Source organism: Capsicum annuum, chromosome 5 (genome assembly GCF_002878395.1).
Source record: "Capsicum annuum cultivar UCD-10X-F1 chromosome 5, UCD10Xv1.1, whole genome shotgun sequence".
Classification (NCBI taxonomy): Eukaryota; Viridiplantae; Streptophyta; class Magnoliopsida; order Solanales; family Solanaceae; genus Capsicum; species Capsicum annuum.
In genome coordinates, this window is record NC_061115.1 from 204,521,314 (window position 1) to 204,593,402 (window position 72,089).

At 35.9% G+C, this 72,089-nt stretch overlaps 1 pseudogene; it reads left to right on the forward strand.

Annotated features, from left to right (window-relative positions):
• Positions 1–14,541: 14,541 nt before the first annotated feature.
• Positions 14,542–18,610, forward strand: LOC107872066 (annotated as a pseudogene).
• Positions 18,611–72,089: the final 53,479 nt, after the last annotated feature.

A 72,089-nucleotide genomic window follows, 5' to 3' on the forward strand; every position in this document is an offset into this window, starting at 1 on the left:
TACCATCAAAACTCAAAATTGTAAACCCATTCTCTAAGATAATACAACTAAAAGTTTTATTTTTCATAATTAACTTGAAAACTCTTTTTTTTTTTTAAAAAAAAATAACAAATATAGAATTCTTCTCGAACTTTGTTACCTACAAAGATAGAGAAAATGACTGATACAAGCAAGAATGAAGTAAAAAATAACACCTATATGGTCAGAAATGATAAGAAAATTGATCTGTTGTGAAGGGTTAAGCAACTTGTTGAGTAGTTATTATGTTGTTGAGAGAGAGAAAAGACCAAGAACTCGAGATTTAAAATGATGAAATATTTTTTCGTAAATGGATGATTTGTATGGGTTGATTTGTATTTTGAAAAAGAATGACAAGTTTTGAAAATTTTAATTTGGTCCGAATTGATCTTAATTATTTTTTAAAATTATAAAACATATGCATCATTTTTAACCCTCTCATCATGCAATTGCCAAAAGACTCAATTAAAGTTGTAGTTGACCCTATAAGAACTCACCCTTAGTCCTAGATTAATCAATTAAAGCATTAGTTGAACATATGAACTTAATTGAAATTGTATTAAAAAAATGTTCAATCTGTTGCAACAGATTATCCATCTGTTGTAAATTATCAAATAGGCGCTGCCATCTGTTGTAGTTGACCCTATGATCAATTAAGGTATTAGTTAAACATATTAGGTAATAAGAATTGCTTCACCTTATAGTGATCGATCGAAGACTCTGGCTGGGAGGAATGCAATACCATCACATCATGCATTAGCCAAAACACTCAATTGAAGTTGTAGTTAACCCTATGGGAACTCACCCCCAGTCCTAGATTAATCAATTAAGGTGTTAGTTGAACATATAAGGTAATAAGAATCGATTCAACTTAGAGTGATTGATCGACGACTCTGGTCGGGAGGAACGCAATACCGTCTCATCATGCAATTGTCAAAAGACTTAATTGAAGTTGTAGTTGATCCTATGAGAACCTACCCCTAGTCCTAGATTGATCAATTAAGCTATTAGTTGAATATATAAGGTAATAATAATTGATTCAGCTCGGAGTGATCAACCAACAACTCTGGTCGGGAGGAATGCAATATCGTCTCATCATGCGATTGACAAAAGACTTAATTGAAGTTGTCGTTGACCCTATGAGAACTCACCCCTAGTCCTAGATTAATTAATTAAGGATTAGTTGAACATATGAACTCAATTGAAGTTTCATAAGAAAATGTTCAACCTGTTGCAGTAGATGACCCATTTATTAGAATTAATCAAACAGATTAAGTAACCCGTTGCAATAGATTACCCATCTATTGAAATTAATCAAACAAATTAAGTCTGTTGCAGTAGATGACCCATTTATTAGAATTAATCAAACAGATTAAGTAACCCGTTGCCATAGATTACCCATCTATTGAAATTAATCAAACAGATTAAGTCATTTATTGCAACAGATTACCCATCTGTTTTAAATTATCAAATAGCCACTTCCATCTGTTGTAGTTGACCCTATGATCAATTAAGGTATTAGTTAAACATATTAGGTAATAAGAATTGATTCACCTCAGAGTAATTGATCGACGATTCTTGTTGAGAGGAACACAATACCATCTCCTCGTGAATTTGCCAAAAGACTCAATTAAAGTTGTAGTTGACCCTATGAGAACTCAACCCTAGTCCTAGATTAATCAATTAAGGTATTGGTTGAACATATAAGGTAATAAGAATCAATTCAGCTCAGAGTGATCGATCGACAACTCTGGTCGGGAGGAATGCAATACCGTCTTATCATACAATTGCCAAAAGACTCAATTAAAGTTGCATTTGGCCCTATGAGAACTCACCACTAGTCCTAGATTGATCAATTAAGGTATTAGTTGAACATATAAGGTAATAAGTGTCAATTCAGCTAGGAGTGATCGATGGACGACTCTAGTCAGGAGAAATACAATATCGTCTCATCATGTCATTACTAAAAAACTCAATTAAAGTTGTAATTGACCCTATGAGAACTCACACATATTCCTAAAGTAATCAATTAAGGCATTAGTCGAACATATGAACTTAATTAAAATTATATAAAAAAAAATGTTCAACCTGCTGCAACAGATAACTCATATATTGAAATCAACCAAACAGATTAAGTTATCTATTGCAACAGATTACCCATCTGTTGTAAATCATCTGTTGTGACAGATGACCGGGTTTTGGAAATTTTCAAAAGAAAATTATCATCTATTTCAAAGTATGACTTTGATGTTTTATGATCCTTTTTAAAGCAATTTAGGTATTTTCTGTCTGAGATAAAGAAGATAAAATACCAAGGCGGTAAAAAAATTACTTGGATAACTCAAAAGCTTCCTCAGTGAGTAGTCTTATTTGGTCTTTTCAATGTCACCGTCTTCTCGTGCCCCTCAAAAGTTCTTAGTGAATATTTAAAACCCATATCTACTCCCTCTATTTTAGTTTAGTTTCTAAATATATTTGTTTTAATTTAGTTGTCCCAATGATAAAATCAAGAGGATTTTAATATGTTCTTCCAATAATACCCTTAGCGTAATTAATAAGTCTAATTTGGTAAAATAGACCCCTAATAAATATTTTTCTTAATGGATATACCAAGTCTATAGGGGCTAACTCAACTAACATAAAACAAAGGGAGTAAATACTCTCTCCTTCATCCATAAACTCGAGATGAGAAACTCAACTCATCTCTCTCTCTCTCTTCTTTATTCTCAATTTTCTTTATTTTCTTTTTCCTCTCTCTTTCTCTCTTCTTTCAGATTTCAACCAATCAATATCTTTTCTCGATTGAACTAGATGTTTTGACCCCTTTGCTTTTTTGACATTACAGGTATGGTTCACTATTGCTCTTTCTTTCTCATCTTCTTCTTCGTATGTTATTTAAATTAGATATTTACATCTGTTGCTATTAATGATTTACCCATTACCAGTTTCCTATTTATTGAGAAAATTAAAGGAAAGGTGAATTTTAAGTCTTGAATGAATGAACTGTTGTTTTTATTACAATATGCGAAAAAAGTCATCTATTGTGAGAACTTAAAAAGTCTTATTGTTAGTATAGTTTTTTTAAGTCTTTTGTTTGTTAGTTTGGTGGTGCTGTTGTTAGGGGTGGTGGTGGTATTGGAACATGTGGTGTTCGAGTTGTTGATGGTGTTGGAGCATATGGTGCTATTTCTTTATTATTGATGTTGTTGGTGGTGGTGTTGCAACAATTTCCTCAACTATTGTAACCGATGAATCTACTGTTGGAGCAGACGGAACAAATGTTTGAAGAAATCAAACCAATAGCAAGGATGATTTGATTTATTGCAACAGATGACCCATATGTTGCAACATGTCTTCCATCTATTGCAATAGATGCCTCATCGGTTGAACAGATGGAGAATCTGTTGCATCAGATTAATAATCTGCTGATTCATTCAATTTTGTGTTAACCTTTTGTAATGTTCTTTTTGTTATTCTCTTGTTTGACATCAAATGTATTTCCCTTATTTGCAGATAAAAGGAAGTGAAATGGATCAACTTTTGCCCGACCAACATTAAAGGCTTGAGTAAAGATTGGTTCGAAAGAATAAGCTTCTCGTAGATGAAACCACTTCATATGTGGGAGGTATGTATTACTGATCAATCTATCCTAATAACACACATCCAGTATAATGATTTTGTGAATGTTAGTTCTTTACCTATTAGGCGTTAATCCTTCAAACAAGATATGGCATCTTACAGTTAAGATTGTTAGGTTCGAACTGGTAAGGTTGTGGGACCAAGTAGGTGGTGTCGATACCCTGTAATGGTTTAATAAAAATTTTGCTAATGTTTATGTGTCAAGTTTGGAGATGGGTTAAGGTTTTGATGGCAGTGTAAACATTTAAATAGAAATTGTACTGACTTTAAGGGTTCAATGTACTTTTAAAAGGCCTCCAAAGCCTCACGCTGGTGTAAACAAGAATGGAAATTAATATAGTTATTGCTTTGGTCCAAATTTATATGGATGGGTTGCTCAAGGAGACTATTATATAGCAGAAGGTTATTGTAAGAATACCTGTGTGAGAAGAAGGAGCTGGAGAAGACCATATATCAAATCAGACCTTATTAAATAAGAAACACAAGGTAGGAAAGGAAGTGTAGATAAACTGGCTGATGAAATTGATATGAAAAATGAAAAAATAGAATGAGTTGCGAATGTGAAAGTGTATCCCAAAAATAAAAATCCATCAGTCATTCTTGTAAAAGAAAAATGCTCAAGTTGACTGGAGTTGTTCACTTTGTTAGGGGGATGCAACTAGCTAACATGGCCTAAATGAAGACCCACAAAATGCAGGACCAAAACTCTAAGGAAGCAGCTTCGCATGCACGAAAAGTGGTAAGATTATAGGTCAGAGTTGAAACCTGAACCAACTACTCCTGAATTAAAAATAAGGGATCAAGCCAAGGTGGCAATTTGTAAAGTTAAACTTGCATCCCATGCCTCCTGTTTATGGATCTGGTCAGGTCAAAGGCAGTGGAAACAACAAAGCATGGGATTTCTGCCGAACTTCAAACCTTTTTGTTTCTACTGTCATTAACCTGGTCATAGCCACAAAATGAAGGCATGACATGCAAGTTAGACTTGAGAAATTGATGCCTTGGCTTTCCTTATTCTTACTTCTGGGGTTATTGGTTTAGGTTTCATTCTTTACTGAAAATCTTACCAATCTCCTGTGATCATGAAACTTCTTCCTTAGAGTTCTGGTCCTGCACTTTGTGAGTCTTCAATGAGGCCATGCTCACTAGTTGCAGTCTTTAGCAAAAAGACTAGCTCCATTCCTCTTAACCATTCTTTTTTTTGTTCAACGACTGACTAATTTTTATATTTGGATTCACTTCTACATTTGAAGCTTATTCATTTTTTTCATTTCTCATGTCAATTTCATTGACCATCTTTGCTAGAAGTTCCTTACTTGCTTCCCTATGTTTCTTCTTAAACAAGGTCTGAGATAATGTGGTCTTCTCTACCTCCCCCTTCCCGCACAGGTATTCTCCTAAGCACCTTCTATTGTATCATAGTCTCCTCGAGTAACAATTTATATAAATTTGGGCCAGGGGAATTTCAACTGGTTCCATCATTGTTTGCTGCAGTGCGAGGCTTTAGAGGCCTTTAAAGAAGTCCATTGCGCTATTAAAATCAGTCCAATCACTACTGGATATTTACACTGCCGCCAAAAACTTAAACCCTTCCCCAAACTTGACACAAAAATATAAGCATAAACAGTTATTAAATTATAACAAGGTATCGACACCACCATCTTGGAATCCTTTGGCCTTATTAGTTCACACCTATCAAATTAAACTACACAATGTAGGATCTTATATGAAGGATCAATGTCTAATCGATAAAAAACTGCATTCACAAAATCATTGTACTTTATGTGTGTCTGTCATGGTAACCTGATCAATAATACATAACTCCCGTACATGAAAGTGGATCCATTCATCTGCACACACCTTATTCTTCCTACCCCATCAATACATGTTAGACAGTGTTTATTCATTTGTACGTATGTGATGACTATTAAAAAAGAGGTGAAGAGTCATGTCTTTTTATCTAACACATTCAAAATAGCTGATGAATCAAATTCTCCATCTGTTGCAACTAGTGAATCATCTATTAGAAGAACTCAAAACATCTCATCCAACATACGGTCCATTTATCGCAACAAATAATATATATATTGCAACAGATGTTGCAACAGATGGTAAATCTATTGCAATAGACCATATATGTTTATTCATCTACACGTATATGATGACTATTAAAAAAGAGGTAAAGAGTCGTGAATTTTTATCTAACATATTCAAAATAGCTGATGAATTGAATTCTCCATCTGTTGTAACTGATGAATCATCTATTAGAAAAAATCAAAACATCTCCTCTAACAGATGGTCCATTTATCGCAAAAGATAATACATATGTTGCAACAGATATCTCATCTATTGCATATACAAACCATCTGTTGCAAAATATAGTAAATCTATTTTGACAAACCATCTGTTGCACATACAGACCATCTATTGCAACAGATGGTAAATCTATTGCGACAGATGGACGATCTGTTGCAATAGCTCAATAAAAATGGTTGTTATCAAGTCTCAAACTATTTTGAAAAGGTGAGATGTATTAATGTAAAACAAAAAGTTGTGACTTTTCACAGAAAATAAAATGCCACCAGTTTGAATGTAATTAATACAATGGAGCTGAATAGTCGTGCCTTTTTGCCTGACACATCGAGATTCAATCCTCTATAAATAGGTCCCTCCTTAGTCTTTATTCTACTCAGCTTTATTTATTTCTTGCATTTTTTTGGTGTGACATCTTCAACCACTTCCCTTCAAAGAATATATTCCTTTCTTATTGAGGTAAGTTTTTTTTTGATGTAAATCTACCAGTTTGTAGTATACGTTGTATTATATTTGGACTCTTTTCTTTATGTTTGTGAATTCATGCGTGTTCTAGATATGGCTATTCCTGTTTAGGACATTGCTATTTTGCATGACTGTAACGCCCTAAAATATGATCCCGAGACATCATACAGTGCTCAATGCTACGAGTAGCCTCAAGCTAACCCTTTGAGCCTTCTACTAAGTCTGAACCTTACTTCAAGATCATCTAATCAAGTAATAATACTATATTATACCAAAATTAAACTGAATAAACTTTAGATAATATCTGAACAACAAATACTAAAAGTCTGTAAATAAACTCATAGTCCAACAAGCCTCTACTACTAATAAAGAACTAGAGAGCCATTGGGACAGACCCCCAACTGACTCACACTAGACTAAAAATGATAACTCAAATACTATAAAAGATGAATATCTAAAGAAGTAGGCCCTCGAATCATGAGGACTCACCAACTGTGGGAGCGTAGATAAAGATGCTCGAACTACTCACATTGTTAATACTGAGCACCTGAACCTATATTATAAGACAATGTAGCACATACACATATATGTGGATCAGCACTTTGAGGATGTACTGAGTATAAAGGAGGTGTAATTCATAAGTAAACATCATCATAATTAGAAAGTAAATGCATGTGGATGTATATGATTCACATAAGCTTGATAATCCAAAATATCAAAATATAAAATCATGTATAACCAATCATACTTGTAAATTTAGTGAGTCATAACATTTAGTCTTATAAAAGCTTTTCTATCATTCTTTTCTTTTGAAACTTTGAAGCGTTTGGACTTAGAGACTTTGGGACTCAGGGACTTTAGGCTTGGGAGTTTCTTCTAATTGACATAAACCATGTGAGATGACATGGAGTCCAACGTCTTGCCCACGTTAGGGAGAGCTCTTCTACCCTTGGCATCAGAATAAAACCTTAACTTGAGTGATCACAATCTTAGTCATCCAAGTAGAAGTAGGAATAATCTTAGTCCTATGGTGGCACGTAGTTCTGGGGCATGAGACCTTGGAATCATACCCAACTCGGTGCTAAATACTAATCCCACACTTACACTTAGAACTTTTAGGAAATCCACCTTAAAATAGCATAAGAGTTTATAATTAAAACCGATTATGCTTCTCTTCTTTAAATCTCAAACTATGTGAAAAAAAATGTGCATTCCTTATCTTAGCTTAGGATCAAAAGATCAATCTTTGCTTTTGAAAGCACTCATCAAACTTGTCAATAAAACTTGAGATCATAATCTCCTTATAAATTCATCACTTGTACTTAGGACTCAAAATATACAACTTTAGTACATAAAAAATAATCATATTTAAACTTCTTGCTCAACAGTCATCTTATAAACTTTCAACAATCTCAATCATGATAGTGAAAAATAACTCATAATATGGATCTCATAATTTCAAATATGGATATATGTAAATCTTTTGCATTTAAATCTTTAAATAACATGATAATTTCATAAATAAAATAATAAGAATTGGGTAACAACCCTAACTTGCAAATCATGTAATCTTTAATAAAAATCAAGTTTTTGGGCACAAGGACGAAAGGATTGTCCTCGTTCAAACCTCACATACCTTAATTGATGATCTTTGATGAAAGATTTGAATCTTTGATTCCTATTGATGCTTTGGAGATGATTTCTTAGTGTTCTTGTATTGGGAAATCTCAATCTTGAGTTATCTTGGAGAGTTAATGGTGGAATCTTGGATTTCTCGGGGAGGAAGTTGATGAACAAGGGTTTTTTCTTTGAGAGGGAATGATGAATAATGTATAATGTGCTCTCAAATATGAGTGATATTGTGTTTTGGACGAATTTGGGGGTTGGGGTTTTACAAAAATACCCCCTTTAAGCTTTTAAACGAAACTGAAAAATGATCAAAATCTCAATTTTTGGCCTTGGTGCGATGCGCCACTATTGCGCCAAGCCACTGGAAAATGCCAACTGATAAAATGCATGGTGGCGCGATGCGGCGTTGCCACCTTGGATGGGACCTGGACACTTGGCGTGACACACCAATATTGCGATCCTTCACTGAAATTGGAAAATTAGGAATTTGGCTCTCTCCGCGATGCGCCAATATCGCAGAGGGACATTGAAAATTGAAAATTAGGAATTTACACTACTCCGAGATGCGCTAAGGGACCAAATGACGGTGTTTTGCGACTGGAACTTAAAATAGCCATAACTTCTTACCCGGTTATCGGATTTAGGCGAATCTTATATCATTGGAAAGCTTATTCAATTTCCTACGCAATGGAAAGTCTAAATCTAAATAATTCCATAAAAAAATAATATTCATCTTGGAAGCTATCCCTTAACATCCTAGGGATGGATTTTAGCTAGAAAAGGTACGAGGTATTACAACGACACAGTTCGGGAACTTCAGAGGCAGGTTAATGACCTGCAGAGGGAGTTGGTCACTGTAAGAGCAATGATTTTTAGAGAGATGCATAGGAGGATGAGGGCTTTACTGCTGTGAGTTGATTGGTCGGCTGTCATTAATGATGGTAATGATGATAATAATTAGAATATGTTTTTTTTCTTTTAGCGTATGTATTTTAATTTTTCTATATCGAATCTATATCTAATGTATTTTATTTTTTGTTTAATGAAAAATTTATTTTTAGTCGACTTTGGCTTTTTAATTCTTATTCAATTTTCATTCTGTCTATTTTTTCTAAACATACATGTTAACATGTCAACGATTGGAGGCAAGGAGCAATTTTAAATCCAGTAGCAATAGCAATTTTGGATTTTGAGTTCTTTCAACAGATGGACCATGTGTTGGAACAGATTGGTCATCGGTTGTGTTTCGTCAACATATTATCCATCTATTGTGATAAATTTGTCATCTGTTGGAGGAAAATATTCCAGTTTGATGGAACTGTGTTGTGTTTTTCCAACTATTTTCCATCCGTTTCCATAGATGGGTAATCTATAGAAAATAATTATGGTCTGTTATATTATTTAGTTCATGTTTTGCCTCTTTTTATTTTTGCACAAGTTAATAAAAAAGATATTTTATATATAATAAATGATAACATTACATTCACAATAATGATTTAAATATATAAAATTCCACAACAAACAACAACACAAGTTTTTACAATTACAACGATCATAGTGGATTACAATCCGGGAATGTAGTTCTTTTGTGGCCACACGCTTACATAAAATGATTCTCCAACTCGACGCCTCCTCTTATATGGTTTTCTTCCCATTTTGATAGTGCTTGGATCAATATATGGAGGAGGTATTAATCTCCCAAAAAGCTCTACAGGAACAACCCAAGATTCTTTGGGAGGCACCAGAGTAATATGCCCACTATATGCCATTTTATATTTTTCCATCGAATAATATTGAGAGGAGTGATCATAAATTTTAGGTCCATATGTTGGACTATATTGAGCTCGAAGAGCTACCATATTATGTGGACAGGGCATTTTATCCAAGTCAAAAACTCTGCACGTACAAGATCTTGTTTGAAGATCGACCGTGGCAACATTACCTTGACCGGTGATATTGAATTTGTAATATTCTATTTATGAGATAATAACCAATTCTCCAAACTGATGTTCGTTGATATATTTTTTTGATTTCTAGAACAAATGGGGTTCTTCTTGGGCACTCAAACTGCACACGCCTTTTCTTAAAAAATCGGCCATACTTCTTATTTATTATTTTAAACAGAGCCTTGATGGAAAATTCTCTTTCATCGCCAAATAATAAATTCACCAATTCAGTTATGTTCAATGTCATAATATTGTACCTATACAAAAGAATCATTTAGTACAACATCATACTAAACTTGTAACTTAAACAAGACATTAAATTCATAAGAATGTACCTATTTGCCGGATAGAATGCCTGGCTCTATCTCTCAAAACTGACACGTACGAGAAGTTCTGCTACCTTGGGATGCACATCCATTATTTGATTGAAATGTTCTAAAAACTCCTCTCTACTATATGTTTTAGTTACTCTATAAAAAAAGGGTCACATCCTTTTTATTGTGATAGTTGGTCTGAATGTTCTCTCCAAGATGCCTGATGCAACAACCAAAGTAAGCTGAAGTGAAGAAAATTAAACCCATCTTTGGAATACTTGGATGACTATCCAAAATAAAACACAACTCTTTGGTATCTTCGACACAGCTTCGTAGTTGTTCAAAACAAATCCAAAGAGGCATCACATTTCTCGTCCACTACACAAAAGTGATAGGATAGATATGATTCTCCACATCCTGCACCACCGCCGCTAGAAGAACTCCATTATACCTGCTCCTCAAAAAGGTACCGTCGACGGCTATGACTCTTATCAAATGTCAAAAACCTTGAATGCAAGCACCATAAGATACAAAAAGTACTTCAACCTTCCATTTTCATCAACATGAAATGCCGTCTTACTTTCAAGATTTATGGAATCAATCATGTAACGGTAGGCATGCAAGACTGCATACCCATGCTCGTATATCCCCCTAACCAAGTTCTTGGCAATTACTATGGCCATATATATTTTCCAATAACTGACCAGGACACCCAATTCCATAAGGAGTTAATTGGTCATAACCCTTGTAGAAGGGCCTTTGCCATCGGGGAAACAACTCTTGAAATATTCACCGAGGACTTTTGTCGTGGAATGAGGATTTTGGATCGAGATACGCTCGAACCACATGTGTGATGCTTTTTATGTTTATGAATGACAAATCTATCAAAACTTACGCACTTCACCGCTCTTAATCACCACTTGCAATTTGGATTGACACATTTGTAGCAAAAGACACTGCTCGAATTAATCACCTTCTTTATTTTGAAATCTTTTTTCAAGAAAGAAATAAACAAATTGGTAGATAGTTCATTCTTGTCCTTGAATGACATTCCATTCATAAAGCCGGTACCGTTGTCTTGAAGATTGCCAGACTGTGTCCATTGAGAAGAACGGTCCACCGTATTAGTCCTATCAACTGGCGTAGGTGTTTGATCTTCAGATGAAATATTCATGTCTAGATCATCCAACCTATCATCAAAGATGTTTTGTTGTTGTTGTTCTTCTACATTCTGGTTCTCATTGTAACTCGTCTTTTCAACCACGTACACCTTTAAGACCGGCCTGAATGAATCACTAAGATAAGTATGCAACTGAACCTGATCGGTTATCTTGAAAGGTAGTACCCTCTAATTTTCAAACAAGTTGTGCATGTAGCTAATGATGAGTTCTTTTGGTTGATAATTTAGTCCACAAAGCTGATGATTAAGTTCACAAAATCATCATACAAAATATCACTTTGGACTATCATAGCTATCATCTCTAGCATTTCGCCCTTCTTCCAACGCCATACATTTTAATTGCTCTTCTTGATCCATTGACCATGACAATCCACCCCTATTGTTATTGATACCTTCATTAGTGGTACCTAAATAAAGTCATTTGTTAAAAAAAGTTAATAGTGATTTCATAGTGTCGTAAATGAATCCCAACAGATGTGTAATCAGTTACAACAGGTAAGTGATTAGTCGCAATAGATTACTTACCTATTGGGATTCATGTTACGCTCCTGAAGTTGATTTTAATGGATGAGTCATCTATTATAACAGGTTAATCATATGTTGCAACATACTATATATTTGTTGCAACAGATGAAGCACCTGTTGGGATAGATGTTAAGGTACTGAGCCACCTTTAAAGATGATTCCAATAGATGAGTGACATGTTGCAACAGATAATTAACCTATTGTGATAGATGACTTACCTATTGCAACAAATGATGATCTGTTGGAATTGAGGTCAGGTTCTATCGCAATAGGTTACTAATATATTGCAACAGATATTTAATATCTGTTGGAATCGAGTTTAGGTTCTATTGCAACAGGTTAATAATATGTTGCAATAGATATTTACCCTGTTACAACAGACAACACGTCTATTGGAATTGAGTTTAGGTTCTATTTCAACAAGTTACTAATCTGTTGCAATAGATATTTATCATGTTGCACTAGATAACTAATCTGTTGTAATAGATGAGTCATATGTTGCAACAGATGACCCATCTGTTCGATTCATGTTACGGTATTATAGCATCATAAACATGAATCCAACATATGAGTCTTTCGTTGAAACAGATGATTGATCTGTTTAAACAGATAGCTCTTATGTTGCATTCATGTTTGTGTGTTATCTATTGTTGAAAAATCAACACAATAGCAGTTACCCAGATGACAAATTCAACTAAAAATCATAATTTGACTTACCAAAATCTCCAATGAAGTAATGCCAATATGGAAAGTGATGTACGAAACAAAATTTGACCTAAGAAATTAGTCAAATAGCAACAGTAGCGGTAGCAACAACAACAACAACAATGATCAACAAGAAAAAGATGAAGATGATAATAAAGTAGAAGATGATGATAATGAAGCAAAAGATGATGAATAAAGTAGCAACAACAATGAACAACAAAAATTGCTAAGAGAGAGAAAACAACTGAGAAGAGAGAGAAAGCCGTCTTTTTTTCCCTCTGTTTTTCATTATATTAGGTAAATATTTAGATCAAAGTGTAAATTTAAAAACTTCTGGGCTATTCTCAAACTTGCTCAACTTTCATAATTCATAGTAAAGTAATTGTCACCTGTACTCAATCATTCAGACTTGTGTCACCAATACCTCATTTTAAAACTCTTTTGTCACCTACTCAAAGTCCCCACTCACTCTGTCTTTCCTCACAAACTATTTTAAGCTCACTGTGATACCTCTCTCTTTTTCCTCTCTTTCTTTGGTGTGTTTTACAATTGGAAATAATGTGCCCTTTTATAGAAGAAGTGAATTTTCCTCCACATCTCACAAACTTTGGCTCCAAGAAAGTGAATTTTAGCCAATTGAAATTCTCACATGGATTTTTACCAACAATACTTTTTTTTTTGTAGTATTAGCAATAATTTATGGTTTCAAGATATTTATTTCGGCCTTAGACATCTTGATTTTTTCATCCAAGATATTTATTCAGCTTTGTTGGCCAACTCCATTAGCTCTACTTTCAACCTTCTGCTTCTCAGGCTGGGATGATTTCAACAGTCTGGTCTAGTGTGGAGAGTTCATCCTTCTTGAGGTTTCTTACTGTTTGAACCAAAATAAAATCGGTGCTTTCATGGATCAGCATGATCATTCTTCGCATTAGTAGCATACCTTTGACATCTAAAAACTTATATTTGATTTGGTAAAGGCATTTGCTACAGGTAGTCTATTGATAATGTAGCTGCAGTAGACACACATTCACTTTCACCCAAAAATTTCACCTAATTGAGTGGAAAATATCATCGATAGGATTAAGTAATTTAAAGAATGAAAAAACATGCTAAGTAGTTTAGTATAGCGGTTTCACAATAGTTTTCGCGTTTTTCCTTTTGTACATTCTACCCTCCTCAGACGTATCAGTGGGATAACATGGCTATGTTGTTATACTAACTGGGATGATTATTTGCTTTGTTTATCTTGCTACTCTTGTTATTCCCTTTATACATCTTGCCCTCCCCTGTTCCCCAGACCCCACCAAATGGGATTACACTGGCTATGTTGTACTGATTTGTATGTTTTTCGAGTAATCCTTGAGACAATATAATATTATTGATAAGACGTAAAATGGCAGTTATTAGGTGAACATCCAGAGTAAGAACATGTTTTAGAACATAGATAATATTTAGGGGGCTTTTGACCATGAAAACCTTTTACTTTTTTGCGGGTATGTACTTTAAGAAGTTCATGGTGGAAGTAAGTTTAATTATACAGCTAGGCACAACTCAGGGAGTGAAGTATTAACTGCTAAACATTACTGAATCAAAATACGGAGAGGTGTTACAATTAAGCAGCAACACTTAACAAAAGTTATTGTTTACAACTTTGGCTCATTTTGTTGATTGTCAATATGATCTTGTGATACTTAAAATCATGTCCTTGAACATGAAACCTTTTAAGTTACTAGGATGTGAAAGTTTTGTGCCTCTGCATCCTTAAAACCATGTTTTATTTGAAGGTTTTATAGGATGGTAAAAATATGGCACTGAAAATTTTGAAACACATTTGGTCTTTTATCAGGTACCATCTGATGTGCTTCGCGAGGACATTGTCGATTTTCCTGATTTCATAGAGAGGTTAAAGAATAAAGAAGATCAAACTGTTCTTGACACGGATCAAATTGAAAAGCTGACATTTTTGTCGGCATGTTTACAACTTTATCATTACATTTCGGATGATTCTAATGCCGAAATGTCTTGCATATCATATGAGGTTCATGATATGGTTCAATCACTTTTTCATCACTGTGGAGATGACATGCTGGTTAAATTAAAGGATCATATTGTTCCTCGCCTCTATGAAAATATCAACAGTTCTATCATCTCAGATCATCATTCTGAATCAAGTGCCACCCTAATTGAGGATCAGCTCGTTGAACTCTTGGATGCATTCATTATGAATCTCCATTATCTACCCAAGGTTCGTGCTGATTTGATTTTGCCATCAATTATTCAATATGAGCTTCTTCAGAATGTATTTGGGAATTTAAAAGATTTCCATGGGCTGAAAGTAAATGGTTACATTGAGCATAAGACAATTGAATACATCTTACCGCAGTTTCAACTTATGGCTGGGAGAGTAGGACACTTCTGGTTAGTCCTTTTGTCTTATCAACTTGATAATAAAGATGAAGAAGATGAAAATGAAGCCTCCTCTAAAATCAATTCCATTCTAGTAAACCTACTTTTGTATATAATTCCGGTTTCACTGGAGGTTATGCACATGAAGCTCCTAGAAGCCTCTCCAGACATTCTTGGAGAATATCTTATTCATCTACAACAGCACATGGTTAATTCTATTACTCCTAGCACCTCAGCTCGACATATTCATATCATGATAGAGTTCCTATTGATTATTCTTACGGATGTGCCCAAGGACTTTATTCATTATGAAAAATTATTTGTTCTATTGGCACGTGTTGGAGCACTTATCAGGGAGGTATCCGTTCTTGTTCGCAACTTGGAGGATAATACCAAGGAAATAAATGGTGCAAGTCTAAACTTGCTGGAAAATATTGAACTCCTGAGGCAAGATCTCAAGAATGTTTTCTTGAAAGCCGCTTCAAACTCATCTCAGCTCTGCTTCCCCATGAGTGATGGACCGCTATTCATGAATATTCTACTCAGAAACTTAAATGACTTTCTCAACTCCAATGCTTATTCAGTTGTTTTGATAAAAGAAAAATTGGTCGGGTGAAAGAACACCTTGAACACATAAGATCATTCTTCAGGAATGTGGAACAAGAATTGTAGAGAGATCTTTGGACTCGTGTTCTAGATTTGGCATATGAAGCGAAACATTCCATTAACTCAATTCTTGCTAGAGATCATGGTCTCTTGCAACTTATCTTCTTACTTCCTGATACCGTAGAAAAGATCAAGCCTGTAAAAAAAGAGGTACAAGAGAAGATCACCAAGAAGACGAGTATCACTTTTGCAAACTCTCCTAACAAGCTAGTTGAAGGCTAGTCATCAACAAGTGGTAAAATATTTGTAGGTTTTGAGGAGGAGACCGAGTGGATAATTAGGAAGCTCACCAGTGGACCAACAGAGATAAATGTCATTTTCATAGTTGGTATGCCAGGGATTGGAAAAACTACTTTGGCTTATAGAGTATATAATGGTATGTCTGTTGTTGGTCATTTCGACATTCGTGCTTGGTGCACAGTCAACCAGGATCCTAATGAGAAAAAGTAGTTGCAGAAAATTTTCTATCAAGTTATTAGTTAGCAAAGAAGTTTCAATGATGATGGCATAGACGCTGATGTTGCTGATAAGCTACGAAAACAACTGTTTGGAAAGAGGTACCTTATTATCTTGAATGACTTGTGGGATACTGTAATGTGGGATGAGCTAACAAGACCTTTCCAACTGAATTTCAGAAAGGAAGCAGAGTTATTTTAACAAGTCGAAAAAAGGAAGTGGCTTTAAATGGAAAATGTCACAGTGATTCTCTTGATCTTTGATTGTTAAGACAAAAAGAAAGTTTGGAGTTAATAGAGAAAAGAGTATTTGGAGAAGAACATTGCCCTGATGAACTAAAATATGTTGGAGAAAAAATAGCCCGAAAGTGTGATGGGCTCCCTTTGGTACTTGATCTGATCGGCGGAGTCATTTCAAGGAAGAAAAAGAAAAAGGCTTCATGGATTGAAGTTCTAAATAATTTGGAATCCTTTATCTTATAGGATAAAGAAGAAGTGATGAAGGTTATACAATTGAGTTATGGCCATTTGTCAGATCAACTAAAGCCGTGCTTTTGGTACCTTGCAAGTTATTCAAAGGACAAAGATATTATGATCTCTGAGTTGAAAAATTTATGGAGTGATGAAGGACTTCTGGAACCAACTGATTTGAAGAGTGTGGAAGAAGTAATGGAGGTTTACGTGGATGAATTCATTTCTAGCAGCGTGATAACCGTGAGAGGTGGTAGGGAAGAGAGATGCCAAATTCATGATCTTGTGCATGATTTTTGTTCGATAAAATCTAGAAAGGAAAAGTTGTTTGACTTGATGAGTTCAACTATTCCGTCTTCCTCTTCTTCTTCTTCAGATCCGATGCTACGTGGAATGACCATTCATTATGATGAAGATCTTCATACAAATGAATTTCCTTTCCTTTCCAATCCAGAAAAGAAAAATCCTTGTGCTAAGCACCTTCTCTCTTTGAAGATACACTTGAAATATGAATTTTGGCATACCTGTGTTGTTCTGTACAACTGTCACTTAAGACACTTGAAGTTTCTTAAAATGTTGGACCTGAGGAAAGTAATTTTGCAGATACTTCGCTGAATGAAACAGGCATTACTTGTTCATTTGAGGTGCTTAATCATTCCGACAGTGGTGGAGGCAGAAGCTCTCCCTCCATCATTTTCAAACCTCTGCAATCTAGAAACTTTGAAGGTGATTAACTGGGCATCAAACATGGTATTATCACGTACTATCTGGAATCTTGCAAAGTTACGACATGTGGACACCCATTGTTGCTCCGTCTTTAATTCAGATATTGGCAAACCAACAAAGTTAGAGAATCTGATATCATTAAAATTTCTCTACCTTTCCTATTCGGTAGACTCGGCGGATATTTTCAAAAGATTTCCTAATCTTCGAACCCTTGAATTCATCATGGAGTTTTCAGAAGCAGAGCAGATTTATTTTCCAAGATTGGATCTCCTTAATAAACTTGAAACAATTCACACATATTTTGAGAGCAGTAAGGATACACATGTACATCAGTTTGCTTTTCACTTCCCTTCGAGCTTGGAAGAAGTGAAATTGTGCGTCAGTTTCAATCTGACATCAGATGCACTGTCAGGAATTGGGAGATCACTACCCAACCTTCAAAAGCTGAGACTATGTACATCAAGCATCGAAGGGAGAAAAGAATGGAACATAGACCAAGTCACCTTCCAGAATCTCAAATTTCTGAGATGGATAATACGTCATTTTCTGAATGACAGGTTATTACAGATGAATCTTTTCCCGTGCTTGAGGAATTATATATAAAATGCTGTGATAAGATTATAGAGATCCCAGAGAGTTTTGGGGATATTGCTTCATTAAAGCTTATCAAAGTGTATGGAAGCCCTCAGCTTAAAGAGTCGGCACTCAAGATTAAGGAATATGTTGAAGAAATGACGGGAGAAGACAAGCTTGAGGTAGAAATTGGGTCTTAATGGACTGACGTTAGTTGTCTTCTTTATTAGAATGGACGAAATATTGTGTGTATGCACACTTAAAAGTTTATCTCATCGTGGGAATAACACTCTGCTTAACGAGTCGTCCTTCAAGATTAAGAAATATGTTGAAGAAATTACAGGAGAAGACAATAGCTTGAGGTAAAGTGCAGATATCAAGTGTTACCGGGACTTCATTTCAATTCCTGTCTAATAGTATGTATGCCTGTTTTTCATTTCCATGAGATGTGATGTATTATCAGATTCTTGTAAAGTGTTGCAGTTGTAATCTTTTATTGCAGCAAAGCATGAAACTAGCAAGTTCCAATGCCTAACTTGGAATTGCCGCGCATAGATGGACACCTTTATGGGTCATTTTGTATATGGGGTGGAATAAGTAAGAATATCTCATTCGCATTATTTTATCTCACCATATAGCCATTACTATAACTATTAGAATAAGATAATCTAGGGATTAATTAATACCTCAAATCAAACATGACATAAATTTAATCGCAAATTTTATATTAAAAATATTATCCTTGTCTCACATATCAACGACATCATCTGACCAAATAGGAATCCCACTCAACCAGACTTATTACTAGTGGACTTATCTGAATACCATTACAGCTGTATTGGATTTGAAGAAACAGGTTCTAAATTCTAATTTTATCAAAAGGGACTGGAAATCTACAGAGGTGAGGTTCTATTTGGTCTAAGCTTTAAAGGTGTTGAGAAAAGCAGAAAACTATATAGGGGTAACTTATATCTATTCCCTTTAGTCGACGGACATAATTTGTAAAATCAGGTCTATAAATAATTAATCTGACGAAACCCATCAGATTTGTCAATTAACACGTGTGTCTACTTATTCAACTATATGATGGTTTAAGTAGGGAGTACATGTTAGTTGAGGCCAAATTAAATAACACGTTTATGTATTATATCGTTTGTGTTTTTTGTCTAGATTCTATATGATTCAAGTATGTATTAATGAAGTTTGTTTGTGACTCAAATTCTTTTTCTTTCCAAAATCTGAGTAAGAAAATTAGTTTTGCCCTTCACCTTTGTTTCTTGAGTAGATACCTAAGGTTTCCTAAATTATTCATGGTTTGCTAGTTTACCACTATATCATGGAGCGTTGTTGTTGGCTTTTTCAAATTATAATATCTTCTATCTAAAATCCTCCTAAGTGGCTTCATTGTTCTCCTTTTTGTAATGGGAATTTATACATGGTCTCTAGCGTCTTTTTATTAATAGTAAAGGTCAAAAGTACGCCTAAATATCTCTATATTTTGATTTTCATGTTTGAACTATCACCGACTACTTATCAAAACATACCTCAAGTATCTGTTATTCCTTGTCCTATCTGAACAATGATAATATTTTAGGAAAGGTATTGCCCGAGTTGTAGTGAGATAGATATGAAGCCTTCGACTTTAACGAGAGGTCTAAGGTTTCAATCTTGAAAATAGAAAAAAACACGAATAAGGAATGTTTCTCCTTTATTGGACCCAAATTTGAATTATTCGAGCCTCAAAATAAATTAAAAAAGCATAAAGGGAATCAATTCACCTTAGCGGGCTCATCTTATCACCTCCACAACTTTAGTATAATATTTTTTTCCACAATTTTATTATGATCGAATTGTGAATATACGTTTGATTCTTCTTTCTATTGTTGAACTTCCTCTTTAGTCATTTACTTCAACTTCTCTCTCAATCCCATCTCTTTATATTTCACATATATAGCTTAGTCTTGGCCAATTTTGCTGAAGTTTAAAGGTATGATCGTATATTCCCACAACCCGAGCCGGGCCCCTACTCGGGATGGGCATCCCGAACCATGAAGGTACGAGAGACCCCTTACTTTGAAATCATAAGCATAACTCATCTTTTATAATAATGCGGAAGTAAGCTGGAAACATGGTAGTCTTATTATTTAAACTTAACAATGCGGGGCAAAAGCCCATGAGAAAACCCAAATTAATCTACAATCAGTCTACAAACTCTTTACTAGAAATGACGTTCTGTCTAAAACCAGGACAAGGCCCTCGATCTGACCATAAAATAAAATCAGAAGAAAACCAACACATGTTAAAAGATGCTTTCCAAAATAAGGGAGGCTCACCAGCTCTGAACTCCGATAACAATCTACTGTTTAGAGGGACCACGGGACTGGACCTCAGAACCTGAAATATAGGGGGTCAATACACAAGGTACTGGTACGAAGAACAATCCAAAATAACATACTTTTTATACAACAGAAGTGGGAGCATTTCATAAATCAATTTAGTATATTGTAAGTGAAAACACATGGGCATAGTTTGATAAAATTTAAAACATATTTTCTTGCAATCATGACTCAATTCATTACTGTACTACTAAGTTAGATGGTACACCCTACAAGTCAAAATTCCACAGTCCATATGGAATCCTCCCTTGACTCGGCGGCCATGCCCCCAATCCAAGTTTGCCGCAAGGATTGGAGTATCAGTAAAGTGGGACACGTAAGATCACATAGCAGGGTTCCAAAATCCCAAATCAAATCAATATTTCATGGTTGGGCACGGGATTACAAAGCAGGGCTCCTAACCATAGTTTTAAATTGGGATGACATAATACAAGATACACGAGATCACAAAGCAGGGTACCAAAATCCCGTGTCGGCAAATCACGGTTTCCAGCATAGAGTCTTTTAACTCATACTTTCTTCGGGTAACCATCTAACTCTCTTTAAGACCAGTTTTAGCCTCTTAAAAGAAAACATACATCATGCTTACAAATAATACTTTAATCATTCTATTAAGGGCATATCACAACAATGTATCATCATATCCAGACTTACAAGTAATTCATATCATATCAATTCCATAGCCCTTCTTATTCAAAACAGGTAAATGACCATAAAAGGTTTATCAAATCTCACAAGATTTCTTATAATCAAAATTATATGAAACTCATGCAAACCCATTCTCTTTACAAGACATTAATATATGACGGTCATTCCATTTATTCAACACATGCATAATGGTTAAGGAAACATTTAAGACTCAAGAAGTTGTCATCATTCATAAACCAGCCCCTACATTGGTTAAATATAAATATCATGATCAACAAGGGGCTCTTAAGTCATTATCTCAAAACAATTTATAATCCATATCATGCAAAGTCCACAGATTTCATTGGGGGTGAGGATTGGGGGAAGGGGGGTGGAATTTAACAATTCACATTCGTAAATAATCTTTCGAATTCAAATCACATATGCACGAGGTTATAAATCAAACTTATGGAAAATCCACATAACAATTGCATAATTTCATCAAATTGGTTTCACAATGTATGCTCTTAAAACAATTTACCAAAACTCATAGCATATATGTGCATATATATCTTTAAAGCTTATAGAAATCATAAAACCTATGCCCATGAGAGTTAGGATAGCCCCACATACCTTAAGATGAAGAAATTACGAAGAAATTGACCCTTTAAGGTTGAATGTTCAAAACCTAGGTTGTTGTCCCCTCTTGTTCTTAAGGAAGAGGAACTAGGGATTTGTGGTGTTAAAACGTAATTAGGGACCTAAATGTCATATATACTGATTTGTAAATGGATGTGGGACACAAAAGGACCTTTTCTCCCTTAAAATAACTAAAAAATGGAGCCCCTACGCCACTAGGCATTTGCTATATGATGCACATTCTATGGCCTATCCATTACACGGGCGGTGCCTAGCTCATGGCCTAGCCCAAAGTGGGCAGCGTCTAGCTCAAGGCCTATGTAACGCCCCAAAATCTCATCCCAGAACGTCATACGGTACTTAAGGCTACGAGTAGCCCAAGGTAACCCTTTTGAGCCTGCTACTACATATAAAACTTACTTTGAGATGAATAAGGCAAAACGATGGTACTGTCATATCATAATCATAAAGGGAATCTGAAGAAATACTTGTCTGAACAGTCAAAATACTAAAAGTCTAAACGTACTGATAATCTAGTTTGACAAAGCCTCTACTAATCAAGAACTAGAGAGTCATTAGGACAGATCCCCAACTGGCTCGACTAAGCTAAAAACAATAACAACTGGAAATCTGAGCAATAGGTCCTCAAACCATGAGGAATCACCAACTGTGGAGTGTAGAAAAATATACTCGGGAATCTCTTTCACTGCTAGGATTGAGCACCTGAACCTACATTATGAGACAATATAGCACACAGACGTATATGTGGATTAGTACTTTGAGGATGTACTGAGTATTTGGGGGTGTATGTATTTAAGTAAACAATGTTACCATTCTTTATAAAACATGCATGCTGATATGAATGACTCACATAGCTTGAGTAAAATTGAAATCTGAATCTCATAAATCATGTATATTGAAGAATATAGTACAAATCTAATGAGTCATTACACTTAGTTCTAAAATCTATGTGCTCTATCTTATTCTCAAAACTTGTAAGCAAGAGGAATCTTAAAACAATAGCTTTCAAAAATTATTATCTTATGGAGAATAAGGGTCTTCTTTAAAATTTAGAGATTATAGGACTTTGGGACTTGGGAGACTTGGGAGTTTCTTCTAACCGACATAAACCATGTGACCCACATGGAGTCCAACGTCTTGCCCACATTGGGGAGAGCTGCTCTACCTTTGCCATCAGAATAGAACCTTAACTTTAGTGATCACTATCTTAACCCACTTGGGGTAAATTAGAAACCTACGGGGCACATAGTTCTGGGGCATGAGACCTTGGAATCATACCAAAGTCGGTGCTAAATACTACTCCCATACTTAAGCTCAGAACTTTTAGGAATTCAACCTTAAAATAATTCAAGGGTCTACAATAAAGACCAAATATACTTCTCTTGACTTTAATTCATAAGTAATATGGACTTCTATCTTAGATTAGACCCAAAAGGGTCAAATCTTTATTTGAAATCTGAAAATAACCTAATCAAGGGATGCTTGTAGCACAAAAAATCTTGAACAACAACCTTTAAATGGGGTCTATTGATCCAATCATCAATCTCATCTCAAAATATCTTAAAATTCATACTTGGTAATGCAATTACTTATAAATCATCTTAAAATATGTAAATTTCATCAGTAGACATAGAAATATAAACAAAATCATAAAATTCAACTCTTAATCCATGGGAACTCTTAAAATCTTGCAAACAATAGTAAAGGGGTAAAAACCCTAACTTCAATTTCATGGAAAATCTCATAAATTACAAAAATTGTATATTTAAAATAAGCCTTTGGGCACAGGGGTAAAAGAGTTACCCTTGTTCAAACCCCCACATACCTTAGATTATGACTTGTAGATGAACAAGCCTTCTTGAGACTCTTTTTCGTACTCTTGAGTGAGGGTTCTTGAAGATTTTCACTTGGGGACCTTGATTCTTAAATCAATTTACAAGAACTATGGTGAAATCTTAGAGAAGGAATTGGGTCTTTCTCTTGAGGGATAAACCCTAGTTTTTAATGCTATGAAAGAATCTGAAGTTCTATGCTTCTTTTTGATATATCTAGGTGTTAAAAAGGGTGGAAAAAGACAAAAAACCCTTTTTAAAATGGCTTTAAAATGATGAACGGGATCATCGATGGCTCGTGCGACAGTCCGTCACTGGCTCAACGGTCCGTCGGTCTAACCATTACATTTGGACCAGAATAGGGGCTCACTGCCTTAGTAGCGATGGCTTGGGCAATGGTCCGTCGCTAGCTCGACGGTCCATCGACCCAACCATTGCACTTGGATAGTGAATAGGTTTACTTCCTTAGTTGCGATGGTGACCATAACTTCTCACCCCGATATCGGATTTGGACAAAATTGGTATCGTTCGAAAGCTAATTCAATTTCTCACATGATAAAAAGTCAAAATTAGGAAAACTCTATATGATTTAAACAATACTCACTTTGGAAGTCATTCCTTAATCTTATAGAGATATAATTTAGGCTTAAGGAAAGTTTGGGGTATTACTGCCTAGCTCCAAGGTGGGCGGTTCCTATACTATCACCTAGCCTTTCCAGTGGAGGTAGGTTATGGAAATGCAATGCACAGCCATCGTATAGGTCCTATTTTGCGATGCACACTTTGTTTTGAGGTCCTAAAACACCCCAACACCTCCCACAACATCTACACATGGTCTGTCATCACTACGAGGGGTCCTAAAGGTTATTTTAGATGCATTAAAAGAGTATTACAACCACGGGGTGTTATATTATCCACCCTTGGGATCATTCATCCCCGAATAATAACTCGGGATACAATAAGCACAATTTCAAACACTACATGGAAAGAAATGAGTAGTATAAGATTAGTACTTCCCATATCATCATCTATGGTTTCAAAGTAGGTCAGATATCTCGTACGCATGTCATTCTCTCATTCCTAAGTAGCTTCTTCAGCCTTATGGTTCATCCATAACACCTTAACTAAAACTATCTCCTTACTTCTCAACTTTCAGACTTGGAGATCTAAAATAGCAATGGGTTCTTCTTCATATGGCAATGAGTCATTTACATTAATCTCCTCCACAGGCAACAGAAGAGACAACATCGATACGTGAAATACAGGGTGAACAAAAGCTAAACTTATGGGTAAATCTAGTATGTGAAGCAGCTATGGATGAAAAGCTCACTATAAATCTTCTGTAGTACCTTGCCAAACCCAAGAAGCTCTAGATGTCGGTTGGAGTCGTGGGTCTGGGAAATTTTCTCACCGCCTTAACCTTTTGGGGATCAACCTTAATTCCCTTGCTAGAAATAATATGCCACAGAGAAGTGATAACACTAAGTCAAAATTCACACTTGGAAAACTTTTCATACAACTCATGATCCTTAAAATTTTGAAGGACAATTCGGAGGTAATTGGCATAATCCTCCTCACTCTTAGAGTAAATCAAGATGTCATCAATAATTTATATGACTAATAAATATAGAAACTAGAAAAACACCCTATTTATTAGGTACGTAGACATTGCGGGGGCATTGGTCAATCCGAAGGACAGAACTAAGAATTCATAGTGACCATATCAGGTTCGAAAATCCATTTCTGGAATGTCAGCCTCTACAACCTTTAACTAATGGTACCCTGAACAAAGGTCTATTTTGGAAAAATATTTGGCACCTTGGAGTTGGTCAAAGAGATCATCGATTCTGGGCAGAGAATACTTATTTTAACTGTGATCATCAATTCTGGGCAGAGGATACTTATTTTAATTGTGACTTTGTTCAGATGACGGTAATCTATATAAATACAGAGGGAACCATCTTTCTTTCACATGAAAAATACTGGAGCACCCCAGGGAGAGACACTAGGACAAATAAAGACTTTGTCAATAAGGTGTTTTAACTATTCTTTCAACTCTTTCTATTCTACAAGATGATACAAAATGATACAAACAATCATTTGATATGAGTTTATGGGCTCTAAGATAAGATATGAATTTACCTCTAGGTGTAAGAGAATACCCTTCCCACTCTATCACTGGCTCATAAGAAAAAGAAAAGTTGACCTTTTTGGTTCTACAGTCTAATATGGTATAACATGAATGAAGCTAATCCATCCCCAATATAGCATCAAAATCAATCATATCCATCTCTACAAGGTTAGCCACAGTATTACGATGACAAATAGACACCATATAATTTTTATAAACTCTCCTAGCCATAATAGAATCACCAACAAGAGTGGAATAAGAAAAGGGTTTTGAAATATTTTTTAGCTCAAAACTAAAACTAACTGCTACGTAAGGGGTCACATAAGACAAGGTAGACCCGAGATCAAGTGACACTAAACATCACGGGAGAAGATATACAACATACCAGTAGCTGTATCTAGTAAAGCCTCTGAGTCCTGGCGGGTAGATAAAGCATATAACCAGTTGCGACCACCTCCGGTAGCTGAAGTAGTGCCCTTGGGAGAAGGAGCTATGGATGCGGCTTGGGACTTAGCTACCTCAATATTTCCTCTAGATGAAGGACAATCTCTCTGAATATGGCCTACTTGGCTGCAATAGTAGCACGCCCATCTCTCAAAATAACACTTTCCTGGATGGTTCTTCCCACAAATGCTACAGCGAGGATATGACCTAGTGGGATAAGTCACACTCCCTTAGGACTGGATACCCTGATCTTTAGGACTATTTCCTGATTGAAACCATTGCCCACATGAAGGCCTAGGTGCTGGTTCACTAGATGAGGACTGAGTATTGCTCCAAAATTTCTTTGTAGACTATTTCTTACCCCAATTACCACCTTACTACTGACTGACATACTGATCTGCAGACCTAGATCTCTTAGCCTATCTCTCTCATTCTCCTATCTCTTCCTACCTCTTCTTTTCCTGTTCAACTTATTGTATATGCACTAATAACCTAGAAAAATCTATGTCCTTATTCAGCATTGCCCCCTTACATTCTAACACCAATCATCTGAGAGACTAGATGCAAACTTCCACATATGAGTTCTCATATTTCCCACTAACTCTGGAACATAAACGGACTGTTGGGAGAATTTCAATGCATACTTTTTGACACTAATCTTTCCCTATTTCAGATTCTCAAATTCTTCAGATTTTGCTTCCCTTAGTTCCTGGAAAGCCTCTACAAACTCACCTCAAACAGAAGGTTTAGCATCTCCACCCCTCAAATCTTCCAACTCATTATACCACTGACTAGCTATGTCCTTCAACTGATAGGCCACCAACTAAACCCCTTCTATCTCACTAGCATGCATAACTCTAAAATTTTTCTCTATTTTATCAATGAACCCTTAGGGGTCCTCCTCAATCTTTGTTCCAGTAAAGGTGGGTGGGTTCAGCCTCATGAATTAGCCAACACGAGTAGTTTTATATGAACCAAGCACAGAGTTCACATCTTTTGATTGACGGGACTAAGAAGCCATAAGCTAAGAAATTATATGGATGGACTTTCGAAACTCAGCATTTGAGACTTTCCTATGAAGAGGCTGAGTACATTTAACACCAGACTGAGGAGCCTGAGGTGGAATAGTTTTGTAATACCCCATACTTTTCTTAGCTTAGTTCAGCTCCTAGTTGCATGAATAAGACGCTTACAACCTGAAAATTACACAAAGTGTTGGGGGCTTAGTCTTATTTTTAGCCTCTTAACTTTGAGAATTTTTAAATTGGTCTTCCCAACCCCGAGACGTAGGTTTTTGATTTAATTCATGTTTAGTTGTGTAAGGAGCATATCTCAGAGAAGTTTTGTATTTTTGGGACGAGGATTAGGTCGTGTTTCAATTTCAATTTCGGAACCTCACCGCGATAGTGGCGTGTTGTGGTGGGTATAGCGATGAGCCCTTTACTGCATTGTGGTGCCCTTTTAATCAGTATTCTAGTTACTAATTTAATCTCTTGAGGGGCAGTTAGATCTTTTCATATCAACCCAATTCGTAAACACATGAATTAAAACATCGGTTAGGTCATTATATGCCTATTTTCCCCAATTTTCCTCTCAAAAGCAAACCCTAACCATCCCCCAAGTTCATCAATTTCCTTTCTTTCTCTTCAAGAAAACTAAGAAATGAAGCTCCCAAATTCAAGAACTTTCAAGAAAAGCATTAATATTGTGTTTCTCTTTTAAGTTTAACGATTTAAGGTATGTGCAATGTTTATCCATGGGCCCTTTTCACCCATGGAACCAAGAATCCCCTTTTGATATCCAATTATGAGTTTTTACATGCGTATGATGATTGTCTCCATGGAGTTGTTATTGATTTTGACTACAAGTTATGTTATAAGTGTTTTTCTATAGAAGGAGACCTTATATGATTCGAGTATTGAAATCCTCATGTTAAATACCTAATTTATGGTTTTTGTATGGTAACTATGGTTTCAATCACATGCTTTACCCATTCCTATGCTTAAATTCATGACTCCTGTGTGTTTGGTGAAATGTCTAAATATTGGGTTTTGAACAATGATCCTTTATTATGGTTTTTAAAGGTTTATATGTTCTTATTATTATTTTTATTCAGTGTTGGTGGGTTATGAACACTCGATACTTAGTTGTTTACAAAATTTAGTATCTTTAAAATGATTTCAAATAAACTATGAGCATTATTATTCAGTTAAATTATTTGTGATCAGTTGTTTGTTCAGTTAAGTTCAGTCCAATATTCAGTGTTAGTTCAGTTGGGAGTAGGATTTAGAACCGAGCAAACCCAGTGATGGGGGATCACCTTCCAGTAGAGGGTGTGACCTTTAGTAGCAGTCCCTTAGTTCCAAAACTATTTAGCCAGCATAGGTCATAGATATCAACCTGCCATTTGGGGGTTGATGAAATGCTTACCTGCCAGTAGAGGGTAACACATATCTCATTATAGAACCTGCCAGATGAGGGTGACTCATAGTCCTTCAAGACATTAGTTTAGTGGATCCACACAGTCATTGTTAGTACCTGTGTCACGGTACTGACATCTTTCCAACTGGGGTTATAGGTTGGACCCCGATTAGCTCAGATTGGGGCATGCCGGTTAGATGATACCTCCCATAGTCTTAGTTCAGTATTCAGTACAGAGTTCAATCCAGGTTTGCTTGACCATAGCATACAGTTCATCAGTTATTCAATTACAAGATTTTAGTATCATGTTATATGCTTATTCAGGCATTCTCAAATTTACAGCTTTTATACATTTATGCATCAGTTATCTCATGCTATTCAATCAGTCATTATTTTGTGCACATAAACCTATGCATTTCAGCCTAAACTTATCTCATATACCAGTATATTCAATGTACTGATTGCATACTTTTCTTCACGATATGATGTGTTATATCATAGGTTCGAACGCTCAATTTCTTGACCGCACTTGACAGTTTAGCTTATCAGCAGTAGCAATTGTGGTGAGTCCTCATATGTCGAGGACCTGTTATGTTATTTTAGTATTTCCGCATTTCTTTCAAGTTAGTTCAGTTTGGAGTTAGTTGGGAGATATCCCATCAAATCTTTAGTCAGTTTAAAGGGTTTCAAATGTTTTTAGTCATTCAAATAGCTAGTCAGTTTATTAGTTGTTTTGATAATTCTTTTTAGCATGTCATTAGACGTTTAGACTTATGATTTAAATCATATTTTCTATATTTGAACCTTATGGCTTTATTTAGTTTTTTTCGCACATGCTCTATGTATATTATTTAGTGCTCACAGCAGGTATCAGCTCATGGGTTAGCTTATGATAACTTATGACTGTTAGCACCATTGTAGCGACTAGGGATTAGCCTTTGGTCGTGAAAAGATTGGACTGAAGGATCTCCTAGAGTAGCAACAAATTCTAGAGTATGAGCTCTATTATGGGTCCGCATCCCATGGGTAGGGCGGACATCATCAGCATGGGTATTCTGCTTGTTAGATTACGGGGAGGCATGACCAATCTTTGAAATATAGAAAATCATGAGTTAGGGGACATTCATACTCTATAGCACAAACTAGAACATGAAGAAAAGAGAGACATTCCTAAATGCCTAGTAGCTTCCTCCTTATAAGTGTGGCGTGTTATATATCCACAAAAAGGACTCTACCCGATACGACTTCATAGATACCCTAGGACCATAAATCGTGTTCTGCTACCAAGCTTGCACGACCCGAGACGAGGCCCTAATCAGGATGACCATCCCAAACCATGAAGGTCTAAGAGACCCCTTACTTCAAAATCATAAGCATAACTCATCCATTATAATAATGCGGAAGTAAGTTGGAAACATGACAGTCTTATTATTTAAACTTAACAATGCGGGACAAAAACCTATGAAAAAACCCAAATTTATCTACAACCAGTCTATGAAGTCTCTACTGGAAACAACATTCTGTCTAAAATCGGGAGAAGGCCCCCAGTCGAACCATAAAATAAAATCAGAAGAAAACCAACATATGTGAAAAAATGCCTTTCGAAATAAGGGAGGCTCACTAGCTCTGAACTCCGATAACAATCTACTGTTTAGCGAGACCATGGGACTAGGACACAAGGAACTGGTATGAAGAATAATCCAAAATAACATAGATTTTATACAATATAAGTGAGAGCATTTCATAAATCAATTTAGCATATTGTAAATGAAAACACATGGGCATAGTTTGGTAAACTGCAAAACATTTTTTCTTGCAATCATGACTCACTTTGTTACTATACTGTTGAGTTAGATAGTACACTCTACAAGTCACAATTCTAAAAGCTATATGTAACCCATCCTTGACTCGGAAACCAAGCCCTCAATCCAAGTTTACCGCAAGGATTGGAGTATTAGTAAAAGGGGAACGCAAGATCACATAGCAGGGTGCTAAAATCCCAGATCAAATCAACATGTCATGGTAGGCACAAGATCATAAAGCAGGGCTCCTAACCATAGTCCCAAATTGGGATGACATAATACAAAGTACCCAAGATCATAAAGCAGGGTACCAAAATTCCATGTCAGTAAATCACGATTACCAGCTTAGAGTCTTTCAACTCGTACTTTCTTCTGGTAACCATCTAACTCTCTTTAAGCCTATTTTTAGCCTCTTAAAAGAAAACATTATGTCGTGCTTACAAATAATTCTTTTATCATTTTGTTGAGGGCATATCACAATAAGGTATTGTCATACCCATACTTGCAAGTCATTTATATCATATCAATTCCACAACCCTTCTAATTCAAAACAGGTAAATGACCACCAAAGGTTTATCAAATCTCATAAAGGTTATTATAATCAAAATCATATAAAACTCATGCAAGCCCATTCTCTTTACAAGACATTTATATGTGGTGGCCATTCCATATATTCAACACATGAATAGTGGTTAAAGAAACATTTAAGACTCAAGAAGTTGTCATCATTCAAAAACCAACTCCTATATTAGTTAAATATAAATCTCATGATCAACAAGGGGCTATTCAGTCATGCTCTTAAAACAATTCATAATTCATATCATGCAAAGTCTATAAATTTCATCATGGGGAGTGGAACTTCACAATTCACATTCGTAAATTATGTTTCAAATTCAAATCAAATATGCACAAGGTTATAAATCAAACTTATGGAAAAGCCACATAATGATTACACAATTTCGTCGAATTGGTTTCACAATGTATGCTCCTAAAATAATTTATCAAAATTCATAGCATATAAGTTTATATATATCTTTAAAGCTTGTAGAAATCATAAAACCTATTCCAATGAGAGTTAAAATAGCCCCACGAACCTTAACGATGAAAAATTGCAAAAAAATGACCCTTTTAGCTTGATTATTCAAACTTTAGGTTGTTGTCCCCTCTTGTGCTTAAGGAAGATGAACCAGGGATTTATGGGCGTTAAAATAAAATTTGGGACCCATATCATGTATATACTTATTTAGAAATGGATGTGGAATGTAGAAGGACCTTTCCTCCGTTAAAATAACTCAAAAATAGAGCACCTACGCCACTAGGCAATTGCCATGCGGCGTACAGTCAATGGCCTAGCCATTACAGGTCACGAACCAAATTGGGGCCCTGGCCACGACGGGCATCCCGAACCATGAAGTCCCGAATGACCCCTTAGCATACTATCATAGGCAAAATCTATGCATAAGTCAAAGTGCGAAAGATATAACAGTGTTCATTGGAAACTTATAATATGAAATGTGTCGACAAGATATGACAATACAATACTTCAACTACTATATACGAAGCCTCTACTGAATACTAACTATCTATGCTGGGATAAAGCCTCCGGCCTGACCATCTATAAAAGACTCAACACATAAATAAATGTGATCTGAAAGATGGATAGCTCACCAATTTTGTCAAATCCCAAGTGTTCTACTGATGTGATAGACCCTAGAACTATACTGTATAACCTAAAATATAGGGCATTCAATACACAAATGTAGTGGTACATAGAAAAATCAAAAAAAAATATTTTTATACAACATAAGCGAGAGCATCTCATAAAAACATAGCATCATAAAACATTTGAAAATACATGGACATAATTTGATGAGCTTCAAAACATCTTCTTGAAATCATGACTTATTCTTTATTTTACTTCTGAGCTAGATGGTACACCCTACAAACGTACTTATCCACGGGCTATATGGACTACACCCTTGACTCAGCAACCAAGCCTCCAATTTGAGTTTGCCGCAAGGATTGGGGTCTGTTATTCATACGATGCAATAAGGTCGTCGCCAGCATACAATCCCTATTATAGGACATCAAAAACCTGTATCGACAAAACAGGGTTCGAGCTAAGAGTTGTCTAAACTCTTGCCTTCTTCGGGTAATCAACTAGCTCTCTTTAAATCCATTTTTAATTCTTTAAAATCATGCTTCATGCTTATAAAACATTCAATTCTTATTATGTTAAGGACATATCATCTACGGGTATCATCATACCCAAACTTGCAAGTCATTCATATCATACCACAATGTATCCACCCTTTTCATTAAAAAATATACATATGACCATCAAAAGATTTTATCAAATCACAAGAGTTCTTATTTCAAGATCATGTGCAAACACACTCTCTTTTCAAGACTTAAACATCCGGTGGCCAATTCACTCATAAATCACTTGCAATTTCTTTATTAGGACACAAGAGCCTTTGGAATAAGAATTACCTCTTGGAAAATATGTAAATTAACAAAGCATAACTGATAAAGAAGCCCCAACATCTGGTTATACATAAATCTCATGATTTAAAAGAGGTTGTTAAGTCATGCTCCCAAAAATAATTCACAATTCATACCATGCAAAGTCCATAAATTTCATCGTGGGGAAGGGAATTTCACCAATCACATTCATAAATCACTTTTCATACTCAAATCACATATGCACGAGATTATAAATAAATCTTATGGAAAAACCCCATGACAAATACATACTTTCATCGAATTGGGTCTTTAATGCATGCTCTTAAAACAATTTCTCAAAACTTATCACATATATATTCATATAACTTTTAATCTTGTAAAATTCATAAAACCTATGCCCATAAGATTTAGGATAGCCTTACGTACCTTGAATTAATGAAAATGTCGAGGAATTTGATCTTTGATACTTAATATCTCCAATCCTAGTTGGTTTTCCCTTCTCTTTCTTAAGGATAATGAATTAGAGATTTGATTAGAGATAAAATGTGAATAATGACCTTAATTTCATTTATAGATGTTTAGGGACGGTTATAGAATGTGAAAGGACTTTATTACCCTTAAAATAACACAAAAATCGAGCACTTTTGTCATGTGTAATGACCTAGGCGACGCCCAGCAGATTGCCCAAGCCAAGGTAGGCAGCACATGGCCAATCTCCTAGCCCTTAGGTGGGCATCTCATGGATAATTGCATACCCTTTCCTGTGGTCCTCTGCAATTTGTCAGGCGATGCATGACCCTTTGCATCATAACTTTTTGCTCGGTTTTCAAATTAAGAGAAATTTGGTATAGTTGGAAGCTAATTCAATTATCAACAACTTTGTGTGTCTTAAGCTGCAAAATTCTATGTATATCAAAATTTATACACATTCAAACTAGACCCTTATGGAATTGAATAACAAAATTTGGATGAATCAAAGTCTCTTAGCTCAACTTTGTTCTAAGTGATTCCTATGAACATTTTCACCTTGAAAGCACTTCACATACTAGGATACAGATCATGACTCATGAATTTAAAAGTAAATCATCGAATTATAGTTTGTACACGTAAGAACGACACTTCTAAGTCTAGCCCAAAAATAGGGGTGTTACATTATCTCCCTCTTGGGATCATTCGTCCTCAAATGATGGGTAAGAACTTATTAAAAATCTAAAAGTATGGAATAAAGAACGTAACCTCGCCTTGAAAATTCCTCCTCAACCAAATATGCAAAGGCATCAAAAGAGATTCATGATAACCCTTAGTGAAATGTGTAAGAACAAAGCATGAGATAATAAGAATTGACATAGAGATGCCCATGTACAAGATTTATATGGATCATAACTATCACAGCATAAGGCATGGGTTTATTTGGCGATCATAGGCATGATTTACATCAGTATAATCATGCAATAAGGTTTTGTAGGAGATAGGAATATAAGCATCCTCCACTTTGTAAGATACAATGAATAGACCTTAAACTTAGAAACACTACTCATTTATTCCCCAAACAATAAATAACATACTTCATTATTTCCAACTTACAATTCTCCCATAACACTTCTAACCATAAGAGTTTGAGTCCCACTGCCTAGTACTTCTATGTTGAAGCCTAACTAGGAGAAAAAAGGTGCTAGCTTAAGCTATGGGACCCTATACTCTACGTCCCTTTAAGTACATTACTTCACCTTATCACTACCATCAAACACCTTCAGGTTGTAACCCAGGGAGTACTAACCACATAGTACATGGGTTTGTGTTTTCATCAATCACAATATTCAAGCCTATCATTACTTGTAATACCCTATACAATTCTAAGCTAGAACACGAACCATTATTCCTGCATGTGAAACCTTCTATCCTGTAATTCGTATTTGAGCACATGACTTACCATAAGTATCCTAGTGAGAATAATCTTATGATGTGTTAAATGTATTCATATGAGTCACTTAAGGTATTGCAAGCTAAGAGTTTTTGAATCCATCAAGTTTTAGTGCTTGATTTTGCAAAGGTCATCTTTGAATGAGCATAACTTGATGAATATATGGTATTCTTGTATATTTCAACCCACCAAATTGTATAGAGTGGGATTAGCTTTCCAAAGATACTAAGTTTACCAAAATATGACACCCGAGCAAGAAGTTATGGCTTTGCAAAGTGGAGTGCATCGCCTAACCAATCACACATGGCTATTGGAATGGGTGTGTGATAGGTTGTGCGACGCACACCCTCGAGTATGCGATAAGGTGTGCAATGCATACCTTAGCTTGTGCGATAAGGTGTGCAGCGCACACCCTAGCATATGCAATGAGGTAGCATATGCAATGAGGTATACGACGCATACTTAGGGTTCCAACAACGAAAACACTCTATTTTTGAGTTATTTTGAGGAAAACTAAGTCTTTTAACACTCCTTACATGTCCCTAAACTTAACCTTACGAATTTAACTGTTCCTAATCACATCATAACCCTATTATTAGTTTAAGCACATTATCCAAGAGCAAGATAGGATCAAAACAACTAGGGTTACACAATCAAGATTGAAGGTCCAATCTTTCAACAATTTCATTACCATAAAGGTATGTGGGGTTTTTCAACAAGAACACTCTTTCGTTCTTGTGCCCAAAGTTGGTTTTCTTTTACAAATATACATGATTTTATACTTTTTCCTATAAATTTGAAATATGAATTTATACCTTATATTGCTTTCATGAGAATGTTGATATGGTTATACATAAAGCTGAACTTTTCAGATTTAAAGTGATTTATATATATGTCTACGATATAAAGCGTAAATCTTGAAGGTTTTATTGTGATATTGATATATGGGTCTTTTAACCCCATTTGAGATTATTATTTTTGAGAAATCATGTGTTATAAGAATCTTGAGAATTGAATGAATTGACATGATGTAGAAAGATTTAACCTTTTTGGTTGTGAAAGAGTTGATTTTGAACCCAAATGAGAAAATAAATCCACACCATTTGATTGAATTATGATAAAAGGGGTAGCATATTGGCTCCCAATGCAAAGTATTGAATTTTGTAAGGTGGATTGTCTTTTAAAAATTTAGAGCTAAGTCCGGGAGTAGTATTTAGCACCGAGTGGGGAAGTGTGGTACTTTCCTAGAACTACATGCCCCCGTAGGATGTGAGACTGAGGCTAATATAGTGATCACTAGTGAATGAATGAATTATTAAATTCCAACTTTGATGGCAAGGATAGGATGGCTCTCCCCAACGTGGGTTGGACGTTGGACTCCATGTAGCTCACATAGTTTATGCCGGTTATGAGAAACTCCCATAGTGTGTCTCTACTCTATCTAAGATAAGTGTGTATGGTTTGAAAACTATGATTTTTGAGAAAGTTTCTTATTTCCAAAAGATTGAAATGTATGCTTTAAAGAGAGTTGCTTTAAGACTCGATTACTTTACAAGTTTGAAACTGAGAAGAAAGTGAATTGAGAATTTATTGTAATGACTCACTTGTTTTACTTTACATGTATTATTCATCCATGATTATGATGGTTTAATTCAAGCTTAGTGAGTCATTTACATCAGCATGCATGTTTCTTACAAATATTATGATATTTGATTATTGAAATTGCACACACCCCCATATACTCAGTACATTTTCCATGGTACTGACCTGAATACTCGTATGTGGGCTACATTTTCTCGTAATGTAGGTTCAGGTTCTCAATCCCAGCCTTGATAGTGATTTCTGAGCACGTTGATCTACATCTTCTGCAGTGGTGAGTCCTCATGATTCGAGGACGTGTTATTCAGACTTTAGTTTCATTATGAGTTGATTACTTTTGTTCCTTTGAGTTCGAGTCAGTTGGGGTCTGTCCCAATGGCTCAATAGTACATTGAGTAGTAGAGGCTTGTCAGGTTGGATTTGTCAGAATTGTTAGAGGTTCCGTATTTTGATACTTTTACAATACTTATCCGGATTTCATTTAGACTTGATACAATAGGTTTTCATGATATTGCTTTTAACATCTTTATTTAAGTGTTTAGATATGTTAGCAGGCTCAAAGGGTTAGCTTGGGGCTACTTATAGCCTTAAGCACCGTGTGACGTCTCGGGACTTATTTTCGGGGCGTTATATTACTACACCCCCTCCATCGATCTCCCCATTAAGACCAACAATTTCAATCACTCTTACAAATATTTTTTCCACATATCTCCTTTCTAACTATTTTACACAACGAAAGTTCATCTCCTTCCTCTTCCCCTTCACCTATAATCTTAGCTCGAGAATCACATCAAAATTTTCACATTCAAGACCATTTACTCCCCTACCTAAGACATTACTACGCTTCTATAACCCCCATCATACTAACATACAAAGGGACATTGAGGGACTCGAGCATAAGTATCATGAATGGGAGTAACATTATTCGACTATAACTTATTTCACTACTCAAGGCGAGATATGAGATGAAGATACGATATAATAGACATGAAGTGCTTTATATATCAAGTGTTTGGATCATAAGTAGAGAATCATTCGGCATAAACACAACGCAACATGATTTCTTAGGACATACAACAGTGAGAAACATAAGAGCATACATCATGAGTCGTATAACATAAGGCCAGAATTCTTGAAGTTAATGATTGAGAAAAGGATTTCTACTTAAAGCTATTGCTCCTCATTTTATTTGCATAAACCTGATCTCTTTGGGATAGACCCGACACAAAATGGATCAGTAACATATAGGAAGCATAGTTTCTTAGAATTAAGCATGATATGAGACATGGATTTATAGACCATGAGCATCATAACATAGAACTTGAATACACAGAATATTGGATCACTGAGGGACATTATTACTTCTAGTTTGGAGGATGGAATATTGATATAAGTTGCATTGATAATTCGAGCCATAGGCATAGGCATGAATGCCATAAATAAGGCATTGGTAGAACGACCTCTTAACTTGAAGTAGGAGGATTTTGCTTGAATAGGAATATATTTTTATGACTCTTCCCAAAAATTTACCACCATGAGAAAATTCAGGAACTACCTTAACTGATCATCTCCCCCTTAGATCAAAGTCACAATCCTAGACTTGAGGACATATCTTCTTATTAAATCTACAAGCATAACACTCAACATAATGTGGAATCACCATACACATAAATGCTAAACTCCCTTGATAAACTATACTCTGAAGGCGTTGCTTTCCGAGAATGCTACTCTTAACTTTCGCTAGCCTCTATAACCATCACCCTACAACTCCCACTCTCATGAGCATACACATCCACCCTCCTTATCATATAACAATTCATTCTCCAATACTTAATATACTAGCATTAAACCTCTAATCATTTACCCTTACAACTTAACAAAGTTTTTAAAACTAGAACAAAATCTCACATCATTTATCTATATTTCTACCAATTCATCTATAAAAACATCAAACAACAACTCCTTAGTCTTTCCCATACTACAAAATTCAAGAACATGAACTACGTACACATGACACTTATACCATAAAACCTTACCTAGCAACATACTACCTGGGGGGGGGGTTGTAACTTATTCTTAATTACTTACGCCCTTATCCACTTAATGACTCAGCCATAATTCATCATTTTTAACACTAGTCCTCATGACTATATATATCACCATTTATCCACTCCTCATTTCGCAAGTTTCCAACCTAGGATATTTCAAACATTACATCGATCCGACTAATTCATTCCCACAAAACATGTATCATTAGTCTTAAGCTACTAGTCTTACCACCACAATCAACATCTAAAGTTCAATTCTATTGTCTACCACCAATCATGTACCATCGATAAAGCATGCCACATATTATACTAGTCCATCAAATGGGAAAAATCAACCCACATTCCTTATTTCACTTACCTACTACCCATAATCACATCCCTTACATGACATTACTACTACACCTCAAGATCTACCACATACCTTCTCACATGTAGTACTAGTTTACAACTACTAGAGAAAAGACAATTAAGGGTGGTAAAGTCACGTAATAGGGATAGTCAATCTTAATCTGATATTATAACCCATTAGGATCTTATCTGCATACTCCACTTTCTCACATCATATTTATGTACCCATACATACATTTAGACTACCTTCAAATTTCATATACACCAATGAGTATCTACCCATAATTTATTGACAAATCTACCCCTTTTCATTCACAACCTATAAATGATTCCTATAACTACCATAATTATCCATTCTGAGCACCTTCCCTATTTAAATAAATAATAATCATAGCTCATCACTCCCTCCACGATCTACCACACAGTCTACTAATCATGCTACAATATTAGCCTATTACCATACAAGAGCGAACTACCCAGGGTTACAACCAAAATTAATTATTTATGTAAAAGTCAACTTCACTCTGACTTTTAGACTTGTGACTTCATATAATTAACTTTTGGATCATCTTACTATCAATAGGTCATGACATCTTAACATATACTACTACTCAGGTGAAAATATTATTCCATCATTCTTCTATATATCTCCTCCCTTATGCATGACATCTGCAATAAGGATTCTCAAAGGAATTGAATACACTTTATATCTCAGGCTGAAAAGCAGGATTGCATTAAGATAGAGGTATTGCATTAAGATAGAGGTACACACTAGAGTCAATACACTTGATTCACTAATGGACTCCTCTCAAGTCCTTGTGCAATTTCAAAACTTTATGGATAACTCAATCAAAGAGGAACACATCATCAAAAATCTAAACTCTTGAATTAGTATCTCCATGACAATGAGGCATGACCCATAAAATTAGAGAAAGGAAGGAATTTGGATAACTTTTGTATGGATGATGTGATAGTACGAACTAGAGTATGAAAGAATAAGAAACAACTCCTAAATGCCCAGTAGCCTCCTGATTATAAATGAGGTGGATAACACACCCATAAGCAAGACTCTAGTAGACACAGCTTCATAGACACCCTGGGACCATGAGCTATGATCTGATACTAACCTTATCACAACCCGAATCAGGGCCCTGGCCGTGACGGCTATCCTGAACCACGAAGGCCCCAGATACCCCTTAGCGTACTATCATAAGCAAAATCCATACATAAATTAAAGTGCGAAAGATATAACAATGTTTATTGGAAACTTATAATATGAAATGTGTCGAGAAGATATGACAATACAACACTTTAACTACCATTTATGAAGCCTCTACAGAATATTAACTGTCTAGGCCGGGACAAAGCCCTGGGCTAGACCATATACTAACAGACTCAACATATAAATAAATGCCTTCCGAAAGATTAATCGCTTACCAATTTTGTCAAATCCCAAGTGTTCTACCGATGTGATGGACCTTGGAACTATACTGCATAACCTAAAATATAGAGGGGTCAATACACAAATTTAGTGGTACGTAGAACAATACAAAAAAAATATTTTTAACATGGAAACCTTAAATACAACTACTGCTCCCTCAAGGTCTGCAACACTAAACGGAGCTTATTAACATGATCCATCTCACTATTAAAGTACATCGAAATTTCATCTATGAATACAATGACAAACAGATCCAAAAATTATCGAAAAACCCTATTCATGAAATTCATAAATACTGCTGGAGTGTTGATCAACCCAAATGACTTCACCAAGAACTCAAAGTTCCCATACCGAGTATGAAAAGTCATCTTAGGGATATCTACCTCCCTAATATTAAGCTGATGATACTCAGATCGAAGATCTATTCTAGAAAAAAGTTGGCACCTTACAATTGATTAAACAAGTCATCTATCCTTGGAAGAGGATATTTGTTCTTAACTGTCACCTTATTTAACTACCTATAGTCAATGCACATCCAAAGGGAACCATCCTTCTTACGCATGAATAAAACCGGTGTACCCCACGGGATACACTCGAAAGGATGAAACCCTTATCTAAAAGATCCTTAAGTTGATCCTTGAGTTTTTTCAACTCAGTCAAAGCCATTCTATAAGAAGGAATAGATATTGGACTAGTGTCCAAAACCAAGTCAATACCAATCTCGTTCTCCCTATTTGGAGGATCATCAGGAAAGACCTCAGGAAACTCATTCACCACAAGAATCGAATGTAAAGAAAGGCATTCTGAGTTAAAATCTTTAACCTGGACTAGATGATAGAGACACCCATAGGAGATTAAACTCTAAGCTATAAGATATGATATAAATTCCCCTTTAGGAGCTAAACTTAAAGACAACTTTACGGGTTCGATAATCTAAGGACTCATAGAACGAGTTTAACCAATCTATACCCAGAATGACATTCAAATCCATCATATCTAATTCAAACAAATCGACTAAGGTTTCCCTACTATCAATAGATATAATACACCCCCTATAGACACTTTTAGCAATAACAGAGTCACTTACTGGGGTAGAAATAGAAAGGGATCCAAAATAACCTTGAGATCAAAACCAAAATACACAGCCACATATGGGGTCACATAAGAAAGAGTAGACCCAGATAAAGCAAGTAATATACATCAAGAGAAAAGAGTTGTAACATACCAATCATGATATCAGGTAATGCCTCAGACTTCTGTCAAGTAGAAATAGCATATAACCGATTCTGACTTATGATGGAGTAGAAATAAAATACAGGAGCAGCCCCCTTTGGTGCAGGAGAAGATGAAGAAGCAATCAAAACCTTATTCTCTCCCAAAGAAATCTTAGCCTGGATGACTATATTTTAAGCACCTGTTTCTTCCTTCATCACAGAAACCTTAATGCAACTGACCATAGAACCTACAAGGTGGACATGATGAAGCCGACTATGCCTCACTCGCCTGAGATTAGGCACCCTCTACCCTGAAATAATTGCCACCCTACTGACGCCTGTCACTCGAATACTTTGGGTAAGGAGTACTAGCTGTGGAGAAAGAATCAGAACTCCCCTACTTTTTCTTCAGCCACTTACCACCATCCCTACCACTTTGTTGTTGACCACCACCTTGATAAGAGAACCTGAATTTCTTACCCTACTATTTCCCTATATCAGCCTACTTTTTATTTTCTTTTTCCACCTATTGCATATAAATAATCAACCTAGATATATCTATGTCCTTGATTAGCAAGTAGTCTTGCTTACAAGGATCAACTCACAAGACACTCTTAAAGAAAACCTCCTCATCCTAACCCTCATATCAGCCACCATTTATGAAGCATACCTAGACAACTGGTAAAACTTCAAGGCATATTCCTTGACCATTATCTTCCCTTACTTCAGATTAACAAATTCCTCTACTTTTACTTTCCTCAAATCCTGAGAAAAGAAGCAATCCAAAAATATATTGTAGAAAGTCTCCTACAAAAATGACTCCTAAACATCACCCCTTGACCAATCCCATTCCTCGTATCATTGGTATGCTACATCCTTAAGCTAATAAGTTGAAAACTCTACCTCTACATCCTTATGCTATATCTTTTCTGTTTCATCCAAAAAGCCCTAAGGATCCTCCTCCACCTAAACACTAGTAAAGGTTAGAGGACTCATCTTTATAAACTGACCAACCCTTGTGGCCTCATATAATGAATTACCAGATACACCCAACTCAACCTGAGAATCCACCAATTGAGAAATCATATAAATCGACTAACAAAACTCTACATTTATCACATCACCCTGAGAAGGACTAGAAAAAAATAGTGGAACTCCAAGATTATCAGGGACTGGACCCATAGACCGAGTATGGATCCCCTGAGTAGAACAAGTTCAATCAATATTGTCCCTAGTTGGGACAGAAGAGTTTTTGTGAGATTCAAATCAACGAGGCATGATTTGAAAAGTGAGTGAAAGGATTTTAGAACCTTAGTCCTTGCATCTTGAAATAGAACACAAAAAAGAGAAACATTCATAAATGTCTTGTAGTCTTTCCCTTATGAGTGTGACGTGCTACGTACCCTTAAAAGAGACTTTACTCGACATAACTTTTTGGACTTCTAATTGACCATAAACCTAAATCTCTGACACCAACTTGTCATAACCCAAATCGAGGCCTCATCATAATGGGCATCTCAATCCAACCAAGATCGAAGACCACGCTAGATACCCAATCCAACCAACCAACATATACCCTGATTCAGAAAAATTTCAAACATATAAAAAGATAGCGTGTTTATATAAGTTTCAAACTCTGGTATAGGTACATAACCATGACCCACCCAAATAAGTCCAACCGTACAATACCCAACCATCATCCAATTACCAAACCAAAACTATAAACCAAAACTGAAACAATAACCAAGTTTTTGTCCATAATATAACATAAGAGGATGGAACAATAATAAATTTAGTGAAACGGTATCAGCCCTAATACCAATTCCAATAGTAAGGTTGACACCACTATCGATACCATCCATTCTAACCTATAGTAGTTCTAGAAAGCCTATAACTAAAATAAAAACAATATTGGGTTGGAACATGTCCCCAACCGTAGCCAAAACCAATATCCATAAAATAACCAAAGTATGTAAAGACATCCATGAAAAGAAATGGAGCCTTCCAGAATATCGAAGCTCACCATTTTAATACAATAGCTGGTCCAGAATTCGATCACTAAGTAAGAGGAGTAGGATAGGCAGTTCCTGCACTACAAGGGGATATAGCCACTCGAAGACGGGTTAGTGAGTGAACGCTATCAAGTACTCAGGATAAGGATAAAGTAATGTCAACCTCTAAAACTAAGTAAACCAACCATGTGCACACATATCCATACATATATATATATATATATAATCCATGCCTATAAAGAAAATTGGGTTTAGCATGCATTTAAAACCATTACCTTGGGTATGTGTAGCTTAACCTTCCTAGAAGCACCCACGGGCTATATAGGTCCAGTGTAACCCCCTGAACGGGCCCCGATGTATGTAGCCACACAAATTGAAGATACCATAAGAGTAGAAGATTCCCAAGTACCTTTCGTTTTCCATGATACATATATACAAGTGTAACTTAGGGGATTCCCATGTACCCCATACGGTCAGCATCACCAACCATCATGTTGGTAAACATGAGTTTCCAGTGTCTATCAGTTAGACTCACACCTTCATGGTTAGCTATCACACACCACTATTATTTCCTAATTAAAACATTTTCACACAATCAAATGCTCATTCCATTTATTACTAAGCAAGGCTATAAGTAGTGGTGTCGTCATACCGACTATAGCTTTCAAGAAATGTTCTTAGCCCACCTTTTTAAGAAGAAAGGATTTTCATGTACCCATAGATTGCATTATTTAGCTTACTTTGGGAATTCCCTTGTACCCCACAAATATTTCATTACTTAGTTTGCTTGAGGGATTCCCTTGTACCCCACAAGGATGTTTAATTAACCACAACCATGACCTTACCATTTAACCATTTCAAACCATTTAAAATAGTTATACCATTTAGAGTTCCATTACCAAGGTATACCATGCAATAGTTCCACTAAAAGTCCACCAATATAGTAAAAGTATTCTCATAGGCATTTTATCAAACAAGTTGAGGGCATAGTATTTCCAAAGCCCAAACCAAGTTTTAATTAACCATTGTCATGCAACCTAGTGTTCAAACTATTATTATAATATGCAAACTATAAATAAAAATTATGGAAAAACCATTATAACCAAAACCACCAACATATATTTGAAAATCCAAAACCATACAATATTCATGCCATAGAAACAATTCATAAATCATGCCTTTAGTTGGAATTAACAATAAGGGGGGAGTATCTTCCCTTATATTATGAAGAAGATAAAGAAACCCACCCTTGTAAATCCCAACTTGATCCTATTAGTGAAACCTTAACCTTCCTTGACCCAAGAGACTTTGAGAGAATTTGAGAGATTTTTTAAATTTTTAAGATTAGAATAATAAGGTAAATGATGTCCCAATAGAGTTATAAATTCTGGGGTCCCAAGGAGTTATAAGGGGAAATGACTATACTAACCCAACTTAACTACATAAAAAACCTGCAGAAGGGTACGACTTCATCACACGATCCTTACTGTATGGTATGAGTGGGACCCACCTCTCGTACCCTAGGTAGAACCTCAACCTCCCACACTGACTAGAATATGACTCCTAAGTCCCACTCGTACCCAATCATATGATTTGTATCCATAAATTGTACCCATTCTAAAAAAACAAAACCCAACTATCCAACACTAGATAATATACGATTGCCAACATACCACTCGTACCTGTAATGCCTTGATTTTCCAAAACGGGATGCTACATGGTGCTCATGACCCCAAAGGACCACAAGCTAATTCATGACTGATATCTGTACCTATACACTGCATAATATATAAATATAAATGCAGAAAGTTGGCGAAAAATTGCCATAAGGTTCAAAATATCTAAAAATACTCAAAACTGAAAACTGAATACTAATACATCTATCTGAAGAGCCTCTAACTATCTGAACTATGGAGTTGATGGGACATGTCCCCAACTAATTCTATCTACTAAAAATAATCTGAATCTAATGAGATAGTAAAAATAAGGATCATCCTTGAATGAAGAGAACTCACTGCTACGTCTACTACTGTTGACTGGATCTGGACTACTAAGAGTGCTCTAGGGCTCGTGCTTCTGAACCTATGGCATCAAATAAAACACCATAGTGCAAATGCATCAGTACAAGAATGTATTGAGTATATAAATGAGGTAAGGCTAAATGCAAGGGCTTATGCATGACCAATAACTAACTGAATGATATGCAAGAGCTAGATTAGCATACATAGAGAATCTGTAACTACTTAACATACTGTGCATAAAGTGACTGAGCATACTGGGACTGAATCTGCTAACTTATACTAAATATACCGTCAATCTGAGATTTATGAACATACTGAGATTATACGTATCTGAAGCTACTGAAACTGATATTTGTATTTATTAATACTGATAAACTGGATAACTAAGTCTACCGATAATTGATATTAGCTTGCTGAATCTGAGATCAAACCTATCTAGCTAGATGATCTCTAAATATTCTAATGATGATTAAGATTGACTAGACTTGAGATCAGGACTAACTAATGGGTGGTCTCTGGAACTGATATTAAGAATACTCAACTGAATCTGAAACTGAGATAAAGCCTATCTGATGGGTGACTTCTATAGGTACTGATACCGAATAACTTTATATGAGACCAAGCCTATCTAAAGGGTGGTTTATGAATCTATGTAACTATCTGAGTTTCTCACTAAGATTGATGACTGTATCTGACAGTCTTGATTTCTAAGTCCTACTCTGAAGACTGATACTGAAACTGTAACTATAGGAGTTCTCACTTAACCGACATGCCCCGAATCTGAACTAGTGGGGTCCAAATTGTAACCCCAGCTGGAAGGGTGCCAATATCGTACCACGGGTAGAGACCTCGACTATGGTGAAGCCTCACTGATGGGTGACCCTGAATAGGAAGTCAAGCCTAAGAAAATATAATAGTCAAGTCAAGCCTTAATCTGTAGGGTGACTTCTAGTCCTGCACTGACTACGCAGTTCTGGAGTACAGGGATTGCTGCTAATGACTCTGCCTTTCTAACGAGGAAACCTCCATCCCCATACTCGCTCGGTGCTAGTTCCTACTCCCAACTGAAAGACTCTGAACTAGTTCTTAACTAAACTAAAACTGAGCTGAATCTGTTATTATTCATATTTCATGACTGATCTGACTGGGTTCACTTGGTTCCGTTATCTGATAGAACACTACTTAATCTAATATCTAACTAAATGATATGAATTTCTGAATTCTATAACTAACTGAGTTCTACTAATTATAGCACGACTAAAATTATCTTGAGACTGAATCAGCTCTAGGTACACAGCTATATTTTTTGGGTACAAGTACCTCCAGGACTCGATAGAAGGAAACTGACAAAACATGACTTCTTGAATTCACGACTAACATCAAAATTGTAGCATGTATTCAAGTATACATAATTGAGGACTTTATACTAATATATAACAATTCATTCAACAAGGGACATACAAGGATAAAAATGCACATAACATACTATAATTCATTCACTATGATCTCTCAACAAACACTTGGCGTGCATGGCTTATACTAAATTTGGGGGTTTCTAGGCAATATGCTATAATGACCCAATTTCCTTCACACAAGCAGTTTATCAAACACATAGGGAGCATGCTTTGGTCATATAACAATTCCCACACCTAATTCTCATAGATAATCAATCAACATACAACTTGAAGGGATTTATCATGAACATCACATAATTATTACATAATCGGGTCAAAGTTTGCAAGTTTATAATCATATCATGAATTAAAACTCAACAACAACATAACCTTCAAACTCAATTCACATAAACCATAGAAAATACATAAATTTAAAATCTTGAATTTAGAAAGAAGGATTCTTGAACTTCTTGGGCGGAAGGGACCCAAGAATCAACACTTGCATACCTCAAAGACTTGAATATTGAAAGAGAATGTATTTTCTTGAAATTTATTGAATTGGGAATGATAATTTCTTAGTTTTCTTAAAGGAGAGCTTGGATCTTGTTCTTGGGTGATGATCTTGAGAGAAAACATTATTTTTCTTATTCTTGAGAGTGGAGAGGATTAAGGGTTTTTAAAACTGATTTATGATGGTTATGTTTGAGATTTTGATGATTTATTTCATGGAAGGTGAAGGAAAAATCCAAAATACCCCTACAAAACCGCTTCCTAGTTGCTGAAATTATCTGCTGACGACCAAGGCTGATAAGCCGTCAGATCTGTGATAACCCGTCAGCCCAGGTCATCACCTAGGAGCTGGAATTGATGGATTGTTGTCTAAGCTTGACGACATAGCTGATAAGTCATCAGAAATGTGATAATTCGCCAGAAATGTGATAAGTCATCAGAAATGTCGTCACTCAATTTCCAGGCTGACATGCTAGAGTAAAATAGGTATAACTTTTTGCTCTGATATCGTATTTGGGAGAAATTGATATCTTTGGAAATATAATACAATTATATATCTGTTGGTGGGTCATGAGATCAAAAATTTATAGTAAAACAAGAGATATTCTCATTTGAAGTTGACTATGGCAATATCCTTCCCAAGAATTCAATCGGTAAGGAATATTTTGCTTCGTCTGATAGCTGGGAGTTATTTGAAGCCTTAATATACATCTAACCTACTCATAAAACTATAAAATAATCATGATGTACTATGCATGAGATTGAAACATAGCGCTAATACTATTTTGGATTTTTTGGGGTATTACAGTACCCCAAGGTTTGACTAGTATGATCATTAGTACTCGAATAGTAGCCAACCCAACCACACTGTCTACGATATGACCAAGTCCAACCAAACCATTTTCACCTTTCTATGCATAATATGAAAAGATAACGTAACAAAGGGTCTCCTTTCTTAATTCCCATGGTTGGGTAGAAAACAAGAAAGGAACTTCCGTTAAGGAGTATGATAAACCAGCTGTTGCAACGCATGATATTATAAGGTTTATTAGTTTATCACTAATCTAAAGTAAGGAATATTTTCACAAATAAAAGACCATTTTAATCTATCAAAAGCTTTTTTTAGGTCTATTTTTAGGACATAAAATGCTCTTCTTTTTGTATGTTTAAAAAAGTGAAGAAGCTCCTACACAGTAATTGCATTATCAATTGCACGTCTATCGGTTAGGAAACTAGACTGCGCGGGTCCTATTAAAGACTTAGTTCTATTTACTATAATATTTGTCACTATTTTATAGATGGAGTTGCAAAAACTTATTGGGCAAAATTTTGAGATAGAGAATAGACCAGATGTTTTTGTTATTAAGAATAAATAAGTTGTGTTAACTTCTTCTGGGATATGGTAGGCCATAAAGATTTGAATGCAAAGTTCAATGACTTATTCCCCCATTAGGTTAAAATAACATTGGTAGAAAAAAGTGTGAAATCCATCCGGTCCTAGAGCTTTAAAAGCTTTAAAGGAGAAGACACAACCTCTCTATGTTTTAAATGAGTTAGTAAGATAGGAGCACTAATAGGAGAAATAAAATGGGAGTTTTCTAATAGGTAGAAACAGTTTAAGGAGAGTAACTCAGATGTGTATAATACAGAATAGAAGTCTATGATATGGGATTTAATGTCCTCTTGTCCAGTTAGCTAGTTTACCACACTATCTCTAAGACTAGTATTATGATTCCTTCGCCTTCATTGGTGGGTTGACAAATTAAATAATTTTGTGTTTGCATCTCCATCATTTAACCATAGAATGTGGGATTTTAGTTTAGAAAAGTCATCTTCCAAAATAAGTATACGCTGAGAATCAATTTGCAATGTATCTTCTAGGTTTTGTAGAAAAATATATATGGGGTAATGTGGGGATTTTTAAAGGCCATCAATTCTGGATAATAGTCTTCATTTATTTACAAATATATTTCCAAAAATATGTCTACTCCAAAGTTGTGTATTTTGTTTAAACAGATCTATTGCTGGTAGACTAGAGTTGTTTGAAGCCTCCCATGCTGATGAGATAACATGAACGAATTCCAGGTGAGAGGTTCATATGCTTTCTAAATGAAAGGGTTTATTGGGTATATAATGTCAGGTCGTTAGTTTAAGTAAAAAGAGGTGTGTGATCTAATTGAATTCTTGGGAGATAGAGTGCTAAGATTGGGAAATAGATTTAATCACTCATAATTGCACACTATTCTATCTAATAATTCTAATATAGTGTGGCCACGCTACGTATGTTTGACCAAGTGTATTTGCTTCCAGTATACCCAAGATCCACCATTTTATAATACTTTAGGCAATCTTGAAAACTATTTGCCCTCTTATCATTCAGATTGTTTCCAAAAAAAAAAATTGAGTTGAATGAAACCTCATTGAAATCGCCCCCCAAGACCCAAATGCACTTGTGTGAGTCTGCAATTTTTTCAGGGTTGCTCTATAAGCATTGGCAATCAGTATAGTTATTATTTATATAAATTGCTGAGAATATCCACTCTACAGAAGAAGGGATTACCTGAATTTTGCAATGAATTTCTTGGGGAGTGAGTCCCACAGCAATGATACTGAGGATATCATCATGCCAAAGTATGGCAATTCTGCCTGAATGAGTTGTTGTAACACCCCGATTTTCTAAACCAAAATGCTATACGGTGCTCATGACCCCGAAGGACCACAAGCTAACCCATGACTGATATTTGTATCTATATACTACATAATATCTCATAAAATGCAGAAATATGAACATGAAAGGCCATAAGGTTCAAATCTGAATAAAACATCTGATAAGACAATGTTTGAAAATGGTATAACAATACCAAAACAAATTGGAAACAACTTTCTGACATGCTATAGTATGGAAAGCCTCTAAACTGTCTTAATAAGGAGTTGATGGGACATGTCCCCAACTAACTCCATCTAGTAGCTAAACTAAAATTGTAAATAAAATAATAATCATATCGTCCTTGAATGAGAAGGACTCACTGCAAACTCTGAACACTGGAATGCTACTACTGATCTGGAGCTCGTGCCTCTGAACCTATGGTGTAACATAAGAGAAAGCACCATAGCGCAAATGCGTCAGTACGTCTGAATATACTGAGTATACGAGTGAGGTAGGCTAAATGCAAATGGTTATATGCATTAACAATATGACTAATATGAACGTAAGAATACATACATGCATACGTAATTGTAACTGAACTCGTGGAGATACTGACTACTAAGTCTGACTACTGACAACATGAGTGTACTGATATTGAGATACTGAATAGATAATGACTATTTTTGATAGTTCAAATTATGAAAAACTGGTCTGGTTGACTGTGTCTAATAGTCCTGTAGCTGGACACTGATATCATGAATTTTGATAACTGATATGACTAATACATGAGTTCAAAAAACCTTGCTATAGCACGATATGAGATATGAAAGAAGGGAAACAGTTCCTAAAACATCTCATAGCCTCCTACACATAAGTGTGGTGCACAACACACTCATGTACAAGACTCTACTAGATTCGGTTTTCAGACTTCCTAGGACTCTATTGAACCTTAGGCTCTGATACCAAGTTTGTAACACCCCAATTTTCTACATCGGAATGCTACACGATGCTCATGACCCCGAAGGACCACAAGCTAACCCATGACTAATATCTGTACCTGTATACTGCATAATATATCATAAAATATGGAAACATGAACATGAAAGGACATAAGGTTCAAATCTGAATAAAATATCTGATAAGACAATGTCTGAAAATGGTATAACAATACCAAAACAAATCTAAAATAACTGTTTGACATGCTATAGTCTGGAAAGCCTCTAAATTATCTGAATAAGGAGTTGATGGAACATGTCTCCAACTAAATCCATCTAGGAATTGAACTAAAATAGTAAATAAAGCAATAACCATATCGTCCTTGAATGAGAAGGACTCACTGCAAACTCTAAAAACTAGAATGCTACTGCTGATCTAGAGCTCGTACCTCTGAACCTATGGTGTAGCATAAGATAAATCACCATAGCGCAAATGCATCAGTACATCTGAATGTACTGAGTATACGAGTGAGGTAGGCTAAATGTAAAGGGTTATATGCATGAACAATATTGACTGATATAAATATAAGAATACATACATGCATACATAACTGTAACTGAACTCGTGGAGATACTGACTACTAAGTCTGAATACTGACAACATGAGTGTACTAATACTGAGATACTGAATAGATGAATGACTATTTTTGACAGTTTGAATTATGAAGAACTGGTCTAGTTGACTGTGTCTGACAGTCCTGAAGCTGAATACTGATATCATGAATTTTGATAGACGATATGACTGATATATGAGTTTAGAAAACTGATATAACTAATATAACTGTGATGATCTTCCTAACTGATGTAACTGATACTGAGCGATTGAATCTGATAGTCGAAGTTTTGATGGAACTATCTGAGTTCAATTTCATATAGAGTAACTAAATTTGAGATCAGTCCTATCTAGCGGGTGATCTTTAAATTTGATGATTCTGATACTGTTTAACTATAGTTAAGATCAGTCCTATCTAATGGGTGATCTTGAATTCTATTTATAATGATAAGGATTGATTGTCTCTAACAATACTAAATCCGTACTATCGAACTGAGTTGACTGTATTCGACAGTCCTAAATCTATAACTGAAACTGTGTGATGTATTCATCTAACCGACATGCCCCAAGCTAAGCTGACTAGGGTCTAATCTCTGCCCTGACTGGAAGGGTGTCAATACCGCACCACTGCAAGGACAACATATGAGCAACCCTCATATAACAGGTAACTCTAGTAAGAACGGTGCAAACCCTCATATAACAGGTTAAGCCACCTCATCTACCCTCATATAACAGGCTGTGATGTCTCAACCTATGTTGGCTACATAGTTTTGGAACTTAGGGATTACTTCTAAGGATCTCAATCCTAATCTAGTGGGTGAGTCCCCATCCCTAGGATCACTCGATGCTAAATAATACTCCCATCTGAAAGATACTGAACTAAATAAATGGGCTGAACTAAATAACTGAACTGAACTGATTAGCTAAACCAGTACTAATTAACTAGATTGATACTAGTGGTATTGTTTAGCGGATCTAAACTAAGTTTACTGGATTCTGATGACTGACGGAATGTACTGAGTTCTGAGGACTGGTTGAGAGTACTAAATTTATTGAGATTAACTTTGAATACTGAGGTTACAGATATTACTTAGTACTGAGGTCATTGAGATTACTGAGAATATTGAACTACTGAGATTACAGAGTTTTCCTGAGTCACATGACTGACTAAATTCTACTGAATCATGGCTTGATTTTATATATCGTGAAACATGACATGGCTCTAGACAAATAGCTATATTTTTGGGTACGAATACCCCCAGGACTCGATGGAAAGGAACAGACACAACATGACTGACTTGATCATAAGATTAGAGTCCACAATTCACATTGTTATAAGTAGGGGATATTATACTTCTTGTATTTATTCAACATCTCAAACATAGAAGGGGAAAGCATTGATATATTTCATGTACATAATTCATATCTCCATTATCATACATGATTCATACTATAACAATAACAACACATAAATAGTATGGAAATCCATATTGAAGTGTATAGCTAACATGGACTTGTCATTTTGATATCATGGAATCATTTAAATATGAATTTCTAGCATCCTAGCCATTTTATCAAATACCTTGCATGCATTCTTTAAGGCATAGGTGGATTTCATACTTGCATCATATCAAACCACCCAAAGTTTGTGTTTTTCAACTAACAACCACATATATTCCATGAAAACACCTTTAGATATCATCTTGAAACTTAAACAACAATCATCAACAAGTACATGCTCATATCACCATAAAAATTTTACAAAATAACATTTGAAAGCATGATTCTTGAGCTCTATAAACGAATTGAATCCATAGATGAACACTATGCATACCTTAAAGCTTGATCTTAAAATAGATCTAATATTTCTGAAGGTTCCTAAAGAAATCCTTAGGCCTGCCCTTGATTTTTCTTTACTAGGGTTTAACCTCCTTAGGAAAGAATGCTCTTGTTCCTGAGGAGATAATCATGAGAATAAACCCTAATCTTGTGGTTGAAAGTGTATGAGAGATCTTTTTGAGGTGTTTTAACTAAAGAGAATGGAAGATAATATGTTCCTTAAGGTTTATAAGTCATGGTAAGTGAAGGTAAAAGACCAAAATACCTTTATGAAATAAATTCCTAGTTGCTGAAAATAATAGCTGACGACATTTGTGACAAGGTGTCAAAAATATGGTAAGCTACCACGAATGTCGTCACACAAAAGCTGGTTTATGCCTAAGGATGATGACCTTCATGGTAAGGTTTCACAAATGTTGTAAGCTACCACGAATTTCATCACTTAGGAGATGGTTTCTGCCTAAGGCTGACGACCTTCGTGGTAAGGCGTCATAAATGTTGTAATCTACCACGAATGTCGTCACTTAGGAGTTGGTTTCTGCCTAAGGCTGATGACCTTCGTGGTAAGGCATCACAAATATGGTAAGCTACCATGAATGTCATCACTTAGGAGCTAGTTTCTACCTAAGGCTGACGATCTTCGTGTTAGGGCGTCACAAATGTGGTAAGCTACCACGAATGTCGTCATACAATTTCCAGCCTAACATGCTGGAGTAAAATAGGAATAAATCTTTGCTCCGATATCAGATTTAGGTGAAATTGGTATCGTTGGAAATATAATTCAATTATATATCTGTTGATAGGTCATGATATCAAAAATTCTAAGTATAATGAGAGATATTCTCATTTGAAGTTGACTATACCAATATCCTTCTCAAGAATTCAATCGGTAAGAAATGTTTTTATTCGTCTAATAGCTGGGAGTTATTTGAAGCCTTAATATAATCTAACTTAATCATAAAACTATAAAAAATCATGATGTACTATGCATGAGCTTGGTACATGGCTCTAATATTGGTTTGGATTTTTTGGGGTATTGCAGTTGTTTCAGGAACCGCTATAACATTTGAAAAGTGAAACTCCTAAGAAATAGATTGGTGGTTTTCTTGGTGAGTTTTAAGCAGGACTACTAGGTTAACCTGTGATAATCTAACAACTCCCTAAAATTTCTTCTAAAGTCAGTTCTTTTGGATCTGAATGTAACGACCTAAAAATTTGATGAAATATGTGAAATTTATGATTTTGTGTAATTTGACTATCTTATCCCTTTTTGTAGTTGCATTGTGGTATTTTCTGAGGTGTGGGGGTTATTGGAATAATTCTCAAAGAATTTTGATATGATTTATGCTATATTGTGGTTTTTGGTGGCTTCGAGAGCCTTATTTTGGACTTTTGTGGTTATCTTTTGATCTGTGCAACGGATGACTAAATGAACTTTTCCAGTAGATTCGAAATATTGATTTTAGGGTGTTAACATATTTTGTATGATTTTGTGGATTTTTAATCTCATTTCGACCCTCGGTTTGAAAATTATGATTTCAGATTTTAGGCGCCAACTTTGTGAAACATCTTTTCAAAAATCCAACTTTGCCAATGTGTCCAAGACATCTAATTTAGTGGGGTTACATAGTTCATTTGCATAAATCAAACTCTAAACAAATTCTAAAAACCCCATCGAATTCTGTTTTGGACTTAAAAATTTGATGCACCATGTTAACTGGTGCACAAAGGGTAAAATGCACTCTAGGAGTGTGTTTTATACCTTTTTGTGTCTGGTAACTAGATGCAAGTATAAAAGAGTCCTTTTACCTAATTTTGTTCATTTTTTCACCTTGCCTCTTAAGAGTTGAACCCTAAAATAGTGTGAGAGCTTAAAAGTAAAGCTTGTGGGAGTTTGGGAAGCAAGATTAATATTTATTTCTTGATTCTATTACAGATTTAAGGTGCGATTTCATTCTTTTCCACTCTAATTCCTTGATTGATTTCTCAAAATCCTAAAAATCTTAGGGCTTGATTTTAAACCCCAATTTCACTCCTTTTCACTTGAATAATGTTTTAATCCTATAATTACTAGTTTTTCATCAATTTAACCTTCAACACAACTTTGATTCTTAAATTTAACATGGATTTCAAAGACTTTATCCGGTAAAGCTTTAAAATGATTTTTCTTCTATTTGAGCTTTGGTTTTTACTCTATTTGACTTGATTTTTTAACTGTAGATTTTTAAAAATATGGGAAACACATTTTTGTAATAAAGTTCTGATTTTGCCTTTTTTTTTGAAAATTTGTTTTGGGGTCCACGTAGATTCCAAACTAAAAGTAGGAAATATAGGTATCATTACCTTTGTTTTGATGCATAGATTCTATATTTCTTGATTTTAGTTGATTTTGAGATCATTCGTGAGGAGTAAGACTATGGGATCTAAGTATAGCGGATCAATTTTAACATTCAAAGTAGGCTATGGCTTAACTCTTTCAGACTGAGTTGGGTAGTAAAAATTGATACAAATGCATGCTATGGAAGAAAACTAATCATGAGTATGGCTAGTTATGTGTTGTGTTCGTGTAGGGTCCTACATGTGATGTAATTGTTGAAATTGAGATATTATGTGATATGTATAACCGTGTGGGATCCTATATGATTTGATAGCCTTGAATATATGTAAATAATTGTATTGTGTGGTTGTAAATGTATTTTGTGGTATGTTTGGTGAATTGTGAAATATATATATATGTGTGTGTGTGTATGTGTGTGTATGTGTGTGAAACATGTGATAATTCATGAATGAATGGAAATAAAAAGTGGATATTAACTCACATGGATATGGAAATATATCATGTGGTTGGTTGTGAAAATACTCATTGTTATTAGTTGTGAGGGCTATATCCTCATATAATACTCATTCATGAAACAAGTGGTAAAACCAAGGCAACACCTGAGACATACTGGCAATACCTTTTTATGATAGAAAATGTGACATCTTATAAAACCCTCCTCGAGGGATGTGCCGAGAATGATATATGGATATGGATATATATATATATATATATATGGATTGTATATAGATTGACAAACCCCTCCATAGGTTCCACATCGGGAGGCTTACCTTTGTAGCTGTATACGAGGACTGTGCGATGATCCTGGAGGTTGTATGATAACCTCACGCATCATCTTATTCATCATTATTATCATATACATTGTACTTGCTTTATTGTGTTTATGTTGTGATTGTATTGCCATATTTACTTATCATCTCTATCTATTTATTCTATATCTTGACTTAGTAACACCTAATTGTTCATCTTTCTCTTGTACTTGACTATATTGATTATACATGTTCCTCTTTTGTTCTACTTGTATGTAATCTATGTATATTTGTATCCTTATCTGGTATTTTGTTGTATTATGTGTGGATACTGTAGAGCTTTTAGTGCAAGTGGTGTTGGCTACCATTGTGGGATATTTTCTGATTACAAGTGACGTGTCCTTAGTGTATATTATATATGCTTTATTTACTACTTTGCTTGGTCAGCCTATGATACCTACTAAATATAAGTGGACCATACTCAAGCCTACTGCTCCCTTTCAGTGCAGGTCCAAGCTTGAGTACATCTTAGCTTGCTTGTTTTGGACGATTATTGGAGATTTAAAGGTAGTATTTGGCCTCCAAGCATCCAGATGTCTTCTATTACCTTTCTTATAGACTATGTCATTACTTTCATTTCATAGAAAGAGTTTTTCTTGTATTTGGATATCTTATTATTTTATTTGGATTCGAGTTGTACTAGATACGTTCTTATACTGTTGACACTAGGTTTTAGGAGTTATGACTGCATTTTTTATTATATTCTTTTTGTATTTATTATACTTATGTGGTTCGGCTTTGTTCTAAAAGCCCTACCTTAGGGGTATTTCTATCTTTCCCCTTTTTGCATTAGTTTGGGTGTTAGGCTTACTCATCAACATTTGTCATGATAACTGCCATCATGGACTTAGGATTTTTGGATCATGATAAATTAGTATTAGAACAGTCAGGTTTTTATTGGTCTTAGCAGTTTAAGAATGGGATATCTAATAGAGTCTTGCGGATCAGTACGTAGACATCTGTGTCTATCTTCGTGAGGCTATAGGATATCTATAGGAAACTCTCCACATTTTATCTCTTACCCTACAAAGTTCTTTCATAACCCGTGTCTGAGTTGTGTTTTACTCTTTCCGTGTAGATGGTGTCTACAAGGTCTAGTGTGATTAGAGTTGTGGAGCCTCAACCCAAAGGGTAAGCCTCGAGTAGTGGATGAACTCAAGAGAGGGGACGGGCCTGTAGTTAAGCCTTGTCTAGGAGAAGTGCTGGGGGACTCTCCCCTAAGCCTCATGTTGAGCAGGTTAAAGGTGTAAGTTCTACTGCCGTTTTTCAGAGTGCATCTGCCCCAATATTGGAGGGATTGTTAGTGCATTTGCTGACCCATTTATAGGGTTCTCCTTTGGTTATGCTTGGTGTTCCTCCAGTTCAGAGTGTGGATCCTCCTATTGCACCTGCTTCTATTTTGGGTACTCCTCAGACCCGCTATTTCTATTTTAGTACCAAGACCTGAGTCTAGTATTTCGATATCGGGAGTTCAGCCTTCATATATTTTATCTTCTTAGATAGAATCTTAGCCTGCTAGATTTTCTATGCCTACTCTTGCTATGAGTACTATGATATCTTCTGAGAATCAGAAAAAGTTTGGGAGATTTACTCATTTGGTTCCTCCTAGGTTCAGTAGTGTTATGGATAAGAATGCTTATGAGTTTTTGATTGATTTCTGAGAGAAGTTGCATAATTTAGGTTTGTTAGAGTCGTATGGAGTAGCTTATACTACCTATCAGTTGAGAGATGCAGTTAGATATTGATGGAGATTGATTTTTGGTTGTAGACCCATTGATGCTCCTGAGATGTCATGGGATCAATTTATTGATGACTTTTAGAGAGATTTATGCCTTATAGTTTGAGAGATCGACTGTGAGATGAATTTGATCATTTGGAGTAGGGCTCCATGATTGTAGTAGAGTATAAGGCACTCTTTCATGTCTTGTCCAGATATTTCTATGCTAGTATTTCCATTAAGTTTGAGAAGATTCAAAAGTTTCTGAAGGGTTTAGATGTTTTCCTTTAGTTGGCTACATCTCAGATGGTTGTATTTGGGGTATCATTTTAGAGTGTTATAGATCATGCCAAGATAACAAAGGTTATTCTTCGAGTATCTCATGATGGCGCCAAGAAGGTGCACCATTTTGGTGAGTTTAGAGGTCATGATTTTCATGGTAGAGATTTCAAAGGTTTTTGTAGATATCAAGGTAGGCTGGTGCAGGAAAATTTGTAGAGTTCTGGTGGTGGATATTCCACTTCAATAGTTTAGGGTGCTTGTTTGGGCCTAATTGTACCTTTTTGGATAGATTTGGGCCGTAAAATTTGCCTTATTTATAATGAGGTTGCCAATTTGGCCAAGACTGTCCCCGTTGTATGATTAAGGCTACTTTTATTTCAGCTGTAAGGGGTATGGGTACTACTAAAGATACGAGAGGCAGAGATAGTAGAGCTCATGGGGACACTCAGGAAATTAATTATCGTGGGGCTACTCAAGGAGTTGGTGGTCGTAAATAGTGTTATGCTATACCAGCTAGACCTAAGGTAGAGGGTTTTGATACTGTGATTATAGGTATCGTCCTTATTTGTGTCAGACCTGTATCTATATTATTTGATCTCAAGTCAAATTTCTCCTATGTGTTGGTGTATTTTGCTTTGGGTTTTGATTCTGTTAGTAAGCCTCTTGCTATTCCTATTCGTGTATTTATCAAATAGGTGATTCTTTAGTGGTGGATCAGGTGTATTGATCTTTTGTTGTGACTTTTTTCAAGCATGACTTGTATTAGATATGGTTGATTTTGATGTTATTTTGGGTATGGATTGGTTAGCTCCTTATTATGCTATCTTAGATTGTTTTGCTAAGAATGTGACTTTGGCTTCGTTGGGTGTGCCAAGGATAACCTCTACGGGTGTGTTTTATTTGGGGCCTAAAAGGGTTATCTCTTATGTTCAGGCTCATGGATTGGTTGAGAGGGCATGTTTAGCTTATTTGGCTCATATTCGTGATACTGGTGTTGTTTTACCTTCTTTCTTAGATTCTGTCTACTTTGTTCATGAATTTATGAATGTATTCCTTATGAATTTTCCTGGTATACCTCTGTATTATGATATTTATTATTGTTGTTGATGTTGATCCGGACACCAAACCCAATTGTATTCCTCCTTATAGGGTGGCCCCAGTTGATTTAAAGGAATTAAAGGATCGGTTGTAGTAGTTATTGGATAAGGGATTTATCCAACCTAGTGAATTGTCTTGGGGTGCGCCTGTTTTGTTTGTGAAGAAGAAAGATGGGTCTATGCATATGCATATTGATTATCGACAGTTGAACAAGGTGATGCTTAAGAGCAAATATCATCTTCCTCACATTGATGATTTATTTTATCAATTTCATGGTGTTGCGGTGCTTTTGAAGATTGATTTGAGGTCTGGTTATCACCAGTTAACAATTAGAGCTACTGTGTCTATGTATTTGATAAATTGGGTGTTTCGATTGTATCTCGACACCTTTGTTATTATATTTATAAATGATATCTCGATGTATTCTAAGGAGTATCTGCAGATTGTGCTTAAGAGATTAAGGAATAAGAAGTTGTATGCTAAGTTGTTCATGTGTGAGTTTTGGTTGGAGTTTGTTTCTTTCTTAGGTTATGTGGTGACTAAGGAAGGTATCATGATTGATCCATCCAAGGTTATAGCGGTTTATGATTGGGCTAGACCTACTTCACCCATCAAGATTCAGGGTTTTGTTGGATTGGCAAGTTATATTTGCATTTTGTTGAGAGTTTTATCATCTATTGCAGCTCTTTTGACTAAGTTGACTCAGAAGAAGATTTATTTTCAGTGGTCCGATGCTTGAGAGGTAAGCTTTCAAAAGCTCAAGGATTTGTTGACTTCAACTTCTATATTGACTTTGCCTAAGAAGGACGTGGGTTTTTTCGTGTTTTGTGATACTTCGCGTATTAAATTAGGTACTGTGTTGATGCAGGAGGGAAAGGTGATTGCTTATGCATCTCGTCCGTTGAATTCTCATGAGAGGAATTATCCTACCTATGATTTAGAGTTGTGTATGGCTGTGTTTGCTTTGAAGTTGTAGAGGCACTACTTGTATGGAATCCGTTGTGAGATCTTCTCAGATCATCATAGCTTTCAGTACATCTTCACCCAGTGAGATCTTAATATAAGGCAGTGTCATTGGCTTTAGTTGCTTAAGGATTATCACTTAACCATTCTCTATCATCCGGGTAAGGCAAATATGGTTGCGGATGACTTAAGCTAGAAGTCAACTAGCGTGGGTAGCTTGGCACATCTTTCGACCTAGGAGATGCCCTTGGCCTTAGAGGTTCAGTCTTTAGCTAACCAGATGGTTAGGCTTGATATTTCGACACTTGGGCATGTTTTGGCATTTGTGGAGGCTAGTTCTTCTTTGATGGAGCAGATTCAATCTCATTAGTTTAATGATGTTAGATTGAGATCGATTCGAGATAAGGTGTTAAGTGGCAAGGAAAAGGAAGTATCACTTGATTTGGATGGATTTTTAAGGACTGGGGCTTGAGTTTATGTACTGAGAGTGGGTTATTTAATTAGGTTGGTCTTGGGGGAGGCCTATTATTTTAGATATTCCATCCATTCAGGTATGACTAAGATGTATTATGATTTGAGACAGCATTACTGGTGGGGAGGTATGAGGTAAGATGTAGTGAATTTTATGGCTCATTGGCTATGTTTTCTACAGGTGAAGCCCGAACGTATGAGACCTAGTGGTTTGCTTCAAAGGTTACCTATTTCCGAGTGAAAGTGGGAATGGATCACCATAGACTTTATGACTAGTTTGCCTCGTACATCTCATGGTTTTGATAGTGTCTAGGTCATCGTGTATTGATTTACAAAGTCAGCCCATTTGATACCAATTCAGGTTTCATTCAGTATCGAAAGGTTGGCTCGTATCTATATTTGTGAGATTATGCAAATGCATGGTGTGCCAGTGTCCATTATTTAAAATCATGGTTCGGTGTTCACATCTCACTTTTGGAAGACTTTTCAGGATGAGTTAAGTACTCGGGTTGATCTTAGCACGATATTTCACCCCTAGACTGACGGTTAGTTAGAGCAAACTATTTCGGTTTTAAAGGATATGCTTCACGCTTGTGTGATGGATTTTGGTGGCCTATAGGAGCAGCATTTAGCTTTAGCAGAGTTTGCTTATAATAATAGCTACCATTCTACATTGATATGGCTCCTTTTGAAGCGTTGTATGGTAGGTGTTGTTGTTCGCCGGTAGGTTGATTTGATGTTTCAAAGATGAGGCCTCAAGATATGAAATTATTTTGTGAGTCTTTGTCCAGAGTTTGAATCATTCAAGATAGACTTAGAGCGGCTCAGAGTAGGCAGAAGTGCTATGCAGACTATATACGTCGTCCCATGAGATTTAGCATTGATGATCATGTTTTCCTTCAAGTTTCACTCGTGAAAGGTATGATGATATTTGAAAAGAGAGGGAAGCTTAGCCCCAGGTATATTGGTCCATTTGAGATTCTTCGGACTGTTGGTGATGTGGCCTATGAGTTGACTTTGCCCCTAAATTTGTCATCTGTTTATCCAGTTTTCCATGTTTCTATGGTTCACTGCTATATTTTTTATGAGTCTTATGTCATTCGCTAAGAGTCGGTTCAGCTAGATGAGCGGTTGTCTTTTGTTAAGGAGCCGGTCTCCATTTTGGCTAGGGATGTTAGATGGTTGCGCTCTAGAGTTATCCTTGTGGTTAAGATTCAGTGGCGACATCGACCTGTAGATAAGTCTACTTAGGAGGTTAAGCCTGATATACGTAGTTTTTATCCCCAGCTCTTCATTGATTCAGGTATTTCTTTTCCTTAGTTCGAGGACAAATTATATTTTTAGTGAAGGATGATGTAACTACCTGAAAATTTCATTAAATTTGTAATTTTGAGTGATTTTACTATTTTACTCCTCCTCATAGTTTCATTGTGGTATTTCTGGGGTGTGGGGGTGATTGTCATGATTTTTGGTGCATTTTGATACCATTTATGCAATATTGTGGTTTTTGGTAGCTTCGAAAGCCTTATTTTAGACACATATGGCTATCTTTTGATCCGTGTGATGGATGGCTGAATAGACTGTGCCAGTAGATCCAAAATATTGATTTTAGGGTGGAAACATATTTGGTGTGGTTTCGTAGCTTTTTAATCTTATTTCGACCCTCCATTTGGAAATTATAATTTTGGGTTTTGGGGGGTCAACTTTTTGAAAATGACGTCTTTTTGAAAATTTGACTTCGTCAATGCATCCGCAACGTCGAATTTAGTGAGGTTACATAGTTTATTTGCATAAATCAAACTCCAAACGAATCTTGGGCAGCCCATCGAAGTTTGTTTTGGACTTAAAAATATGGTGCTCCGGGTTAACTAGTGCATAAAGGGTAAAACGCATTCTAGGGATGCGTTTTATGCATTTTTGTGCATGGTAACCTGGTGCAAGTATAAAAAGGCCCTTTTACCAAATTTTGCTCATTCTTTCACCTTGCCTCTTGAAAGTTGAACACTAAAATAGTGTGAGAGATTAAAAGTGAAGCTTGTGGGAGCTTGGGAAGCTAGATTAACATCTATTTCTTGATTCTACTATAGATTTAAGTTGAGATTTCATCCTTTTCTACTCAAATTCCTTGATTAATTTGTCAAACTCCCAAAAATCTTAGGACTTGATTTTAAACCCCAATTTCACTCTTTTTCATTTGAATAATGTTTTAATCCTATAATTACTAGTTTTTCTTCAATTTAACCTTCAAAATAACTTCGATTCTTGATTTTAACATGAATTTCAAAGATTTTATTCGTTAAAGCTTAAAAATAGTTTTTCTTTGATTTGAACCTTATTTTTGACTTGATTTAACTTGGATTTTCTATTATAAGTTTCAAAAAATATGGGAAATATTTTTGTAATAAAGTTTCGATTTCGTCCTTTTTTTTCAAAAATCCATTTCGGGGTCTGTTTTGACTCTGAACCAAAAGTAGGCAATATAGGTATCGTTAGCTTTGTTTTGACACATAGATTCTATATTTCTTGGTTTTATTTGATTTTAGGATAGTTTGTGAGGAGTAGGACTTCAGGATCTAAGTATAGTGGACCGATTTCAGCATTCGAAGTAGGTTATGGCTTAACTCTTTCAGACTAGGTTGGGTAATAAATATTGGTACAAAATGCATGTAAGGGAAGGAAATAATCATTAAAAATGGCCATCTATGTGGTGTGTCCATGTGAAGGCCTATATGTGATGTAATTATTGAAATTGAGATATTATGTAATATGTATAACCGTGTGGGGTCCTATATGATATTATAGCCTTGAATACATGTGAATAATTGTATTGTGTGGTTTCAAATGTCTTTTGTGGTACATTTGGATTGTGATATATATATACATATGTATATATATATAGATACATATATATATGTATATATATATGTATGTATGTACATGTATATATATATGTATGTATGTTTATGTATATCTATGTATATATACATATGTATATATATGTACATATGTATATATATGTGTGTGTGTGTGTATATATGTATATATTCATGTGTATATATGTATATATTCATACTTTTGACATATAAAACATGTGGAAATTCATGGATGAATGAAAATAATAAGTGGTTATTGGCTCACGTGGATATAAAAATATATCATACGGTTGGTTGTGGAAATACTCATTGTGATTAGTTGTGAGCATTACATCCTCATATCATACTCATTCATGAAACAAATGGTACCATCGTGGCAACACCTGAGAAACGCTGGCAACACCTTTTTATGACAGAAAATGAGATATCTTATAAAATCCTCCCTGAGGGATGTGCCGAGGAGGAGATATGGATATTGATATGAATATATATATATATATAGAGACTGTATATGAGTTGATAAATCTCCCATGGATCCCATATCGGGAGGCAATATATATGGATTATATATGAGTTGACAAACCTCCCATGAATCCCATGTCGGGAGGCTTGCCTTCGTGGGTGTATACGAATATTCTGCGGTGATTCCAGAGGTTGTATGATGACCTCATGCATCATCTTCATCATCATCATATACATTGAACTTGCTTTATTGTGTTTATGTTGTGCTTGTATTGTCATATTGACTTATCATCTATCTATTTGTTCTATATCTTAACTTGTTAATGCCTAATTAATTTATTTTTCTCTATTTGTACTTGATAATATTGATTATACATGTTCCTCTTTTGTTATACTTGTATGTGGTATTGTGTATATTTGTATTCCTATCTGGTGTGTTGTTGTATTATGTGTGGATATTATAGAACTGTTAGTGCGAGTGGTGTGGGCTACCATTGTGGGACATTTTCTAATTGTAGGTGGTGTTCTCTTAGTGTATATTTTGTATGCTTTATTTACTACTTTTCTTGGTCGGCCTATGATATTTACTAAGTACAAGTGAACCGTACTTACACCTACTGTGCCCTTTCAGTGCAGGTCTTAGCTCAAGTGCGCCTCAACTTGCTTGACTCGACCGTTTGTTGGAGCTTTTAAGATAGTGGTTGTCCTCCAAGCATCCAGATGTCTTCTATTATCTTTCTTATAGACTATGTCTTTACTTTTATTTCTGAGATAGAGTTTTTCTTGTATTTGGATATCTTATGTATTTTATTTGGATTTGAGTTGCACTAAATATGTTCTTATACTGTTGACACCAAGTTTTGGGAGTTACAGTATTGATTATATTATTATTGCATTTATTATATTTATGTGATTCAGCTTCGTTCTAGATACCCTACCTTGGGGGTATTTTTGACTTTTTCCCTTTGTGTATCAATTTTAGTGATAGACTTACTCGTCAAAGTTTGATGCGATGAATGCCATCATGGCCCTTGAATTTTGGGCCGTGACACTGCTACAATTCCAGATTATGAAGTTTATTAAAAGTTGATGGGTTGTTGTGTCTTTTTCAGTCATCTTGCTCAATAAGGGGTTCAAGACTAATGTGTACCCCTCCACTATTGGATTGAGTGTTGGGCGTATATGGAGGGAGCATTTGTGCATACTTAGGAGACAGTTTGTAAGAATATTTTTTGTAGACCATTCTTTTAGGAGAAAGACTCGTACCTGTCCTAGATGGACTGACTCTGCTTCAATGGCATACATCTCTTCCACCATAGCTTCCATTTCTCTTAGGTTGTCCTAGGGTGGATGAGTCTGGAATGGAACTACCTGAAGTGGTGGGGATGCATGTGGAGGTCCATATATGGGACTCACCATCGTTGATAGCATGGTGGTATGCTGCTGGATCCAGGACACAATGTCCACTACTTGCTGCAGAGGAGGGTAGAATAGAAATTCCACTTGAGCATTTTAGGGAGGTGGGATTGGTGGTTGGGGGACTAACCAGTGGTGCTTCATGAATGTATCTATACCAAGCCCCATTCCCTCCATGATTATTTGTGCTAGGTCTGCTTCACGTTGAATCATCATAAGGACCTGCTCTTCATTGATATGCATGTTGAAGGTTAAAGCATGCCCTGCCAACCCCATCTCCAGCTAAGAGTTGGGTGCCTGAGGTGGTTGTGGATCGATTGACATTTAAATCACACGATTTTAGGGAATGTTCTTCATTAAAATAGTGTTTTCTGCTTGAACAAGGTGTATAAATTGGTGGAAGGGACCTTGTGGTCTGTGATGTATGTGAAGCCTTGTGTAAGGGCAATTTGTCGGGTGGAGTACCATTATATAGGGCAGTAATGGTATTAATATTTTGGTCATTAATGATAGTGGGGCATTTATATATTTAGAAGTAAGGGCACTTAGCAGTGTATTATGTGTATTTATGAGGTGACTACAGTTTGGATAGAAATGTCCTTATAAAGGTAATCATTAGATTGATTTTGTGAATTAAATGTAGAGATACCGATGTAAAAGTCAGATGTTTGGAATTTGGATATAGTAGTATTAGAAGGATAAGAAAACTCAATGCATAGGGGCCATGTGTGATGGAGAAGTAGAAGATTTTAGGTGTTGTAGAGATTGTGTGAGAATAGATTTTGTAGACTCCATATGATCCACATTCTTGTCCATTAGCGTGTCATAAGAGTTTTTAAGATTAATTATTTTATTATTAGTTCCAGGAGTATGTGTTTTAATAATTAAATTGAAAACATTTGAGGACCCACCTCCTTGCTATGGTATGTCGTTGGCGAATTAAGAAAAGAGAAGGAATTAGGGTTAGTTAAGGCTAACTTACTCAATGCCCCTATAGCTGCAGTCGATAGGTCATGCAGCTTTGTGACAGACTTACCTTTGTTGTGCGTAGTATCCCTGTTAACATTTGCATCAGATGGTTCCATTCTATTTAGGGAACGACGATGTGTGATGATTTAACCTCTACTAACTTCCACTCTGTATTTTAGGCACTACTGGTGTTTTTCACAGAGCAATCCTTGTGGGTTGTTAAGGAGTGGGGACACACTCTAGGTTGGTGTCCAAGTCAACCACATATAGTGCAAAGTAGGTTGAAATCCTCATAGTAAATTGCTTGCTTGTTTGTGTAGATGTAGACGTGATAGACTAAAGGTTGCCCCATCGGAACTTGAATGCATAGGCGTGTGTATCTACCTCTAGATGTTGTAGAAGTGCATGTATCAATTTTTAATAAGGTTCCCACCCTTTGACCAACTTTGTGTAGGATGTTCAAATCATAGAATATGCTTGACAATTTTGGGAATCCAAGCCAAATTGCTATGTATGAGACTTTTGCTTAGGAAGCGACGAACTTAGGTTTCCATTGTTGTATTGAAAGGTAGCTATTTAATACGAACCATTGTCCATCGTGCAACACATGGAGCATGTTCTATTCATTAGTGAATTTATGAAAGAAGAAGTCTGCTCCTAAATAGACCAGGATTAGTTTTTTTTTTGCGGGCTTCCAAATATTGGTTAATTTTTATTTTATAAGTTGGTGGCCCACTCTCCATCCAATGAGTATGATGATTAGGGAGTTTTGCCATGGCTTGTATATATGATTCTTTTCCTCAGAAGTCAGCAGTATGAAATTAAAGTCCTTTTGTACTGGTACAATCTCATATGTCATGTCAACTTGCAGGCTAAAGGTGGAACTATTTTCATTTTGTAGTTGGGGAGATGTAATTAGCTTTTGCAGGGAGGATAAGTTCCCATCTGCTTGAGGTTCTAATATATTCATAGTATTTATTTCCATGTATTAGAGCTTTCAGGAAACTGACCAAAAGAAGGTAAAGAGATTCTCTTATATTATAAGAGCGAATTAAGTAGCTGAAGCAGGCAGTGTAGACACCTAATTTTTGTCCCTCCCAACGTTGATTTTATCCATTTTTAGCTCACCTTACCACGTGTCCTCATCCATATGATCATACCCCACAAAAATACAAAAATAACAAACTTCCTAACAAATTAACAACCTTATCCTAACCATACCCCACCTTCCTATCCCCAAAACATTTTTTCTTTTCTTTAGAATATATATATACACGGGGATATAGGGAGTGGTGGGGGGAGAAAACATTTTCTTTTTTGGGCTTTCTTATCCATAGGCACACAATCATTCTTCATTCATCTTTTGTTTTCCTGCTCACATAAACCTCACCTTACCATGGACACACAGTGAGAGCTCTACTTTTTCTGCTCCTATACACACACACGAAAGAGAGAGACAGATGCAGATCTGGGGAGAAAAAAAAAGAAAGGACCTCCATTTCTTTTGTCCACAACTTCACTCATATAAACATAACAACACCAATACACAGACCCATATACGATCACTCATCTTCACGTAAATACGCAGTAACGGATCAGAATTAGTTGAGTTCGGGAGGTGATATTGAGTTCATTTTCTTTTGTTGGTTTTCAAAGTTGTACAGATCGAGTCACGATGCCCATGTGAATAGCGGTAGCGTTACCCCTTTGTTCATCCAAAATTGGTTCCAAAACAGTCAACATTGGGTACTTCATTTGGATTCGGGTCAGTCGGTTCATCACGGTCAATTTTGGGTAGCAATTTCTTGAATATCAAGTTGGGATTCGTTGCCATGGAGGTTCATTATTTGAGGATTTTGGTTTTGGGTTTCTTTATTGTCAATAAAGTCGGTTCTTCGAAGGTCCATCTATTAACTCTACCTTTTTTTATGATATCAAAGCTAGTTAATGTTGTGATTTTTATGGTGTGGTTTTGAATATTATAAATGAATGTTGATTGTTGTTACAGATATGAATGATTTTTGTGCTTAAATGTGTTGAATCTCAATTGGACGTATGTGTTTGATATTAATTTCAGATTTTGAAAAGTGAGTAGATAATCAGAAAATTTGTTAACCATGATTGAAAAGGGATTTGGGGCGGAATGGCGAAAAAATGATAAAAAAAGTGATTTTAGATTAGTGTCGGTTTGTTTTTGTTTTGTTTAATTTGGCATAAGCATGAATGTGGATCGGAACTTAATAGCATCATGATATATCGAGCGGATAGGTAAACATAGGTCGGGTAGGAAAATCTAGGAACTGTGCATTGATGGAATATTTGAGCTGTGTGATGAATTATTTTTGGCTTTACCGCTTTGGGATCACTTGTATCATTTGGCCAGGGAATGCCTCAAAGTTCTTGTATTATTTTATTCGGGGAATGCCCCAAAGTATTTTGTACTCCGATGATGGTCGTGATGAAAGCCCGAGGCGTCGGGTGAAGCAGTGGAGCTTAGTATAAGATTAGTCTAGGTTAGAATAGGATTTACATTTTTGCATTTTTATTTTGGACTATATAATTGGACTGTACACTATATTCTGGATTTGTTTTGTTTTGGTTCTTTGTTTTACGTGATTTTTGTGTGGTTTATACATTCGTAGTGCCAAAATAGTCAATACACTCCATCAAGCGATCGTGGTCGAACCACGGGATCGAGGGGTGCCTAACACCTTCCCCTCGGTCAACAGAATTCCTTTATCCAGAATCTCTATTCGTAAACCAGTTTTAAAGAGTCAAATCTTTTTGAAAAGGATTGTCCAAAGGTGACTTGGCACACTAGATTATGCCAAGTGGCGACTCTGAGTTTTGAATGTAAACATAATTCTTTTTCGGAACAAATTTTTATTTGTGTCACTTTGATAATAAAAGCCCTTTGAACCTTAAAACGAATCTTTTGGATTATGAAAAAGGGGTGTGACAGCTCTGGCGACTCTGCTGGGGACCTTTTCAGAATTTGAGCTTATTTTTTGGAGTCGTATTGACTTTGTTTGACATTATGGGTGTATAAACATTGTTTGTGATTATTGTTTGTGTTATTGTTATCACTGTTGTACGTTTTTGTGCTCTTTGTGTACAGTATTTATCCTATATGTTACCACTTTTATATCTGGCATCATGTGTGTACCCCCAGGCCTTCTTTCTGTAACAAGTCCGTAGTATACGTGTTGTACACGACCTCTAGTTAAGTCAACCTTATTTTGGGGGGGCCATCGGTGTTATGGATTAGGTGGAAAGCAAAGTAGCCACTATCGACCATACGCTCCCCCGAACAGCCTTGTTAGTGAACCACAACGTAGGTCAGCCTTTAGGTCATGCTTATGTGCATCACACTGAGACCTAGCGGGACCCACGTGGCCCTTTATAGGAGACTCACCTCTAAAGCATCCCTACGTGCTAACTGTTGCATCTTTAAGGGTAACGTAGTCATTTGACGGACTGATTTGGGGAAAAAACATTTGTTAGGAGTAAGGTTCATAGGCAAAAAATGAAAAAAAAAAAAAAAAAAAAAAAGAAAAAGTGAGTCGAAAATAATGGATCAAAAGGAGTGTCGTAGTTTATTTTAGAGTTCGTTATGGCTTTTGTTCTTCACGATCCAAAAACTCAAAAAGTTTTTTTTTTTTTACATTTTGCATTTATCTTCTCAAAGTACCATAAGTTCAAAAAAAAAAAAAAAGAGGGTTTTGTTTGCCTTTTCTACTTATTTGTCAAAAACAAAAATACTAAAAATATTTTCTTCATAATTGGTGGTGTCAGTCTTAGTTGAAGTGTCTAGTTGAAAATCCAAAAAGTTTTTATTCGTTTGTTTTTTGTTGTGTCTCTTAAGTTAGGATCAATTTATTAGTTAATCATTAATTGTCCAATCTAGATGAACTACGCATACCTGATTCCCTTCCCTCGGGTTGGAATACGTAGGCAACCCTCGGTGGGTTCGGTAATCTTTGTTTTGGCCTTTGTCTTATTATTAGCCTAGGTCTCTTGCCCCGTAATCTAGAGTTGTTAGCTAAGTAGACTGATTTTTCTCAGTATTTCTGTTTGACAAATTGGAGTCATGAAGTGGTCTGTCCCATCGACATATATCTGCGCAAAAAATCCCAAGGGTTGGGAATCTTCTGCTCTATCAAATTTTTGAGATAACGGCTTATGTGTTATTACAGTATGGATTTGTCCACCAAGTCTAGAGTCCTGATGGTTTTCAAGGTGCCCAAAAAGTTAATCAAGTGGTGGGAAATGTTTAACTATGTTGATCCGCAGAAACTGATTAAAATATTAGGTGATCTTATGGAACTTCTGCATGTTACCCCTCGTCCAGATTTAATAGAGGCTGTGTTGACCTTTTGGGATCCAAGTAGTTTGGTGCTTAGGTTTGGAGAATGTGAAATTACTCCTACTTTGGCAGAGATATCCGGTCTGTTGCATTTGCCCTATATCGAGAAAGATATGATTCGAGCACGAAATCATACTTGCACGAGGTTTTGGCAGTCTTGTGGTTTAAAAAGTAAGGGTATGCATTTGGGTTGTTTAAGTGATTCGTGGGTTTCCTTAGAGTTTTTGTTCACTAGATTCGGGCTCTCGGAAGGTTTTAATTACTTTTGGGATGAATTTCATATGACTAAGGAGAAGTGGGAGAGAAAGCATCTTGAAGTCTTCACCCTCGCTTTGTTAGGTACTTTAGTGTTTCCGCTAGAAGAAAGACGTATTAATACATGTTTGTAATCTGTGGTGATGACTCTATTTCATAAGGATCAAAATGACAAGGGTACTAATCAAAAGGGCAAGGTTGTTAATCAAAAGGGCAGGTTCACTCTCATACCCATGATCTTAATAGAAATATATAAGGCTTTAACCGAAGTGAAGGGGGAGATGAGATTTTTTTAGGGTAGTAACTTGATATTGCAGTTATGGATGATGGAACATTTGCATGCGCCTTCTTTAGTTGGACCAGACATGGTTGATCATTGTATTCCCAATCGAGTGAAAGCCATGGACCTCAGGTTGCGTTTGGATAAATTCTCGCTACCCGTGGGAGTCGACGCTTGGATTGAATTTCTTGAGTCAAGAATCGGGGATAACATTTTGTGGACTTATCTGTGGCTTCGACCAAAGATAATCTTGTTTGGTTGTCAGATGCAGCTCCTTCTAGTTATGTTCGGGCTCAATTGCACTAGACCGTATAGTCCTTCTAGGGTAAGGCACCAGTTGGGTAGGCCGCAGGACGTACCACCAGTAGTGGATATTCTAAAGGATATTGAGTACTTTAAGGACCAAGCCTTAGGTGAGAGCAAATACGAGCAGTT